Source organism: Lepisosteus platostomus, chromosome 24 (assembly GCF_059453375.1).
Source record: "Lepisosteus platostomus isolate fLepPlt1 chromosome 24, fLepPlt1.hap1, whole genome shotgun sequence".
NCBI lineage: Eukaryota > Metazoa > Chordata > Actinopteri > Semionotiformes > Lepisosteidae > Lepisosteus > Lepisosteus platostomus.
In genome coordinates, this window is record NC_142634.1 from 8,255,658 (window position 1) to 8,327,203 (window position 71,546).

Here is a 71,546-nt window from a genome sequence, read left to right on the forward strand (position 1 = left end):
GAACTTCTGGATAGCCTAAATCTGAAAGAGAGCAATTAACAGTCATAACTATTCATAACCGACAAAGGCAAATGTATGCACTGTTCTGATTGCTTTTATGAGCAAGACAGGGAAGCACTGGGAAATTATAAACAGTTTTATCACGTCTGAGGTACATTTCAAAATAAGATGGGCAAAGTCTAAAGGAATGTTCTATGGTTTCTAAGGCAAACTACGTTGAGAGAAAGAGAAAGAAAGAAAATGAGAATTATGGGTTACTAACCTTGGCCCAAATGGCTAATAAGGCCTGATAACGAATAAAGAAGAGAACATATTTCATAATGAATACAAACAGGACCAAGGCACAGCACAGAGCTGCAAACACAAACCAACATAGCTGAAGAGCCAAAGACAGAAGCAATGGGAGTCAAAAGTAAGGTAAGGACATTAATTCGGTGTTACACTAGAATAAAATCAGTAAGGGCAGAAGTCAAGAGTTGTAAGTGTCCAAATAAAATCTATTACAAAAGCTAAGCAGTGACTGCTGGAAGTTTTCAATGCTTACACAGGTGTTAATAAAGGAGGAAATTAATGATGGCCACAGACAAAAAGACAATTCCACTTCTATGCTTTAGTTCTAAATAGCATCTGTATGCCAGTTGATGAGCAGTTAAAGTGAATAGGAGAACTCCAAGCAAATTGCAAACGTACTCATTCATAAAAAAAGAACAAGACAAAGCTAGGCAATTACTGACCAATCAACCTTACCTCAGTTACACATACAGTTATAGAAAACATAAAAGAACCAAACTAGAAGAGCACCAAAATGAATAATGTTCTAAACTGTTCTAAGACACAATGTGGATTTAGAAGAGGCAGATCATGCCAACCTAATCTACTAGTTTTTTCCGAGTTACTTTAGAGCATGTGATGTATATTGTCTTCCAGAAGGCTTCTGATGAAGAATTACAAGAAATGTAAATCCTCAAATGTAAAACAGCATATTCCAGAGTCCAGCATATTCAAAAATCTGTCTCTGTAGAGAGCAAAATCTTTTTAATTGACAGTACTCAAAAGGTATGCCAGAAGAAAGTTTTTGTATCTCTGAATGTTATATTACTTATGGAGAGGACGTGGCAGGAATGCATGCACAAAACAAAATAAAACTTGATATATAAAGTCTATATTTATGGTATAAATCTATATATGTGGTAGATTTTGGCCATGTTTTTCTATTACTTTTTCGGAACATACTTGGTGATTGGTGTTTTTCTCATTCATACCACAGGCTTCACATTTAGGTTTCTGAATTAATAAACCAATGAGAATTTCTTTTTTTGTAAGTCTCCCACTAAAGAGCCATGTCACCCCTTGACATTGTTTAGCACACAGACGTTGTTTGCAATAATGCAGGACCAGTTAAAAAACACAGTCTTCTAATTCAAGAGACTGCCTGTAATTCATCATATAAAACCTTAGGGGAAGATACAGGGTTTGAGATGGCACAAATTGACATTTTTCAACAGTCGTTAAAAAAAGTAAAAAATTGTCACCCATTTTCACAAAGAATTGTACCGATATTCTTCCAAACCTTGGACATTGTATTTCCATATCTAGGCATGAGTACAACTCTCCTCCCTCTCCTTTCAGGCAAGCCAGTGCTGCTCTGTCCAGATATGCACATGCTGAATGTGTAACTGACTCCCCTAGCTCTGCTTTGGGAGTTTGTTAAATGTGTTGCCACTGAAGCCAATCAAAGCCAGCTTATCTGCATACTAATGATTTCAGTACTGCAACAAGAGAGCCTCATCCCTGGTGAGGACTAGCTAAACTCTAGGTTTTCAGCATTCACCTTCTATACAATTTTGAGACTCCAGTGCTAAATCTCTATCCTTTGCACAGTCCCCCATACCTGTCATTTACATAGTCAAGTGAATACATTTAAATAAACAGCCCAAGGGAAAAACGTCAGTAAATAGAAGATAATTCATTGGATCACTGAGTGACTGCAGATCATTCTTATTCTGAGGGCATTAAACATTTCCTTGTGTAAACTACTTCAAGAACAGTAAAGAAGACTGAACAGTTTAATACTAAAAATCAGGGGCTTCCTTTATATGTACCGGGAAAGCAACATCCTAAGTGTTCCAATTCCACAATAACAAGGAAGACACTGGGGCAGATCCTGCTTTTGCAATACGTAAGCTGAGTTACAGTACTGCTGAAATGGCAAATGTTTCCAGCCACTGAACATCCAAAGCAAAGCGTATTAGCACTGAAAACAAGAACATATGTCTTTCTTACTAGTTTTCCTGTTACACTTCATTATTATTTAGCACATAATTGTTAGGTTTAAAGTGAGTTTTCTTTGTGCACTGTCAGCTTATCTTCAGAGCAGCATGTCTTACACACCTTAAGAAAAGTTGCACTAATGTATTCTATAATGTCTGCAAAATATGATGAATTAACATAAAAGTATGTTTATAATCCATCTAATTTTTTTGCACTCTAAGCTTGTAAATCACACACTTACACTGCCCCAGTTTAATGGTTACTATCAAACAGAAAAGCTGTAAATGAATGAAACCTGCTGCACCCTAGTGGTCTGCTCTTCCTTGGCGGAAGGGTCAGATAGACTCCAAAGGTGCTGCTTGTTTTGACGATAGTCCCTCTCTTTTGTTTACGATATACCCCAGCTGATATCATTAAAAACATCAACATCTGGGCTTCGGGGGTAAATGAATTATTGACATATGCTTCATCTCATTAGAGTCTGAATTCCTCACCACGGCTATGAATTTTTCAGTAGATGCTCTAAGCTCAACGCATTTTGCATAAGTGCGCTCTGCAGTTTATTCTCATGCAGAACCCTGTCAGGAACGAGACCAGAACATCAACCACAAAAATAATCAGTGTATCCTCAATAAAACTATCTTTTCACCATGTGTGTGATTTCTTCAAAGAGGTTCTGAGTTGAAACCCCCAATTACAATTGCTGCAACATGTTTTGAGGTTTTTCAGAAGGATTTCAGTGATTTCTCTGCAAAAGTATTATAAAGGACGGTGTCTTTTAAGCAGCAGCAGGTTCTATCATTAGTATTTCTTTCTTCTTTCATTCCTCTCTTGCACTATACTTTCCATCACTTTGCCCATGCTTTAATCTGTTATTTTTCTGCTTGTTTTTATTTTCCATATGAGACCAACTTTAACCAACAATTATGTTTTGAGAAGACTTCACAAAACTGATTAAAGGGAAATGTGTTTGGGTTGCAAAATATCCAGCACTGCAAAACCCTCTAAATCGCCTTACTGGAGCAATGGTCGGTTAAACCCTATGCACAATGACCTATTTCCTAACCTCACATTCTTTCTAAAAGCATCTTTTAAGGGTTTTTTTTTGGAACCAGTCAGAATAGAGAAAAGCAACATAAGCAAAATCATACACAGCAGACTTTTGAGACCATATGCAATAGAATGTGAAACACGAATCACCACCACTACCACTGCAGGTCAAAAAACAGACTGGAAAAAGGTAAAGCTAGGCCAAAATATTATGGCCTCCAATAAAGCCTCATACTGAGTTATAGAAACAAGTTGTGTTCTAAAAACAAGCCAACAATATTAACAGGAAGACAGTCCTCAGATATTAAGCTTGTAAAATGTCATTTGTTTGAATGCGGACAGTTTAATTTTGAGATCTATTTAGACCACAAATGCTTTAGGCTAGCTACCTGAAATAATTGGGTTTGGATTTTGGTTTTCAGACAAAGGCTGAAGGCATTGTAAGTTATCACAAAGATTAAACTCATTACCTTGACAGATGAGACTTGGCTGAATTCTAACATTTTGCAATCCCTTTTCTATCCAGGCACCCTATGGATTCAGTTGCAACATACAATGAAATGGTTTGTGGAGCTTAACAGACAGCAGAGAAAATTCTACCCTATTATGGACAGCAGTGCAAAATTAGGCTGTTAGAAAAGAAACCTAGGATGGACATATATTGGAGACTCACTTCTAAACAGCTTGGGCCACATAGGAAGTTTCCTGTACAGGGAAGTAACCATTTTCAAATTATTGACAAAAAAATGTTTCAGCAGTGCTCATCTTAAGGCAAAAAGAACAAACTAAATAACATGCCCGGATCTTAAAGAATACTTTGCACATTTGCATTGTGCTTTATTAGTAAACAAAGTGCAATGATGGCCTTTAAAATGGTCATTGAAAGAAGCTTCATAAAGTAGAAAGATCTAGACCTTGTCTGAAGGAATTGTGTATATTCATTCACACAAATACCTTGTGCAGCACTCATCAAGAGTCTTGCAGTGACTGACAAGAGTGATATTGGTCTGCAGATCCCTGTACCACAGCTGTCAGCAGTCTTAAATAAAGGCAGCACCATTTGATGTTTTCCAGAGGCCAAACTACTAAGCCCGTGGTGATGGAATGATTAAACAACTGTGTTAATAGAAGAAACTTTTTTGAAAGCCTAAAGCGGTTTGTTATCAAGAATGTCAAGGTGCAGTAGTATGATTATTTTAAATCCTAGATTAGTTTCTAAAGCCCTAAGGTATGTCTAAGTTAATTTTTGGAACACAAATCGCAGGTCCAGACAACCAAATGTTTATTAAAGAAGCAATTGTAATCACATTCAACTATACACATATATCATATACATGTACACAGCAACTACTTGGCATACAGATCAAATTGTCAGGTGGTCACATGAAAATCAGTGCAAAAATTATTTTAAAAATGTTGAAGCATGATTAATTTGGGGAGGGACAAAGGTGTTTATCAAAAATGAGTAAAACACTATTTTTTTAGGCTTGGATTTCAAAGCTAAAAACTCGTATTTTTTCCATATACAAGATGCTGAAAATTTCAATTAGGTGCAAAATACTTGATGAATTATGCCCCTTGTGGCTCCTGACAGAATAGAAATCTTCCTTTCTGCGGATATCAAGTTTAGAATGTTGTATCTCAAAGAAAGCACTTGTGGAAGAAGAGATAAAAACAGAACAGAAATAGCAAAAAGAAACCCTGTGTATGTTAATCACCTGCCAAAGAACCAATTTTACTGTGATTTCACCTGAGGATTTAGGAAGTTACCATCTCCTAAATGCATCTCAAAGTGGAAGCACGAAAATCTAGCCGAGTTTTTTATATACATATTCTGATCAGTGTTTAAGCAACACTAATGAAAATTGAAGTTCACATAATCAGACAATAACTCTGTTGCTAATATGCAGTTTAGTCCACCATATTTCAAACCTCTGTCCACTTATTCCTACCTCCTGTAGAAAGATAATGGGCACCCATGCCTAACTGCACACAGACACTAAGGCTTTCAGACAAGTCATTTACTTTTGTTTTGCTCTAATTTACACAGTGTATGCTTTTGTCTCTAAGCCTGGAGATTTAATATCGCATGCCCCATTGTAATATTCATCAGTGTAAAAGGGAAAATTCTCAAAAACATAGGCAAGTGAATTATTTTGGTGTCTGCCTCACGGAGGCAATCAGAAACAAATTGAAAATGTTCTCTGGCTGATTTTCACCTAAAATTCAATCTGAGGAACTGATGGGGCAGACAACATGGTAGTGACAGACTACAGGTTATGTGATCCCCAAGAAATATTGAAGGTAATGTTTTACTAATTGCCTGACTCCATAGAAAAGCCATTACTTACAATGTGAACCGAATCTAGTGCTGAATGCATTACTACTCTGTGGAAGCAATTTCCCAATTAGAAAATGAGCAACAGGTGAGTATGTTTAAACGAATGAAAGCTGCTTATCTATAATTCATCTGGATGTACCCAGAGTGAGAGAAAAGTAAATTCAATTTTTTAACCACTACCACAACAACCCACATGGACTTACTCAGAGTCCTCACCTGTAGTAATCAAATTAGTCGAATGCATTGAACATCCACGTTTATAGAATGATAGAGTATAGCTGAAGAAACAAGCAATTCCTTTTGAAGTAGCTGTTGTTCTTGTCAAGTCCAGGTTGCTTTCTGGTTTATTTACTCTTCCTGGCCCTAATTTGTCATTGAAATTTCATTTCAGCTTTGTTACACTGCCAGTAAATTAGGCAGCATCATTAGAATGCCATGCCATTATACTATTTTAGAGCCATCTACATTCTGAAACGATTAATTTAAACAAACTCAAGCATATCAGAATACATGCATATTGTATAACTACAGTATGTGTCATTATGAAAGCATACAATTTACACAATAAACATACATCTATAAGACTATCAAACCAAAGATATATTATGTATCTGAGACAGAAAGCTTTATAATGTAATTTATACAAGTTGCCAAATCTATCTTATACAGCACCACCAAATGATTACAACCCATAAGTGTTACCATAAATCATATTCCCATTAGCTCAAAAAGCAGTGCTTCACATGTGTCATGTCTCAGAAAAAGTGGAAAAGAGACTGCTATATCTTCCAAAAGAGAATCATAACTCTAGTGCCACCTCATTTTCACGTGCCATTCCCTTGTTCCTGCTTCCTCTGAAGTTTTGACTCCAAGACAGAATTCCCCACAGGACAGGTTTCAAATGATTATGAAGATTATTTTTTCCCCCTTCCAACATAAAGCAAGCTGAAACATGAGCACGCTGCATGGTGAAATCTCAATTTAGCGAAAAACAAAAACCCTTACCTGCATAATTTGCTGTGCTGAATTGTTCTCATAAATCTAGGCCAAGCATATTAATGTGAAAATAAGGAAACAGCAAATGAGAAAAAATACCACCACTGTAAACTGAACAGAAAGGCTGAAAGTTATCATTTACTATTTACTCATTGTATGCAGTAAATCTTTTAGTGGGGCAATGCATACCAGTTAGTGAGTGCCTTTCTTACATGCCTGCTGCAATCAAGTGAACAGCAGCTGAAACTGAAGTAAACCTAGCCAATTACGAAGATGGAAGGTCAATGGGCCCATCTCATTTAGGAAACTGAAGACGTGTAACATTATAGAAGGATGTCCTTGAGAAAGCATTGCCTAGATGTTTCTCATTGGGTTGGTTGAGTTAGGTTTCTTCACCATCTGCATTTGTTTTAAACCTCTGACAAAAGAAGCAGGGCTGTATTTTGTGATTACTTCAAACCCAGGCCCCGAATCATTAAATGGGAAGACAGACTGTTCCAAAGAGCCGTTACCAGTTAGAGGAAAAATGTCATTCATAACTGAAGCTCTAAACATGGCTTGTATTTCAAAAGAAGGCGTGAGCACATGGGGAACAATATGTTGTGCAAGATAGCGGGCAATATATCCCTTAGCTTCTTGAAAGCTCTTATTAAATTCACTTCACAATTGAAAGGCAATTTGCCAAGGCAAATGTTTCTGTAGTCCATGAGCCATGAGAATCTCAAGAGAGTGAATTTCTTTAAAGATTAATTTCTGTCTAATTCTAGAAAAGCAACACAATCTGACAGACCTCTTAAATTAAAAGTTCCCTAATAATAACTTCTTCCAGAAAGGCATTCAAGGGTATGAGGTCTATTAAAAATATAACTATAACACTCCATACAACATTCTTATCAAAGATAGGCTCTGACATTCTCAAGTATATTAAGCAGTTAAAATTAGCAAAAAAATTAATTGAAATAGACAATGAACAGAGGCTGAAAAAGTTATCATTTACTATTTACTCGTTTTATTTGTATTCTAGAACAGGAGGAGGATGATGGCATGCCCTGTCTAGACAGAGAACAACAATAACAAAAACAAAATAAGTAGAAGATGAATGCAAACCTAAGCCGTTTCAAGATCAGAAAATCAATGCAAAAGTGAAAGAGCTGGTCGTTGCTTTCTAAACATGGCGGAACTTTTGTACAACTTTCATTAGGAAGGATCATGGCAAACATTTACCATACATTTAAGTCTCTCTGCTTTTCTTTGAAAATGTTTCACACTGATATTTCAGAAAGGGCAATACTCGTTTCCATTAACTTTAATGCCAAGCACATAGACACAAATTGTTAAAAGACCTGCAGTTTAGTGACAGGAACTCAATAAGAAATCACGATTTTGCAAATGCAAAGAAAAAACAAAAGAACTTTGCTGTTTATTCTAGCAGCTCCTTGCCATTTGCAAAACTTGCTGTCATATTTAGATATAGACAACTAAGCTGAGCTAAAAGATGAGAAAATCCATTCTGAACCATTTTACAGGCATCAAAATACACTTCTAACATCTGGATAAAAGACCTGACGTTAGAATTTCACCCCTACTAGTGATTCACGGACAGAAATCACAACAAATGTCCATATCTGATGACTCAAAGTTTGTCTTCTTCAGCAGGTACCCTACAATAGTACAGAAAAGCCGTCTCTAAGATGTGCTCAGAACTGAGATGTGTGACGTTTTCATCCACTTCCTTTGGATGCATTGCAATCACTTTTCTGTTGCTTTTTTTAAAAATTCTGTGACAGAAGACACCTGAACCCCAATGCCATCCAAGGCATGTGTGCAACCCTGCGCTCTTATCCCCACTCTGTATGGGGCACCTTCATCCAGCCCCCTGAAGGTGGAGGCATTAGGGAGACTGGGAGGTCTGGTATTGAGAGAAAGTGTGGAGGTAGATCACTCCCCAGCGAACTGTCAGCCCCTTCTGCTTTAAGGACACTGGAAAGAGATGATGAATAGTATATAAACCATGTATTTATTTAAACCCTGTTAAAAACAAAAAACATCTCTAAATTGTATTATCTCACAGTACCTGTCCGTGTATTTCAGTCTGCTGTGATTTCTCATATAGACTTAATACATACAGCATATTATTGAAAATCTAACCAAAACAAAAGTTTTCAATTGCTGTTTCCTAACATTCAGAAATTGACAGGTTCTTAGATGTGTTCCTAAGAACCAATGGTCTCGTTTCAACAAATAACACTGATTATCCATTACTCCTTCTTAGGCATATTTTCAGTGGAGCTATAGAGGAGTTTGCTGTACTGAACAGCTGCAGGACCCAAAAGCTAGTCTGTACATTTTCTTTTCACTTATCAAATGTATAAACTCCCAAGACATTTACACAACATAATGACTTCAGTTTTCCTTCCAAGTGATGGCATGGATTTGTATTCACATCACCCTTACCCAACTCACTGTAAAGGAAAATTAACTGATAAAACAATAAAATATATGCATATATACAAACAAAGATGCTAGCAAACTGAAATTAAGACATCTCAACTTCAGTTGATGCGTATAACCCTGGACTGAGCTAGTCCTGTCTTGGAGAGATTGGGGAAATTAACTGCAACTCCAATCTTAATCAAGTTGTTTGTATAAAATTTCAAATCACCTGTTTTACAAAGTTGCTGATTAATGTCCTCAAAGCCCATTCTTGATTCAGTGTCAAGCATGCAAAAAATGGATAAATCTGTTCGCTGTTCCAAAGAAGGAAGAACTGAGGTGATGTGGGGATACTGCTTGCTTTTTATCTGGGATATGACGCATGTCTCAATCGTCACATTAAATGCTCAAAGAACGCAACTGGCTGGTTACTTAGTTTGCCATACCTTGTGCTCTCAGGGGCTCTGTGCCTCTTCTCTCTCTGTGCCAGCCAGTCTTCGATGCTCCCCAGTGACAGCTTTCTGCCAAGATCGGGATCGTCTTTAAGTCGTCTTTCCTCTGTTTGACACAGAGACACATGCATTTTTTATTCTGCGAGGAGGGGAATCACTTAGAGGAAGCGCATATGAAGTCTATGGCACAGCCACTTAAATAAATGTCACCTCATATTTACGGATATCTTAGTAAGGTGAACATCAATGGCATTTTCCCTCAAACCTTACACACCATGCATCGATTCCCAGTAAACCTGCCATTAAGAAAGCTGGACTTCAAAGGCATTTTAGCACTTCATACCCTCTATCATCCTGCTATTGCCTGTCTCCTTGGAATTCTCCAAATAAACTACTCCAGCTTGGGTACTACAACATGTATCACAATCTTTTACTTTAGTTTTTGAAAACTTGTGAATTTTAATCCGATGCAGGCCTGTGGGACTGGAAAAAGCAGGGCAAACTGGATGCACATGGATGAAATGCATACAATATGTAACCTATTTCACAACAGACTAAAGGATGACTGAAGTGTATTTAATAAAGTCTATACTTCTAACCATTTCTTAATTAATACAATTTAACAAACTTCAATGTATGAAGATAACTGTGTACTTAAGATTGTCTACCACCAAAGATTTATTACTTCTTTTTACTGTACGCTTCTTAAAAATAGTTTTCTCACTACAGATAGTATAACTGCTAAAGAAATATGCCATAAATCTCTAGAAGGAATAGAGAAAAAGCAGTTTTCAAGACTGAAATTAGGTATTCACAGCATTTCTAACATGATGAAGACAAAAGGTTGTTCTAAAACACTCTGTTAAACTCATCAATGGCATATTAGTGCCACCTTGTGTAAAACAGATTTACTCACCTTCAATCTGATGTTTTAAACTTCCTATGTCTCGGTCTGTCATGTGGGAGAACCTACAGTTTGAGCCAAAAACACACTGGCCTAAAACACAAGTAAACACAAGACATTATAAATAAAAACTGTTTTACATTTTTGACCTGATGATAAGATGAAAAGGTTTTAAACAGGCTTACCGGTCTGAAGAAACTTTCTACACGGCTTTTTGGTTTGCTCATCAGCCAAGATTGCAGATGCATCTGTACAGGAAAAATGAAAAACATTTACTGAAATGCTTTTGCAATATGGGTTAACAGTGCCTGGTGCAAATGCTAATTATAAAGCCTTGCACATTCCTAATAATGAAGAACAGAACTTCCTTTAAATAATGTCTTATTCCTTTTATTGTGAACATGTGTTTGTGCCACGTGTTGCTACTACATTTAGTTATATGTATAAAAAGACTAATTTGAGCATGTTACATATAAGTTAAATGACTTTTGACATGTCTACATTTTTATGTTATTTTGATCTTCATGTTGCTCATTTTTGAAAAATTAGGTCTGGTGTCTTAATAATAATATACTAATATAGGGCTTTTCTGGACACTCCACTCAAAGTGCTCTACAGGTAATGGGGATCCCCTCCACCACCACCATTGTGCAGCCCCACCTGGATGATGCAACGGCACCCAAAGTGCACCAGTATCCTCACCACACATTAGCTCTCAGTGGGGAGCAGAACAGAGTAATAAGGCCAATTCATAAATGTGGATTATTAGGAGGCCATGCTTGGTAAAGGCCAGGGGGAAATTTGGCCAGGACACCAGGGTAACACCCCTACTCTTTTCTAGAAACGCCCTGGGATTTTTAATGACCACAGAGAGTCAGGACCTCAGCTTTACATCTCATCAGAAGGACGGCGCCTTTTTACAGTATAGTGTCCCCGTCACTATAATGGGGCGTTAGGACCCACACAGACCGCAGGGTGAGCTCTCCCTGCTGGTCCTATTAACACCTCTTCCAGCTGCAACCTTAATTTTTCCCCAAGAGGTCATCAATCCAGGGATTGGCCAAGCTCAAACCAACTGAGCTTCAGTGGGTGGCCAGTTGTGAGTTGCACGGTAATATAGCTGCTGATCTTATCTATTAAATCGTGAATCTGAAGTGGGCTCTTGCCTCTGAAGTTGTCGAACCAGGCCTTTTTGCTTCTTTGGTGCTGAACACCATTGAGATGCTTCTTCCTGTTGTGCATGTTGTCCTGGAAGGAGCGGTCGCAATAGTCGCAGTAATATCTCTTCCCCATGGTGTCAACACGACTTTCCTACGGCAAAACTAGATCAGAAGAATCACGATGACATTAGGGTCAAAAGACAGAAATGGTCTAAGATCAGAGCTAAATAGAGCAGTCGGTTGAAGTAAATAGTTCTTAGATCTGTTTGGACATCATCAACAGACTTACTGGTCAGGTTAAAATGCATGCTTTCTCTCATGAAGTACTTGAGCTATAAAATCTAGCATTTTCGCAAGTAATTATTTTAAATTATAAGACAACAAGCCAGTTAATAATTACCTAATAATAGAGATTTTGAATCGTAGCACTTACATTAACTATCGCCAAACAATTTTAATTGCTTCATAATTTACTTTATTCTGCGGTGCAACTTTAAACATTTCACAAAACTTTCTAAATATTATCAACAGCAATGTGGCCTACTTACCTTTAGTGTTAATAAAAAATCCAACACCAAATGCTTACAAGTCTATGTAAAAACATACAGTAATTGTTAACACAAACGCTTTACAGAAACCTTCCAACACGCCACCGCATCAGCACAACACGCCAATTTCCGGTTTGAACAGTAGAGGATCTGGGGAAATGTAGTTTTTTTTTGTAAATCTATGGGTTAGATGGGCTTTCCGTGATTTTTTAATTGCAGTTAAAGTCCCCATCGTATGTGGGTATCGGTAACAAGCGTCGCTAATTATACTTGTACTAGTTAATCTAAAACATTAGCCCAAGACCAGTCCAGATCAAGGTATATGAATCAACAGCATAATGTCATAATGTTCTTTCGTCAAAAAAAACTACTGGGAGATAAATGTCTGAGAGAAATTGACACACCACCACAACAATTATAATTTAGATTTTGTGCACTTTACATTTTTTATTAAAACTCTGCTGGTTTTCAACGACTACCTGGTCATTAAAGATAAGATGTGTGCTTCAGTAAAAGAGCTTTATTATCCAAGGAATTGTATACAACGCCTGACTCTATCGCTCTAGTTAGCCTCAAGAGCTATATTCGATTTAGACGTTAATTTGACGTCGTTTTTATTAACTACAAGTCCCGGCGTTCTTTTGCCACTTCCTGTTCCTGCCTTCGAAGGTGCACTGCAGCAGCAGACATGGGGCCGGGTAGACGGGTCTACAATTTTCTCTTCGGGCGAACCTCTACCTTCGTCTTCTCTATCGTGGTGGGAGCCGTCGTGTTCGAGCGTGTGTTCGACCAAGGTGGAGATGCTCTTTTTGAGTATCTGAATCGTGGGGTGAGTTCATAAAGTAATACCGGCATGGCATTTGTATCCTAGTGTACTGTAGGCCTGACCTTCTAGTTGAAAAGGACAGACTGTGTAGATCTTGAGAATGCTATCTTAGGCGGCGCAACGACGTACAGAGTTTCACTGTATTTTGTGCCTTGTTATTACTGTCAGTAGTGATCTATAGTAAAAAAAAAAACCTACGCTATTGCTAAATAGTCGCGTTGTGTATTGTCCACTCGTTAACGTTTTTGCATTCATTTTTTAGAAACTGTGGAAACACATCAAGCACAACTATGAGAAAGAAGATGAGTAAGGTGTGATGAAGTCGTTCCCCTTATTTGTGGAAATCCTCGGATGAAGGCGCTCCAGAAGACGAAGATGTGTTTCTGTCACCCCAAAACCAGAATGAATGCCTGGGACAGAGACTGGACTGATTGTCTTGGACCGCTGGACCTTTCCCAGCCGCCCAGAACAGCAGCGAAACAAGTTCTGGCCTATGGTATACAGTGACTACACAATATTATGTTGAATTTGATGGGACTGTTAATAAATTTAATTTAAAAACGTGTGAATTTGTTCTGTACCCACAAGCCTTGGAATGGGTTAGCTTCTACATGCTGTTTTCTTAGAACATAATGTTGAAGTGAAGAACACATTTCTTTGTCAGAAATAAACATTTAAAACCTATTCTTATCGATGTAACGTTAAATAATTCCCTGCAAAACAAATAAGCAGCCAACAGCCTAATTTTATTAGATGTATGCATTAAGTACAACTTGAGCAGTTTAAAATGTTAAAATGAACAATAGCTAAAGAAAGCTGTTAAGATTTTGTTCCTTTTTTTAGAAAAAGGTACTGTAGTTCTAAACAAACAAAAGTTATTAAAGACTGTAAGTCAGTTACAGTGTTATCTGGGAAATTTGATTTAATAATGGGGCAATTAAAATATTTGAGAATTAAGCTTATTAGTGTTATTTTTAACATGCAGGAACAGTTAAGTACTTAACTGCATGCATTAACTTACAGCACTACTACATACCATTACATTGATCCAGCTCAGTGGAAGTACAGGACAACTGAAATATTTAATTTGCGAGGGTAGTGCAGTACACCTAGCAAAAGGATAAGGCCCATTAAACATGAAAGTCTTTCATCAAGGCAATAAGCATCATCCTGCTTCCAGAAGGAATTGTGAGGATTTCATTCATATCTGCTGGCTGGCTTCCAAGTCGCTGAACTGCCTGAGATGGAATTGCAGGGTGAGTTTTCGGGTCATGACTTTGAGCGCCAGGAAGGCAGTCAGGACCTCGCCGAGGATGAAGAGGAGGTAGACGATGTGCACGGCTCTTTCCAAAGGGAGGATAATAATCCCTTCATCCAGCAGGAAGAAGAGCACAATGGGGAGCTGAAACAGGAAGGAAAGGAGCCAGAAACTTGCCAGTTCTGGCACCTGATGAAACAAAGTCAATAAAGACTTCATTGAAACATTTAAATGGCTGTAAATGAAAGAAATATTCTCCCTACACAGTACGGCCAAAGTATGTATAAACTATTAGGAACACAATTTTTCTTTTTGCCATTGGCAGTTAAATTAGCGATGGATATCTTTTGAAAGCAATTCTGTACATGGTTAAGATTTATTTCTGTGCCGCTTGGCAGTGCTGTTGCCTCATAATCATGTGCAGCAGCACCTTCTGTGTGAAGTTTGTAATTTCTCCTTGTGTCCATGAGGGCTTTCTCTGGATGCTCTAGTTTCCTACAACAGTTCCAAGACAAGCTGTCTAGGCTCATTGGTGTTTCTATTTGTCCCACCAATGCATGTGAGTGCATGCATACAGTATGTGTGCCCAGCACTGGGCCAGAGTCCCGTTCAGGGTGTTGTCCCACCATTCACTCTGGGTTTGCCAGACCAGGCTCTGTCTCACAACGGCTCTCTAAGGATAAAGCAGTTACTTAAGATGGATTCATAGCATACCTTTTCCTTCAGGTTTCCTACATATCCCAGATAGAGCCGCAAGCACTCGGACACTGTGAATAGGACCATCCCTGTCACCAGGAGAAACTGGTAGTAGCTAGGCAACAAATAGAACTAAAAAACACAGAAATGACAGTGCAAGAAATACTTCGGTCAAATTCACATCAAGTCAATTTTTTAAATGCATTGTAACAGGAAAACAAAGTACCTTTAACTCCAGCATAAGTACTTCAGACACCCACCAGACAGGAAAATAGAAGACATTGAAATACAGCAACATCTGTAGGGGTAGGTGTGACACTATTTCATGTGCTGAAAACAAATATAGTACAGAAATTAAAATATAGAAAAAGATGTTCTGGCTGTAACCATGAGGTCAAAGCTTTAAAGAATTCGTTGTTACCCAAAAACCATGATGAATTTATATTAACCACAGTTCTATAATCAATATAAATAATTGTGCCGTCAACAAATTTACTTTGAATAATGACATGATGATAGAACATTAGGATAGTCCCATCATTGCCCTGTAGCCTCATGTTGAAGATCTATTTTAGAACATTTATTTTACTGATAAAGAGTTTATTGCAACAGTAACAGCCTATAATTCCAGAATCACTTTTAATACACATATGAAACATTATCCATGTGCAAAATCTGTTAATGTTCTCTTAAGAAACTGAATAATGATACATTCAGGACTAAATAGAACAAGCATTTTACAGTCATGTTATTTTTTACTCAATTTAATTAAATGTAAAGTAAAATGTAATTTTACAGAACATAGATTTTACACCCCCTCAAAAAAAGAATTCTAATACTATTCCTCAACGAAAGCATACAATGTAATAATGTAGTAATATGCGCTATCGCAAACATGATATAAATATTGCCCTTTCGTTTATGTCCTATTCTTTCAGACATTAAATCTGCATTACCTGCCGCACAAGTCTGTCCATCTCCACTGTCCTGTGTTCTGTTGTGTGTGAAGACAGAACCACTTACATAGGCCAGACCCAGACGCAGGTTCTGTGGTATAGGTGTGTAAAACACAGGCATGACTGCCCCTTCTACAGACACAGACCAACTCCATGGCTCCCCATCTGCCACTAGGCTGGTGGGATTAACTGTACTGCCCTGCTAATCAGATTATGCACAAGAAGGCCTTTTCAGAAGAGATCCCAAAGGCCACAGCCTTTTCAAAACACAAGGCAAATTTGCCGTAGGTGCAGGTGTGCCCGTGAAATACTCAGTAAAACAGCAGGACAGTTTCCCTACGTCAAGAGTAATAAAAGCCCAATGGCATCCGATGTGACTGAAGTGTTTGCACATTTCTTGTGCTTTCATTTGATTTCCATTCCGCGACCGCAATTAATAAAATATCTAATAAAACATCGGATTGGTCATAGCACGAATGTGCTATAAAATGTACTATCATTCACAGCTTTGTTATTACGCAATCATAAACTTATGAATACATGCTACCATAATAAGATGATTATAACAATACAGTTACCAAACTGTAGATACTTTAGCTAGAGACCTAAATAGAAAACGCAATGTTTTCCAGCCTTCTGTAATTCGTGCAGCTTGTTAAAGCTTTCTAAACAAACACATAAAACTTACTACTTATGTGACCATGCTGTTTTGAAATAACGTCGCTAGTGTTTTTTAATGACAAGAGCAGTATCCCCTCCCAAGCAAAATGCGCAAGATATCTCACAGTCGTCTTCAGGCACAGCAAAGAAAGAAATGCAAACATATAATTGAGTCATATTGTTGCAGTTTTTTATTATTACTTTAAGTTTGTAGTGTGCTCAGCTTTTTCGTACTGCAAGAAATGCGCTTTCTCAGTTTGGAACCAGACAGATCTGCCTTTGGGTCCCACACGTCATTCTTACTTCCCGCAGCAGTTCCGAAGCTGTCCACTAGGTGCCCTCAAAGTTCATCCTTAGGCGCCTTCAGGGGGAAGTGCTGGAATTGTTTTGGGACCTCCTCTCCTTTCTGCGACCTTCTGTAGAATCCCAAAGAATCCAGGAGCCTGCTAATCTCGTCTGCTTTCATGTTTTTCACAGGAACGGACTGCAAACGACAACATTAGGTGTCTCGATCAGGTAACTTGTGCATTTTTGCAAAACACGATTAAAGGCAAGTTCTCCCAGCGCAAACCTGACCTCTACAACATCCTACAGTATTCCTGTTGCTACAGATTTTGACTGCTAGTTTTGCACTTTGCTGTATGGCTTAAAGCCAAACGTCGAAAACTGATACAAGCGCAAAATTACAGAAGAGGTTCTGCTGAAATGACAGCCTTTTATTAGATCTGGAAGGATGTTTTGTTTTTCTTCCACCTCTAAATTCTGTAATTTAGAAATTTAAATAAAATATTAAATATTGATAACAGGTTTTTTAAACGACAGTATATAGATGCTTCGTGTGTACAATGGACAGGCAGGTCCAGTAGTTATGGTGTTAATATTCCGCTGAGAGCACACTGCTTACCTTCACAACCTCTTCTTTCGCATTGAAGAACACCAGCTGCGGCTCTTCGCCGTCGTCAGAGTGATATTCTAGGTTATGGCTAAATCAGGAAAGTTAAGGCAAACTGTGTAGTGTTGGGAGGGTGAAAAAATAGAAATTATTCTCTACAATGATATAAATCAGAATATTAATCAGAATTAAAGTACTATGAACTAGGTTATCACGTGTAAGCTGTATACCAACCTGAATCTATTAAGCCTTCAGTACAGACGTACAGAAAGACAGGTAAATGATAGCTGGTAGTGTTATTATTCCAAGTGGAATGCAATGCTAAAAGATACTAGAGAGCCCAGCGCTCCATCAGAAACTGGTAAAGCTCTGGGATTCTCTTGATGGATCATCCAACCACGCTGGGAGCCTGGCAAAGCAAATATACGATTTATTACTGTCATCTTACAGGTGTGTGCCCAGAGGGGACATCTACCAGTAAGACAAAAATATCCGTTCCCAAAGAAAGGCTATTTTACAGTCAGTGAACTTACCACCAGCTTCCCTTTGGCTATTTCCAGATTTTGTTCAGTCGTTGTTTCTGAACTTTTATTTGCCACGCTTTCTTTTGCTGATAAGGCCAGCAGACATAGCAGAAAAGCCCACATGTTTTTGGTCTGTAAGCTGCTTAAATAAACTATATTGGTAGCAAGAGGTTGAAAAGGCTGAATTTTTAGTCAGTTGTGGACTAAACCAAACTTTTAAATAGGGGGGTGTGATGGGGGAGTCGGAGGTGGTGTTGGGGATTTTGCCAAGATAATAACCCAAAAGCATATAAATTGTTCAAATGCAAAGCAATAAATTAGGAAATTCATTCTCATTACAATATCATATGGTGTATGTTGGACTATTTGTTGCATTTTGCACCCCCTAACTGACATTTAAAATGATTTTTTCCAAAAATACACCCTTGTTAGCAGGTGTGTTATTATCAGCTTTTCCCATAGAAAGCCTCATGCTGATAAATGAGTTCAGACTGCTTTTAACTTTTAACACATCTCATATTAAGTATAGCATGTCATGAGCGAGCAAATTTTGAAATGCTAATCAGGCGAATGAAAACTTCAAAGTACAGTCCCATCTCCCTTTTAAACTTTCTGGAGCTCTGAAGAACAATATGGTTCTGCTTTTGCCCTAAATTCAGTCTTACACAGTGGAAAGAGAGTTGCAATTTGAAAGCTTGCAAATGTCTACCAATTAATATCTTTATTAGGTTCCCATTGAAGAGTGCAGTTTTCAGCCTCACCCCCAGAGGGCTCACAAGTCACATCTCTTGTTTTTTTGGCAAAAGGGAAGGTAAAATGTACTTCCAAGTACAGCCACAGACAATTATCTATCCAACTAAAATAAACCCTTCAGGATAGGAATGTTGGAGAAACCATCTTGCTATTCTTTCCCCAGTCAGTCCTGCATCTCTGACTTCACACGGTAGGCAGTTGTGCGGGTGATGTGTCAGACATGATCATCCTTGATTTTACATTTTCTTTAGTGAGAAAAACATGTGACTTGGCATCATGCTTCCTGCAGCCCTCATGGATAAAGGATAAATATTTATATCTCTGTATATCCTGTGTTGGCTAGGTCTGATTTACCAGATGCACAGAGATGGTAGTCACATGCAGTGTTCAGAGTGCACTGCACCAGTGGAAAGAAAGCATGCGAGTACAGTATTTCACTTACCAGCACCCCCTCTCCTTGCTGAATCACATGTGCACTGGAAATATGCATGTGTCAGAGGTGCGTGACTAGAATAAGAATAAGGAAGTGGGGTAAAGCTTGCTCTTTCCACTGTCAGTATCTTGGCATCTCTACCAGAATATGCGCAGGCCTTTTAGCACCGTCAAGAACGTCTTTAAAAAGCATCCATTTAAATTACGACAATCACGAGTATCCTGACTGTTACTACTATACTCGCAGAATCATGAACAGCAATAACAAAATTACTATGAATAAAATAAAATATTTGTGACTGATAATAGTAATTGTTGTTTGTGTGGGCACTGAACAGAAGAATGCTCAGCCGATTCCCTAATTACTGTCCTTATATTCAGAGCCTATGAAAGCATGGCACACCATTAATAATTCTACACATGCATATGAGAATTTGCAATGTAGTACTAAACCATTGTAGTGAACAAAGTCTATGAAGTAAATTGAGTTTTTTGCTACTAATTAGTGTCCACAAAACACTTATCAGTCTGCTAAAATCAGAAATATTATGGTCTAACATGTATGTCTTTGCCTCCTTCTCTCAAAACTGGAGTAGTAATTCATTATCTGTAATGGCATGTAAAGGGATAGGGTTCACGATAGTTGCTGTGGGTGAGTCCTTCGGGTTTATGCTTAAGGGTATGTAGTTGAACATGAGGTGAAATGTAAATGTGTTCAAGTCGCCCTCCATCACCACCGTCGTCTCTAACTTCGTCATCATTGTCAAGCTTCATCTGAGACCTTTCCTCTTAACAGTTTTGGAATACGTCCCTAACGGGGGGAGAGAGTTGGGGGAGCACATCAGAAGGAGCTCATAAAAGTTTGTTAGCATGGTTTCGGTCAGACAGCAGAGAAAGCAATAACACACATTCCACAGCTGGTGAAAATGTGGAAACTTGGAGCTACGGTAGAAGGCAGGTCATTTGGTCAGAGTAACTAGTCCCAGTGGAGTTAATGTGTAACAGAACTCTCTGTTCCCTGCATCTGAAAACCAGCAGAATAGAAGAAGGAAAAATCTTTTTTAACTCCAGATGGAATTTCAACCAGGTTTCTTCCCATAATTTTAATGGATATGGGAAAGTGTATTCTTTTTATTTTTCTATAAAGCCCCCTTTACTATACCTGAAACAAAGTTCCCAAATTTGTCAGAACAGTGTGATTTGTTTCATTTATGGATAAATTAGAAGATTTACTTGATGCTGTTTTGTTTCTTTTGTATAAAATACAGAAGGCATTATATTTGTTTACACTATGGTTGAATTAACTCTGTGTCATCCATTGGTTGTGCTGTTCAAGTTATTATAATATCCTAAGAGCAATTAAATTATATAAATCCATAATACAATAATAATCTGATTTCTTTTCTGTGTCTGAAGGTATTCTTTCTTTCATTGTTTTTAATTATTACCCGTCACTGAGGTGGTGTACACTACAATTTCAGGTTTTCTGCTCTACATGTCTCCAACTTTGAAATCCTGGGGTAATTTTTCTCCGGATGTGCTAGTCCCTGGCTTGTTTTTCAGACTCAGCAGTTAAGTATTGTTACAGTTTACCCAACTTCCCTCCACTAACACTGCTGCTTTACAAATGAAGGTTGTTCTTTTGATCTCTACTGTCTGGAAATAATTTTTATGGCTAATTGAGACCTCATTAAAAACGTTGTTGTTTTTAATTAAGTCTTCTAGTGGCAACTGAACAGCCAGGGAAAGGTTTCAGGAAAGTAAATCTAGGACTCTCTCGTGTGGATATATGGTAAATGTTCCCAGAAAATGGAAAATGATGCCCTTTCTATTGAATACTGTGTGCCATATAAAATATTCCCTGCTCAGCATGGATTGATCTTTTACAAAGACTCCTATCCATGATTTTGTCTGATTAAAACCCTTTACAAAATCAGCAACCTATTACTTGCTGAATAGTATTTTGAGTCATGGGTTTTCATTTTGTTTTGGGAAAGGAAGACTCCAAGATGTGGATTGTCACACATTATTATTATTATTATTATTATTATTATTATTATTACTACTAATACTAATGCCTATATAGAGAGCTTTTCTGGACACTCCACTCAAAGCAATTTACAGGTAATGGGGACTCCCCTCCACCAATGTGTAACACCCAATGACAGCAAAGGTGCACCAGTACACTCACCACACACCAGGTAGTGGTGGGGAGGAGAGGAAAGTAATGAAGCCAATTGATAGATGGTGATTAGTAGGTGGCCATTATTGGTAAAGACCATTGGGAAACATGGCCAGGTTGTTGTGGTAACAGATCTACACTTTTTAAGAAATGCTCAGGAGTTTTTAATGTCCACAGAGAGTCAGGACCTTGGTTTTACATCTCATCTGAAGGACAGCGCCTTTTTACAGTATAGCGTCACCCTCACTATACTGGGGCATTAGGACCCACACAGATCACACGGTGAGCTCTCTCCACTGGTCCCACTAACACCTCTTCCAGCAGCAGCCTTAGCTTTTCCAGGAGGTCTCCCATCCAGGTACTGACCAGGCTCACACTTCTTTAGCTTCAGTGGGTGGCCAGTTGTGAGTTGCAGGATGCTATAGCTGCTGGCTATAAATGTGTATATATAATGTGTGCATATAGGTTTTATTTATGAGTAAATACGATATATTTTTAAGTTTTACAAAAGTTGTGCTAACATGTTTTAAGAAACAAAATCTGAATTCCTCCATAATTGTTCTGGCCATTTCTTGGTTTAGAAAGGTTTTAGCTCATGCTTTTAAGAGACCTATAATAAGAAAATGAATTAAAACCTAAATATTTGGCAAATTCTATAAAGCCTGAACAATGCAGGCTATGTTATAGCTGTATCCACCAACAGAAACCACCGACTACCAGAAGCAAGCACTATAGTAGTCAGGCTCTATTTACTTTTAAATAAGCAATCACTTTGCTGAGAAAGCACTTTCCTGAAACGGCCACATTGAAGCTTTGTTTTTAATAGGGGCTCTTGAATTACAATGTGTCACCAAGCACTGTAGTTACAAACTTCTGCTTGTGTAAGAACTTGCATTTTTGTCCATGAGTAATTATGATGGGTGGGAATAAAATGTGAAAGCCCGTGGCTTAAAGGAACTGAAGGTGTTGTTCGCACAAATCTCTTGTTCCCTGGAAATAGAATGGTACCAAACACTAGTGACATACCTGTACACTTTCTGTATAGATGTTACTAGTGAATAGAAGTGAGTGGTCTCACAGCCTACACAAACTGATTTCTGCCTATAGGACATCAATCAATTGCCATAGACAATACATAAGCTGAAAAAGGAACAATAGGTCTTTATTTGGGTCATTAATATTAGTTTAAACAAGCTTCTAAAATCTTGAATAACTTGGAACAAAGTTTTCTGTTTCAGAGATTTTCTCCTTGTCATTTTCTATATTTACAATTAAAATTTATAATGAACAATTCCTGTCAACCAACAAACCCACACAGTATCAGGAAGTGGTTTGTGAGGAGGGTAAGGGAAATAATGACAATATCAAAGATTTTTGAAAATGCACAACATACTGTACCACTCCAGTAATGTAGTATGTAATGCTCTGAAGTAAAAGGAATACAATTCTCTACACACAGAGCAGCCCATCACATTTAATTACATTTTAAAACAACCAGAGCTGTATTCAATTCAGCACTGTAGTTTTGCCAGCGCTATATTCAATATCTGGATCACTGAAAACCAGTTCTGTTTTGTGTGTTTATCGAAATAGACTGGGACTGAACCTTAAAAGAAAAGTCAATAGAAATAAACTAGCCTTAAAAAACTAAATATTAACCACCAAAATTATGATTTATAATAGGATATTTGTAAGCACTTTTATTCTTAAGTGTCAACAGTAATGTTTCAATTATATATTTTGTAATTTGAAGTTTTGGCTGAGCATCATCTTCCAACAACAGGCTGTTAAGGCAGAGTTAAGTGTTTTGGTCCTGATTTCTAAAAACTAAAACATATGATTCGAAATTTTATCAATTCTAGACATTTGTGAGACTCTAAACAAAGACTGCAGATTGATATGAAGGCTGACAGTTTGTGTAAATAACGGACTACTGACTCCAGACAACTTCAAGAGCGATTCTATTTTAATTTCATTCAGTGCATTTTCCATGATGCAATATCTCTTCCTCTGCTTGTAAGTAGCCCTAGGCTTTGGGTATCAAAGTAGAATTTTTCTTAAATATTTTTTTTTATAAGAACTTAAAAAATACAAAGTACTTTTTGATAAAATGAATAATTAAAAAAAATATTATTGAAAAATTCTACTTTGATACCCCATATTATTTGAATCCCCCGCTTTTCTGAATTCTGTGTCAAATGTGCTGCAATGTATCAGGTTTATGAAAAATCATCAGGGTTTTGGATATGGATCTCCAATCCATACAAATTCTGTTCCTCAGAGTGGAAGAAAACTAAATATTCCTGATCCTCTCCACAGAGCAGAAATACAGGATAACAGTGATTGTGATATAATAAGTTTCATGAAGCATTTAGGACTGTTTTTCCCTTGTGTTTTTCTTTCCATTTCTCCATTACATAAACATTTTTCTGATTCTTTATGGACAAATTGATCTGCCATTGAAATGTCACTGCTGTCTGATAATTCCCCTGTAAACCTAGTTGTCACAGTACAGTACGTGCTGATGAAGCTAAGCTAGGAAGAACTGCTGTATAGTTGTCTTCCTTTTCAAAATACTGTAAATGAAAAATTTTACAATTTGTGGAACTGAGCATTCACTGCAATCAGAGTTTTTTAGGTATACCTTAACAAACATAATATCTCTAATTCCACAGTCTTGCACTGTACATGGTTAATTTATTTGCTGAATGCAGCTTTGTTCCACAATAGTGGGCTGTTTGGTGTTTTGTCAGTGACAAATCATAATGTAACCCTTAAAACAGGCAAACCACCAAACCAGTCTAAGGCAGGAAATCTCAAAATGAAATACAGGCAAACCCATGTCTGACACTCGGTGGCACCAAGTCTAGAAAGACATACAGTATTTAAACATTCATCACTTGGAGGAAAGCAATACATACTCCAATGTATTATTATCACGCTGTTACATTTTACCATGACTCTGTAAAATGTACTGTAACCTGAAATTAATTCTAAAAATCATTCTGTGGGTTTGTATGCTGAGGGAAATCACCTCAGCATATTTAAGATTATTTGGCCGATTAGTTTTGTATAATCAGTATAACAAAAGCTGAATGACTTAATAAGCAATACCTTAGATCATTAAGTATTGTTTCTGGCGATAGTAAAAAAAGAAGTCCTATTTAAGATTTTTAGAGCTTGTTTAAAATGTAGCATTGTTTTTCCTTTAATTCCAATGTTTGTGAGTTGTGCATTAACAAAAATGTTACCACAGTTACATCACAGTGGATGACTATTTAAAAATCTCCAAAATCTATCAATGTTCAGGAGTTAACCACATCAGGGTACTTTGTGGTTACAATATATGCCATGAGACTGCCACTCCAGCTCTCCTCTCCAATCTGCCAAAGTTAATTTAAGACAGGATTGCATGTTTGCTTTAATGGTTTCAATCTGTCTCTTCTCTGTGTCGCAGATATGCTTGTTGTCATTCTAGGTTGCACAGTTCCTACTGTCATGTGTCATGTCTTTTATAGCATCTGTGTGGGAAGAGTTCTGCATTTTTAATAGCTATGCCATCACATCTGGGAAGAGTTACTGACACGTCAAATGCAGATATGGGTGTGAATGGTATTTTTCACATTTCAAATTATCTCCTTATATAGGCTACCTCTATCATTAATATTGTAGGTTTTCCACCTTCAAAAGATTTTGAAATAAATGAAGTTTTGCTCCACATAGAAATAAACATGTTATAAGCAGCAAAATATGATTTCAGTGAACAAAGCAGCACTCAGTAAATAATTAAGTATGATTGATTTACCCAATTGTAATGGTACTGATGATTAGACTACACATACTGTACTTAGAAACTAGAAAACCAGATTGATGGAGATTGCCAGATTATCTCTTTCTGACAGCACTGCTAATACAAAATCTTGATCCCTCTCATTGCTTCAACTATTTTCCCCAATCAAATCTAGGATCATACTTTAATTTTCCATGTATTTTTTAAACAGAAAAAGCAGTGCTTCTTCAAGGGAAGTAGGCTTTAAAATTAATCTCTGTCACATTTTGATGTTTGGTTTGTAAAGCTACCATGTTTAAGAGAAAAGAGCCTTCTATAGTCTTCTGCCCTTATTAACAGCAGCACTGACTATGTAGTGCATATCGAAAAGTCCACAGTGTGCGTTCTGAGTACTGTATGTGAAAACTAAAACCTTGAACCACAGAGTTTCCTCTGCTGAGAGAGCTGTGACCTGTTTTCCATTAAGCAGAAATCCTCCTTAATAAACTCTCATAGAATTTTTGCTGACAAGGGGGAAAATATAATTGCAATTTATACTTTAGTTGTGGACAAAATCCTGCACACTCTTCTATCTATTGAATTCAGACTTCTTCAGTCCACAATGACACACTGTAGAAGTTTAACATTCCAAAGCCCAAAAAAAGATCATAAGAAGAAGAAAAAAGATGTTGTCAACTTTTCAAAATGAATAAATATACTTCACGATTGGATCTTTAAATTATACTTTTTCTTCCATGTTATCATGCAGTATGGCAAGGACAATTACTATATGTTGCAGTGACCATTATCTTGGGAAATATGCCTTAACTAACAATGTTTTGTATTTGAATTTTTACATATCACAATTGTGTGTACTTTAGAACTGTAATTACAACACAAGTAAAACCATATGTGGAATGAGCTTTAGATATGATTGGGGGGGGGGGGGGTCAGTTCTTTGTAATGACTTGAGAAGCTACTGTGGGGGAAAAAGAAAATGTTTCGCAATAGCTCTAAGATGGTATTTTATACTATTCATTCAAAAATGAAGTGGATTGTTGGAAAAAGAGTTCCAAACACAGAGAAAGCAAGAGAATTTGCAGCTGATGTGATAAGTTGAGGTTACAAAAGCAAGACATCAACATATGTATAGCAAGTTGGGTGGAGATCCCTGAAACTGCACTACAGTTTGCAATTAAAAATGTTTGAGTCAGGAAATGGCTTCAATGTGCATCGGAGTTTGGGCAAAAACAGAAATATCATGCCAAGAAAACATTACAGATTTATTAAGCTTTTCTGTTAGATCAAGATTTTAAAGGTATTTTTATGTTTATATTTTCTTGTGGTGTGCTAAGTAATGGGGAAATTTGCTACTTGTCCAGTTTCTTTTCTTTTCTCCACAGCCAAACATCGTTTCTTCTTTCTGTTTTTCAGTATGGAACTAACCTTGTTACTACTTAATTCTTTGCAGTGAATGATAAGCCTCTGGGAAAATATGTGAATGAACTGCTTAGCTAAGTCATCACATCAGTGTGTACTGTATGTTACAAACACAGCAGCTCAAAATGAACAAAAGTAGCACAAAATGTAAAAGTGATTCCAAAAAATGACTACTGCTGCTCTGAGAAGATATTAAATAAATATCATGGTCAAATCACTTTAAATAAGGTAGCTACAGGTAGCTGTAACTGCTACATAATACAGGGAGATCTCTATTAGTTACAGCTGCAAAAGATCACTAGGAATTAGCATTAGATAACCTATAGATTTGACTCACACCCAGAGCTATCTTTATATCTGTTCTGGCTTTCAGCTACTATCCTTCAAGGGAAAATTCCAATCCAGAAGCCCCATTATACTGTATATTTATTTAGTTATCCAAACCATATGTGTCAGTCTAAAAAACAGTCCAGTATTAAAACTCTACACTGCACGTTGTTTAGCTTCTTAAAAAAACACTTTCATGTGAAATATAAAAATGTTCTGGTGCTCTAATAAACACAAGGGCCAAGGCAATAAATTGCAGATTAGTCATTTTTATGTGACCAGAGATTACAATAATTCTAATTTGCTATCATTCTAATAACAAAAATACAAATTAAATAAGGAGCAAAGGGTTGACATAATTCTTGAATTATATTGACTTAATATTGGATTATATTTATCAATGTGGAATCATGGACAGAAATCAAATTCAACTTCACTTTTACCTTTTTATGGGAGGAAATGATCTTGACCCAGAAGTTAAAATGCTCATTGAATTAGTCCTTATTATAATCTAAACGGTTTTTATTTCTCATGCTGTGTCTGATAATGAATCCCAGGGATTCCTAAAAAGTAGTTTTGATCTCCCTCTGCCTTTTAAATTCAAATGGAAAATGATCTTGGTTGAGTCACTTACAAATTATGCCAGGACCTGACCTTTTAAACCAGAAGGTTCCTGGGTTAATCTAACAATTACCACAGTCAAAACTAATCTAAAAGTAGTACTTGTTGTCAGTGTATGAAAGGAGGGAGATTACTCTTAATCTCTGTTCAAATGTGTGAGAAATGAAGTATATGTAGGTAAGATGTGTAGTTCATCCTGTTTTCCCCATTAAATTTACCCCACGTACTTCATTTTTACTCCAAATTAAGATCTTCTAGCTCCTATAAATTGTCATCTTACTGAAGTTTTATATAGTGATTATATGGTGAGTGGATACTCTTGCATAATGAAGAAAAATATAAATATTTTTGTCATCATGATACATGCTTCAAAAAATTAATATTTTTCATCTCCTTCTCAAGTGTTAAATTACTTTGGCTTTGATTCTGCTTTGCTTTGCAGAAAATAGTTGCCTTTTTTTCTCCACTCATAAATTTCTTTCTTCCTCTTTTTTTTCAGCACTCAAATAGCTACCAGATGTGAATGCATTCTCTCCAAGTTACCATAGCAACAGGGAGATCTCATTAGGCTTCTGGGCCTAGGTTGCTGGCTGGCTTACAGGCCTGGTCTTAGGGCCTAGTTGTTTCTTAGTCCTGGCACTTGATTACAGGCCAGGGTCCAGGATATGTTTAGCTTGGCACTCAACAAGTAATTTCAGTTACTTTTTTTCATTTTTTTCAGCAAACATTATACCACCATATCTGGATGAAATGAAGCCGTCATGTATAGTTTCTTTGTTTCTTTCTCTCATTTGACATTTGTTTAATAAGGTTCCAACCAGCAGCGGAAAACCTATTTTTAATTGACTGTAGCTTTGATATTGACCTACTATTGAACTCTTATTCTCCTTAGACAGCCTATGTGGTACCTGATCTGGAAATACAAAGGCCAAGTTCAGGCATATAAATAGGTGCTGAGGAGGCATACTTCTTTTTAAAAAGTTACAACAAACAAATTAAAAAAACAAAATGTCCTAATATCATTTTTGTTACATCACTGAAAAAAATATTATATTTGTGGAACAATTCTTTGTGTTGCATGCTTGGAAATGCATTATGTCTCTTTTCTCTCTCATTCTCCTTGTTATTATAGGAAATGGTCCCTACAGATTTGAATTCCGAATTAGTATGTTTGTTACAGATGGGAAGTGTAGTTATAAATTAATAATTAATAAAATGGCCTTCTTGGAGCTTCAGAGATATCATAAGCTATATGGACACTTTTGTGAAATACAGTTCGGATATCAGCATTTCAATAGGAGTTCCCAAAGGGTGGTCTTTTGTTTTTCTGTAAAGACAAAATTTCATTCTCTTAAAAACTTAAATTTCCTTGTGGTGGTAGAATTCCAGGAAAACATTTCTGTGTCAGAATAGTGAAAGTTAATAAAATGTAAACATACTACAATGGGAATGTTTGCACACTGTGCATATTTCTACAAAATAAATTCTTCTGTTGTTTTTCTTAGGGCGACTAGACATAAAAGATACCACACTTAATAGTAACCTGTCATATTGCACTAAGAGGGTATACCACTATAAACAGTGGAATATTCAGTTTAATTTTCCATTCTGTAAAGAAGAAGTAACATCATATAATGATTCTTACTTTTAAAGGAACAAAGAAACACCTGACACTTAGCACAGATTTATCAAGTTTTAAAGATTCCTTTCTACATTGTTATCCTTAACCCTTTTTGAGTTATAATAGGTCTGTTACATTGACCTCTGTGTCACATCTGGGATTTGCCTGAGCAAGGAGCTACAGAGGACATTTCATTTGTTTAGTCTGTGCAGAAACAGTAATTGGAGCGTCATGTCAGCAGAGAAATGCTCCAAGGTCTGGATTCAATTAGTAACCACATGATCCACATTTTCTATTTCTTTTACTGCTATGCCCCCTTTTTCCCCCTAAAGAGTACAAATATTCAGCACATGATACATTAACTTCAGGGCCCATTGCACAGTGCTCTGACTGTTAGGCCATGAATAGGCCTCTTGTCCTGAAGTGAAACCCAGCAGTGGGTCCCTGGCTCTAGTTTCTTTCACTGGTTCGATCTGAGCACAGCAACCCCTGGTTAAATTGATAGTCTTGTTTCTGAAAGGGCAGCCAGGAGTATCATGAAAGAGTAAAAAAGCAATATGAAGACAACAATTTTTCCCCCAAACCTGTGACTGGTGCAGGAGCCATGTGTCAACAAAACCAACTCCTGAGAATCACACACATCAATGTGAACGAAATTAACGTTAAAATATATCAAACTACAACGTTTACTATGGGAGATCTCCAGGGAATCTATGGTTATTACTGGAAGTGGTGTTAGTGGGACCAGCGGGAGGCTCCCACTAACTGCTGTACTAAGTGCTGCCGTCTGTGTGGGTCCTAATGCCCCAGTATAGTGGCGGTGACACTATACTGTAGTGGACGCCGTCTTTCGGATGGGACGTTAAACCGAGGTCCTGACTTTCAGTGGTCATTAAAGATCCCCGGGTATTTCTCGATAAGAGTAGGGAGTTATCCCGGTGTCCGGGCCAAATTTCCCCCCTCGGCCTTTACCTCCAAATTGTCCCCGTGTATGATTGGCTTGTACTTGCCCTGCGATGGACTGGCGCCCCATCCAGGGTGTACCCTGCCTTGCGCTCGTCGGTTGCCGGGTAGGCTCCGGCTTCCCGCGACACTGTATGGTATAGAGCAGTTTGGCAATTGACATGGCATGATGACAATGTTTACTTAACATGGAATTCCTTTTTGTAAAGGGGTGACCATTTCTTTACTTCGTTCCTTAGTTATTTTTTTAAATTTGCAAATAGAACCCAGTCTATCTTTTCCTTTCCCAAACCACTCTTTCACCCTAGTCTGTCACAGTGAGTCATGAGAAATTCAATGAGTATGAAATTTTATTTAATTAAAAAACAAACCACAAAATCACACCAAAAACAAAACAGACAAACAAAAACCTTGTTTGACGCCCTGCTAGAGCACTATGCGGCCTGTTAATAAAAAACAGGCTTGGGCCAGTCAGACTTGAAATGAACCTATAAGACAGGTAATTATTCTTAAATGTTGTCTGTTATTTTGCTGCACCACTGTTTGTATGTTTCATTAATTGAAATAAAAAAAGTTTCTTGGTGGTAGTGATAAGTTAGACTTAGAGGAAAAGGGGTTTATGTGGAATTTACTTCTTTGGTCAAAAAAGGACCTATTCTGAAACCTGAAGACAATGCTTATCACCACTTCTACAAACAAGATCTGTGTCTCATATAGTAGCTATTGCATCACTTAAATTTAACAATTGCAAGAAAAAATATATGAGCAAGACTAATGAACTCCCCAGTGAAAATTCGTTGTGGTAAACAATAATAAATGTCCAAAATGCAAATTAGCCAATACAATATGAAAGCCAGTTCATTGACAACAATAAAATAACAAGAAATAGCAAATATTCCATATTAATAAGCACTGCTTATGCACATTTACAATAATACTGTTAACACAAAGGACTTCTTTACAAATAGAAAAATATGAAAGCTCGTAATTTAGAAACCAGCTGTACCATTAAACAACAACAAAGACAACAATGACAAGTAGGAAAAACCAGCATTCAAATGGTCTGAAAGTCAAGAGGCCTGAACAGGACAAATGCATCTCAACGCCTGTATATTTACACTCTCTGCAGGTATGGTGCTGACATACACTTGGCAAAAACAGATTTCTAACATCATGAAAATATTTCATTTTACTGAACCATTTTGTTCATATGGAGAACACTCAGAGCTCAGCCCCTTCAACTTGAAAGACTCCCTGTCCTAGCTAGTGTCTGTTAGCAGAACTAATCTGAAAAGCTGTATCATCTGTTGTCTGACATCAGGTAAACCCTGGGCATAATAACTTGAGCTGATTATTTTCCTCAGGTCTTTAGTACCCAAGCTCTGCTTGAAGAGAAAATTATTCAACAGCTAATCATGCACCACAATTCAAGTCCTAGGCCACGGTGGGTAGTGTAACAGTCAAGGCTCTGGACTCATAGCTAGAGAGTTGTGGGTTCAAATCCCAGGTAAAGGGATACTTCCTAAAGGAAGGTTCTTCACTCATATTGTTCCAGTAGAATGCCCAGATGTAAAAATGCATGCAAGGGTAAATTGCTTTGGATAAAATTGTCAGTCAAATAATCTAATAGTAGACAGACACCATCTTGGTGAGGGAGGCATTCAGAGGGGCTTCACTTTGACACTGGCACACATAAAATCCTTCCATGTTTATATAATGTGCAGATCATAACCTACAATGTGGACCAGTAGCAGTTCTTTCTATGTCTCCAAAACACAAAATGGGGACAAGAGCTGTTGAGGCACGCACACTAATTCCCACACCAGGGACGGTGGTTCATTATTACCTGGGAGCCATCCACTCCAGCTATGTTAACATGCAGCAGTTCATTCAGAGCACAGCTTTCAGTAGGTGTAATAACATGCAACAAATAAACTCTTCATATCCAGCACACCCCAATATACACGAATATATCACTACTGGCATTATTTAGTTGGCAAACAATTTCAGCTTTCAGTAGGTGTAATAACATGCAACAGCTTTCAGTAGGTGTAATAACATGCAACAAATAAACTCTTCATATCCAGCACACCCCAATATACACGAATATATCACTACTGGCATTATTTAGTTGGCAAACAATTTCAAATACTCAACCTGTCAGGGTTCAAATTTAACTACTAGACAACCACAGTATAGTCCACCAATATTCTGTCTTTCACCTTGACAATGATATAGTTTAGATTGTTTTGTGTGGATTTCTGGGTCTACTTTGGTATTTTTGAATCTTTGCTATTGGTAACTGCTTTGGTATTTTTTGGGAGAAAGGTACATTAACAATTGTACTGCAATATCAGAATTTACCATGTGAAACAGCATTTCAATGCCTTTCTTATCACCAAGACAAAGGTAGTGATTTCAATCTCTGAAAACAAAGATCTATTTTAAATTCATGGTTGATTGTTTTATGCTGATAAGTGACATTTTAGTTTTTTGGTCAAATTCCGATAATGGTGAAATGAGTCAACAGATCAAAAGAGACAGCATTCTTAACTTTGGCTTTAACTCGCCTGGCTGAGGAAAAGACAGTACTAGTCAGAGATCAGGGCTGTCACATCCATTCCAAAAAGTTCCTAAAACCCAGATGCAGATTTTAAACACTGAGTTAAGAGAAAGTTGGTTGAACTGTGCCTTCTCTGGAACGTAGTAGAATGTGTGTTTAACATGGAAAGAATAAAAAAGCGTGTATGATGCAAGTCTGATTAGATTCGGAAACAGTGCATGAGAAGCCTCTATACCACAGGTGACATAATGCAAGTCAGCGAATACATGGCAGCAGTAGCGTCTAGTAGCAGTACTAGTTAGAATAGATGAAAAAGTATTCTGAGCTAAATATTGGGAAAGAGAAGGAATATCAGATACGTCTTCGACTGGAATCTTTAGGAGGGGATAGAGTTGAGGGCCAATATATGACCAGTTGGACACCAACTAAAGGGGGGGGCGGTATACGATATAGGCTGGGGCCATAGGTGCAGTGCACTGGACACTAGACCAGAATTGTAGAAAGGGGGGGGGGGGGGTCGGAGAACAGAGTGAGTGAGATTAGGAAAAGAGAGAGGGGAGGGGGGCAGCACTGTCAAAGTTGTTTCCTTTTTCTGTAAGGCTTGCTTACATTAGGAGTCCTTATAGAAAAACTCAGATGGGATGGTGGATGGAGCGATGCTTGTTTTCAATGGAGGGCTGAGGCTGAAGTATTAAAAAAAAACAGCTCTAGTCTTGAATGAACATAATGAAGGTAAGACATGCTAAATGTGAAACACCAAGTGCTAGAAAAGATGCAGACAGCCAGGGAGCTTTATGTGTAGGAAAGTGGAAGTGTGAGAAGGTATTTCCATTTTTCAGCTTGAACTGTTCATAAACAGCTGTAACTTTCCAAACGTCTTATTACGTAGCAAACTGTAGCTGTTTCTTGTACCTTAGGGCCATTGTTACATTGTCCCTCAAATAATGTTCTGTTGTAGAGTATAAGTAAAATCCATTTCAAAACTATACTGCTGTTTTGCTTAGATTTGTACCTGTAAAATCTCACAATTACTTTAAAAGCATGGGGATTTTTTCAGAAGCACAAATATGAAAACCACCCTGTAAGTGTTTTGTAACAGTTACAAATGTTAAATACCAATGAGGGCAAGAACAATATTAGCATTATGAAGTAAATCTACTTCAACACGCAGCCGTTGACTTCTTAAGTTCGGATCTTTGAAGGACTTTGGAATCAAAATAATAGCTAACTTTCTGAGATAGCAAATTTGTGCTTGTTCAAAAGCCCAGAGTATCTAGGAGACTGGAACACAATCTTTATAATAAAGATTGAACACGCCATTTTAGTACTTTCTTTTTAGTACCGTTCAGAATCAAAATATTGGCTACTTTACTTGCACATTAGTTATGTATTAAATACTATACTTCAAAACCAGCATCACCTGGAGTATATTAAATACACATATACAAAAATAAGATGCAGAAAAACAGTGAAAGACTGCTTTCTGAATTTCTTTTACTATCCTCAGAAAATATCAGAAAATCTTATGTTGCTTGTTATAACAGAAAATACTAAAAACACTGCATGTTTACAACTACAGCAACATAAAAAACTGCATAAAGTCCAGATAATACTGAATGGCCCATAGTCTGTCTTAGCATTTCAGTACTCCAAAGTCTGATATTAGAAGTTTAACCTTTTCTGTTCTGCAGGAAGTACTGCGTGCAACATTTGGTCCATTCCATAAAATCTTGAAAGCAAGTAAATTCACTCCCATAATATTTATTCATAATAACTGAACAGCTGTTTTTTTCTTTGGTTATTTAATTTTGGTAGGTATAATAGTTGTCCTTTCCATTAGGAACGGAAACCCTGGTAGTTTTTCTTAAACTGTGCTATTTTCATTTCACTGTCAGAGGTGGCATTATTGCCGTCTTCGGGTGAGACTTAGATTCAGAGTCTAAAGTTCCTTCCCTTCCTTTCTTCCTTGGAGGTTTTTTGATGGGCGTCTTCCTTGGTGTTGGGTCTCCTGGCTCTTGTCTCAAGTTATCAGACTCCTGTTTTTCAAGGGTTTTTGTCTCAGGCGACAAAGTTTCTGAAACAGGGGCTACCATTTTTTGCAAGCTGTTAGACGTGGACAACAGAGGCTTACTGGAATTCTGGTTGACCGCAGCTGCTGAGCGTTTGGCCTTCTGCGGAGGGGTGGGTTTCTCTCTGTGTGCCTGCGGAGTGGACAAGCCATTCTGCTTTGCAAAACCTTCACTTCGGTTAATGCTTTGAGTCTTCTCCTTCAGTTGTGCGGCCAGCAAAGTGGCTGCTTCTGAATTCATGTGAGGATGGATCACTTCACGTGACTTCCTAGGGCTTTTTGGCTCCTCTTTTGCATCGCTGCCTTTTTTGTCAACGTGGAAGTTACCAATCTTCTTTAATGCATTCTGAACAGCTCCATTAATGTGTTCCATCTGCTCTTGGCCTGGCCTAGTTTTGTGTGATCTGTGCTTGTTTGGGGAGTTTGCCCCTTCTTTGGCATCAGGAGAGCTTTGCTCTTTATGCTTGCTACCTTTCTCCTTGACCCTGCCACTGTGCTTCTCCTCACTTTTCCCAAGGTTCTCACTCGAACTTTGCTTCTTCTCCTTGGCATTTGGTGATACTAGACTTTTTTCTGGTGTCTGGCTGGACCCAGAGGTGCCATGGATCCATGACACTTTGGGCTTCGTAGAAGGGTCTGGTGGACGAGGCTTGGTCCTCTCTGGTGATGGAGGTTTGTCAGTGCCTTTGACATCAGAGCTGCCACTGTCTTCATCATCTTTGGATTGCTTGGATAGCCGTGCAATTTTGGCATACAGGGGTTTGGTGGATTCTGAGCCACTGGTAGATCCTTCACTGTCAGAAGACTTCAGCAGAGATGTTTCACTCGTGTCCCCGAGGCACTGTTTACTGGAACCTGTGTCCTTCAGAGAAGTATATTCCCCAGCATCCTCCTCACTGATGGGCGTTGCCATCTTCTCTACTACATTGGGGCTTCCCTTTTCTTTGTTCTCTGACACAGATTCTGGATGGAGATTAAAAAGAGCATGCATTTATTAAAGACAGTTATGTATTGCTGTTGTATATCTCATGTTTTGGTGAGCCTGATTAATAATATAGATGTGTTGGTCTGTTTGTTCCCTCATTCACCCATTATTTGCTTATCCCGGTTTGTAGGATACAGGAAGCACAGAGCAATGTGAGCCCATGAGCGTTCTCCCCTTGAAAGTGCTGCCTGTCTACAGGGCTCAAGAGAAAGGAAACATTTGAATATCCAAATGAACCTAATCAGCCTGTCTTTGGGGGCAGGAAGGTAACCTGAGCACCTGTTGAAAACTCATGCACAAACTGAGAACACACACAAACTCCACAGACCTTCGAGGCTGGAATGAAATGCACAAAACCAGGGTTATGAGTATGTTTTTTCTTTAAATTAATTCTTCGGCAGGGACTATTTTCTCTAAATTTGTAAGAGGCTTGGACAGCCTGTAACCCTGTGCCAATAAAGCAAATTACAACCATATCTACATCACGTTATCGTTACTTTCTTAATGTACAGTACATTTACTTGCCTGGTATACAGTCAAGGTAATGCTGTATATCAAGAAGATATTTTATATGGCTTTAAAAATCATAAAGTTCTAGACCCAATACAGGACGTTGAGCCCGGAAATTATGCAACAATCATAATTTTCTTCGGAAAATAACTGAATAACGCAATCCTCAGTGAAAATTATAGAGTACTATTTTGTGGCTATGCTATGTAGAATTATAGCTCTGGTAGCTGACTGAAAGATTGGTAACTTTTCTACAGATTTCCATGTTTCACATTTAAAAAAAAAAACCAATGAGTCACAGGCTGGAAGTGTGCCATGGGCTGAGCTGGCCCTCATAACATTTCCTGTTTGTGTTTATACTGCTAATGGGTGTAGTGTTTGAGTAGATAAGAAAGATAAAGAAAATGTTAAAGTCTGCCATTTGAAGCAGGGGTGGCCTTAGTCTCGTTTAGGTTTTAGTAATTTCACATGTTTTTGTATACAACATGGGGTGGCATGGTGTCACAATAGGCAGCACTATTGCCTAACAGCTCCATGATCGTATGTTTGAATCTGACCTCAACATTGTGGAATCTGCATGTTCTCCCCATGTTTCCATGGGTTTTCATCCCTTTTCCCTGTGGCCTTTCCAGGGGCACAGCATGTGCTCTTTGGTCAGTCTTGTTTCCTGTGTTCTTCCATAACAGTCCCCAATTTGCCACAAATTCCACCATGAACATCTTCAGTGGGTGTATAAAACTCAGGGAATTCTCCAAATATGCCAGCAGCCATATCACCCTGCAACTCACAACTGGCAACCCACTGAAGCTAAGCAGGTGTGAGCCTGGTCAGTATTTGAAGGGGAGACCTCCTGGGAAAAAACTAAGTTTGCTGCTGGAAGAGGTGTTAGTGGGGCCAGCTGAGGATGGTCAACTTGTGGTCTGTGTGTGTCCTAATGCCCCAGTATGGTGATGGGGACAGTATACTGTAAAACCGAGGCCCTGATTCTCTGTGGTCATTAAAAAAGAGGTTATTCTTGAAAAGAGTAGGGGTATAACCCAGGCGTCCTGGCCAAATTTTCCATTGGCCCTTACCAAACATGGCCTCCTAATAATCCCCATCTATGAATTGGCTTCATTACTCTGTTCTCCTCCCCACTGATAGCTGATGTGTGGTGAGCGTTCTGGCGCACTATGGCTGCCGTCGCATCATCCAGGTGGGGCTGCACATTGGTGGTGGTGGAGAGGAGTCCCCATTACCTGTAAAGTGCTTTGAGTGGAGTGTCCAGCAAAGCGCTATATAAGTGTAAGGAATTTTTTTTATTATTATTATTATTATTATTATTATTATTATTATTATTATTTTTATTATTATTATTATTATTATTATCTTAAGGTGACCCATCCATATTTTCACCCAGTGGACAGGCAGTAAAATAAAGCACTTTAACTGATTCTCCGGACAGTTGAAGCTTATGTAGCTCAGTCCTACTGCCTGACTCACCTTCATGAGGAACACAGTAGACAGGCCCATCATCACTGGTCTCAAAAGAGGAGAAAGAGCCTTGTGATGACCAGGATGGGGAAGGTTGCTCGACCACAGAGGGGGGCTCGATGAAGCTGCAGTTGAATGTATTTTCAGGGTCATGATGTGCCACTGAAATGTAGAAGAATACAAAATCATCACCCATTGTTATAAAAAAATAAAATACTAAAATGTTTCAGCATTAGCTGTCTCAGAATAATTCACAACACAGGAGTCTCTCATGATCGAATGATGAGTAGGAGTGGCAACTGTAAAAAAATGGAAAATATCAAGGCTGAATCTTGAAATACTGAAATACCAATATTCCATCAGGGCCTCTTTATTTAAGAGAAAATGTAAAATTCATAATTATGTAGTATACACTAACAATACCATGTCTAGTCATTTAGTATTCTCCCTCCTAGGTTACCCTATATTAGTAATTGTTCTTTATTTATTGTCTTATATGAGACAAAAAAATCTATGAGTTTTATTTAGATTTCTGAAAAAACACAAATAAGAAACAACTGTGCTAAATTCCAAACAGGACAGTACATGTCTAACGTTTCTGCTTGATTTCCTTCTGCTGCTTTGTTCTTGCTAAATCCTTTTGATGTGGATGTTTTATTCTGACCAAAAACGACAGCTGAGGAAGGGCTGTGGTTCGTTTCCCATCAGTTCACAGGCTGAAAGAGGAGGATTTCACTCTGACCACAGAAGACATGCCTGTTTACTTGGCCATGGTCTCGTTTTGTTTTCGAAAACGTTGTGGGGAGATTTTCCGTGACTTCTCTGCTTTAGGTTTGAGATGTCATGTACGTTTACAATAAAAAACGTCAGTCAAATCCTCCCATTTATGAAAGAGAAAATTCTTTTAAATGTGCTTAGGTTCTGATTACAGTTCACATTTCTAGAAATAATTAAGGGTATTCTGCAATGTACAGTATATATGTGATTATGTTATACGCTCTTTACAAAAAACATTTTAAAATATCAGAAAATATATATCAGTTATCAAAATATTTCTGTGAGCTTCCACCACAGAACAAATGACACCAATGCTCTTCATTGTTATACAATGTTGTGATGATTTCTCATGTTCACAGTCCTTCATGATGTCATCCTGTGGGAATCACCTGTCCTCCGACTTGCACAAACTCTTTTGAAATGGTATGTAAGGGGATGTCAGAGGCACAGTTCTAGAGTGAAAGCATAATGCCCCCTTTTACAATGCTTTTTGCCAAGAGCAGGGTATTAACATGGATGGAACAAAGCCTGATCCATTTACTAGAATTACATTTATTTTGTACATTCCATTCCACAGGATTCCACTTTTCAGATTGGAGGGACCCCATCTCAATCAGTCATGGCATTAGGGCATCCAGATACAAATCTTTTTTACCTGCTTTTATACCTGGGTTTAACTTTCTTTCCCTGGGTCACTGCCGTTCAGCTACTCTTTAAGTTGTTGAATCACAACAGAGCTCATTTAACACAGCACCTTCATTATATCAATGCATGTGTGCCTTTCCATTTGCCTCTAAAGTATATTTATTGCATTAACAACCTGTAAGATGTTACTAAGTGCAACAAAGTGTTACATAGTATTTTTGTCAGATTGTGAGCTTCTCTGCAATGTCTCTGAAATTCTGAAAGGTATAGATTCTGGCAGTTTATGGTTTTGCATAAAGTGAGCTGTTTCATTCCAGAATTCCACAGGGTCTCTTCTTATCAGACACAGCCACAAGAACAGTCAGCTAAAGCTTAATTTGTTAGAGCTGAGATGGCACACAACCCATGCTATATAAATACTCCAACGAGGTTTAGTAGAGGGGCCACTGAAGCCAGAACTAAACAGCACTGCAAGACAAAAGGCACAGGCCTGACGAGACCCAGCTGTAGAGTCACTCACAGCTGCACGAAGCTGGACTTTTACAGCAGGTGTCCACATTCGGAAGTGGTTTTGGATGAGTTTTTGAAAGAAGGAAAGTGGATACAGAGAGGTAGAAAATAACACATTCATATTAGTCAATCACAGGAAAAAGATGACAATGAGGAACGGAAGAGAGGTAAAACTATTACCGGGAGAATGGAATGGCAGCAGCTTAATACGCCAATAAAAAATAAATTAATGGCTGAAGTTATCGGGAAAAGCGATGGGGATAGAGCAATGAAAGAGACGATCCCAGGAGCAGAGCATTTCCTTTGACCTCCTCCCTTTGTTTCAAACATCTGCTGCCACTGACCCCACAGTGGATAAATCACAGGACTGACGGAGGCTGGGATAAATTTGGCCACTTCCTGTGTTAGGCCCAGAGGCCCCCCTGTGGAATGCGCAGGGTTTGGGATCCCTGTGAGGATAGAGTTTCAAACAACGACGAGTTCAGTTCTGCGGGCAGGCAACGAGGAAAGCAGAGCATCGGGCGGGGGAAAAAAGAGGCACATTCAGCTTTTCCCGTTGAGTACAGAGCGGGACTCAATCGCTGGAGGGATTTTGAACTGGATGTAGCGTAAAACACTGAAATGAGATTATATTAACTAATAGTTTATCCTGGCTCTCTCTTTTCTTCTCCTTTATTGCTTCTATTTTGTCTGCTACAGTTTTCATCTGGTATTCTTTTTAATAAACGGATAGATCAAAGTTTTAAGTTGATGGTTTTAACTAACTGTATATATATATTACTCCATGGAACATATACTTAGATGTTTTTGCACAAAAGTACAATTTGTAAATGGTAGACTACAAAAATGCATTACTCAGAACTAATCAGTTACACAACTTCCTGCTGAAAGAGCTCTATATTTAGTATCTGAATGACGAATAGATTCTTGCATACTTTAAGTAATTAGCTTGTCTCATGGAAAATCTGACCTTTAAGCCCTCACCATGTTATTACGAGGCTATTACATGTTCTTTCAACTTTCATATGATCTTATACATAGCTAGATTCCTCGGCTTTCACTACACAAAATTAGAGGTCTGACTACAGTCATTCAAATCTGCAATGCTATTCCACGTTTATAATTTTATTGATCAGCTGTATTGTTTAGTAATACTTATCAAAAGAGTCACAAATGGACAGCCATTTCACACTATTAAGAGAGCAGATCCCATAGGCATACACACTCACTGTATGTTCTTAATGTTTTAAGGAAAGTTCATGGAGTTGAGATGAGGGTGACAAGGCATATAAAAACAGTACTGTAGTCATGTTACAATAATGAAATCTGCTGACTAGAACCTGAAAAAAGAACATAAAAACAGTTACAAATGAGCTGAGATCATTCAGCCCATCAACTGCAAATCATTCAGCTTTTTCTAATCATTTCAGATAGCTGGGATATCCGCTTCAATAACATGGCTAGGTAGCTTGTTCCTGACTCCCACAACCCTCTTGTGAAGCAGTGACTCCTGTTCTAGGTTTAAATGCACTTTCCCACAGTTTCCACTTGTGTTACTGTTGGGCTGACCTTGTCAATGTGTCCTGAGGATATTCAGAAAGTCTTCGAAAGTATATAAGATGAATCTCTAGCTACAGCTAAAAATCACATACTTTCCAATAGTCTACCCTAAATCAGGTCAATCTTAAAGGGGATAAATGGGAGCAGTACCATCCTCCCCTGTGTGTTAATGTGAATTTGGAAATAAGTACAAATCACAGAAATATATCTGTAAATTCATCATCTGTGAAAAAATTGTAATTTGCCTTTACATCCTTATGCATTTGCAGTCACAAGGCCAAGATCATTGCAAATTAGAAACAAAAGGCTTTGACGTTCACTTATAATTAAAATAACTTTTAATAAAAGAAAATAAGATAATGCCAAGTGATCATTTTAAAATGCACTGTACAAGGAAACGTTGTATAAAATCAGTTTAATAAAGCAATGTATGTTTGCAGTACTCCTTACATGACTTAACTGATCCCATTTTCTTTTCTGTGGTGAGAGAAACTGGGAGAACTTGTCTATGCTGGTGCAACTGATGCAGGTGAACCAGTAGGGGGTGTTCTTCCTCCTGGACCTGAATTTCCAATCCAAGTTACCCCAGTATGATGTAAGAGGCCTAACAACTACAGTAGGATGAGGACACATTGTGCTGATGAAGATATGCTATATACAAGACATGCAAAACTACACATTAAAGATCTCATGTAACAATAAGGGAGTTAATTCGCCTTTACATCCTTATGGATGTAAGCCCATCAACTGCAAATTGCCTGTGTCCTGTGTCCAGACAAACTTCTCTCTGTGCTTGTACAATATAACCTGACAAAAATCACCCCTTCAGAAGCAAAGTTGCCCCTTTCAATACAAATTCTCACTTCTCTACCTGAGTTGCTGTGTAGTGTTGCTGTTGGCACTCTTGACAGATTAACCTTTGATGAATGATCATTCACCAAATAACTTGTATACCGTGAGCTTTTTCATAATATAGCTCTCAGTTCAAGAGTCACTTTAAAAAAAGAAAAGCCCGTTTAAGGTTGTAATAATATGAACACATGGCATATAAGAGTGCCAAAAATAATAAGGCTTGCGACCAGAACATTCCATTCAAATGAAATAGCATACCCATTTGGCAGTATAAACAGACTTTTTCAACCCTATTTACAGTGAAAAAATTACTCCACAGGCAAAGGATTTTGTTGGTGTAACCAGGCTTATATATTTTATTTCTTAGTATTGAAACAAATACTAGTTATGAATTTTATTCTGCCAATACTCTGATTAAGAATGCCTCTAAGAGTCTGGGGAAAAGTGTGTTTAATGTCATCTCTGAAGCTCTCCTGAGACAGGAGATCTCATATTTTTCCTAAAGCCTATTTTAGATTCCAGTGGTTTGCAAGGCTACACGATAAAAAAAAAGTCATCTCTATGGGCCAAAATAAGTTCAAGGTTTAACAATACATCAGGAAAAATGTAAGAAGCACTCTCAACTGGACAGTATTATAAATACAGTTGTGTCAACCAATCACACAATTATCAAACATCAATTGATTATTTTAAGAAGTCGAAGATGCATGTCACACAGAAGCCAGGGCATGAACTCAAAGTTTACCAGCAAAAACACTAGATCTTTGTTAGTCCTGTTGAAATAGAACCTGCACCAAAAACCAAACCCAGATGATCACTAAAACAAAACAGCTAAACCACAACTAAGCACACTCATAAGATTACAGAGATTAAAGTTGTTAGATTTTCTGCTTGACAAGTATGTGTAAGTAAGCAAACATGTCAGACAAATATCTCGGAATTGAAATGTTTTGTCTTTTTGACAGCTCTATATGGCCATAAACAAAAAAAAAGAGTTTAATGGAGGAATCATTTCTCTGAGATACGACTGGAAAATTCTGCTATGATTCCACTGCTCTTGTAATAAAAATCCAGACTTTGAAAAAGAAAAATATTCAAAGAAGTGAGAAAAAAATAAAAATAGGTAAGGTATGGCATGGATAAAAAATGGATAAAACTCCAAAACAACATGTTAGATTCCAAACACAGGTTCCAAAACATTTAGTTTTTCCTCTATTTACAGTTCAGCATGAGGTTAACCTCTGCTTCCCCCTGTGCAGTTCACACACTGTAGCATATGTGAACAATATCTTCAGTTTCCAGGGTTCACACATGGCGAATCCCATAGCATGGATGGAGAAGAGCTAAGTCTTGGGCTTACCGACAACCTTTGGTAGTTTCTGTCGCCTCAGTGGTATTCTGGGGAGTTTGGTACTAATTCTGCTGAACCTCCCACACAGACGTCTTTTGGCTTTCTTGTTGTTAATAGAATTATCACGATCTGGACTGAAGGAAATACAATATGGGGAAAAAATCAGTTTCTAATGTTCATGTGAGACATTTAGAAGTTCTGGTTAGAATATACAATGATGCTAATACATTTCTCTTCCCATTATCATATCTACCAAGGCGTGACCATATTGAAAGTACTGTCAGGTTTTTAATACTATAAATTAAACTATTTTGTCACAGGTAAATACTTAAAAGCAGTTTCTCACTCTCTTCAATACTGCTTATAATACATTTTGTATTATAACACATTAGCCTGCAACTCCCAGCTGGCAGCCCCACTGAAGCTCAGCAGGTGTGAGCCTGGTCAGTACCTGGATGGGAGACTCCTGGGGAAACCTCAGGTTGCGCAAGGGCGCTCACCCTGTGCTCTGTGTGGGTCCTAAGGCCCCAGTATAGTGACGGGGACACTATACTGTATAAAGGCACTGTCCTTCAGACGAGACATAAAACCGAGGTCCTGACTCTCTATGGTCATTAAAAATCCTAGGGTATTTCTCAAAAAGAGAAGGGGTGTAACTCTGGAGTCCTGGCCAAATTTCCCATTGGCTCTTACCAATCATGGCTTCCTAATAATCCCCATCTATGAATTGGCTTCAATACTCTCTCCTCCCCAGAAATGCCAGAAAAGCACAACCCATTTGAACAACAACTTTAATTACCAATACTTTAGGAATGAAGGCACATTTACACATTTTAAAAGACCAAGACTTCTATTTAAAACACGGAATAAAAGGCTGGAATGTTTTCTTGATAGAAATACACGTAGCCGAGGACATTGGATCCCCTTTCTCTGGTGTAAACATAGAAAGGGGGCCAAGGCTTCTCACCCAGCTGTCACCGTGGAGGTCTCCTTGTGAAGGTGGTGGGCCTGTACTTACTTGTTTTCATCCTTTTTACGGCACATGCAGCAGCAGCACAGGAGAGACAGCAGGAGAATGAGCAGGAAAGTCACGAGAGCCCCTGCAGCAATCACGCCCATTCTCTGATTAGGATCTGAAGACGAAAGCACAGACTGTGTCACCAACCTGTGCTCAGCCCATAAAGTGTCCCAGGGTAAACTGGCTTCCAATTAATTTCCTATCAATGGCATCAATAACCTTACTAAGGGTACAATAATCTGTGCCCTTAATCTCAAATTTCAAGATCTGGAATACTTATTATATCCCAAATATACATTCATTAACTCTCACAGCATTATCCAAATGAAAAATGGAAATTCTAATGGTAGAAATCCAACAGAAACTTAAAATGTAGGAAGACAAATGATAATATTGAACATATGAACATAAAGTAAGCCCTTTATACTCTTTATACAAGCACCACACACATTTTCTTTGAGAGCTACTGTACACTAGATGTGCCCCATTGATTCACACTTCCTTTTCCCCCTGGCTCCAGCACAGACAAGCTGCCTTTTCTTGGCATTGACCTTGAGATCAGATTTCATTCCTTCCTACAACTCAAAAATCACCGTAAGCCAATGTGACAGGTGGTCTGAAGTTTGCTTGAGAAGCGCTGGAGTAGTGAGGGACCCCATGACCTAAGAAAGCCTTGTGTTCTTGTTTGTTCCTGTGACACTATGCTTGGAGACTGACAAGTAGTGCTTTAAATTGCAGTTATTTAACTTACTGTATACTGTTTAGTCTGTCGGGTCCATTTTCATAATGTAAAAACTACAGAAATCTACTTTAAACGTCCAACAGACATTGCTCAATATTGAATTGAAGAGCTCTGATAAAACTTTACAATGGATGTTTGTATTAAATGCAAACTGTAGCCCATCTGTTGACACATTATTACCTATTCCTGTCAAGGTCTGACTTTGGCCCTTCTCTAGATGTTATTTACATCATAAGCTTGGCTTTTTACAAAAAGATTTAAGAAGAATTATGACATTACAGATTTGGCTGTTGATATTTCTAGTTCGAGAGACTTTTTTGGAAGGCTTGGAAAGACACAGAAAGAATGAATATCTTCTTATCTTTTCAGAATGGTGATAGCTGCACTTGGCAACAAGCTGTGCTACTGTCCATAAAACAAGCTAAAGAAGAACCAAAATGCAGCTGGGTGTTAGGGGTTATCATCTGTGATCACAGCTGAATAAAGGAAGGGCTTGTTAAGCCTTGACATTGTGACATCATCACAGCTACTCTGGATTTCCCTGCATGTCCACCCACACGACCTCTGGTAACCTTGCTTCCCAATAAATTCCTTTTTCCTTTCAGCAGCTATGAGTACAAGCCTTCTCCCTGTACTCTCACTCACTTGGTGAGAGGGAATTCTGCCAACAAACACAGCCATAAAAAAGACACAAGATCCCCTTCTGGAAATACAATCAAGGGCACAGTGATAAGTCAAAGCAATATCTGGATTGACCACCTTAATGTATGTATATAATGTATACTATGTAATCATTATATACTGGTTGATAACTTGTGAATTCATAGCTTTCATACCACAAGGAAGACAACATTTAAATCTACCAGAGACAACTCTGAGCGTTTTCTACAGGCTCAGTTTTCAACAAAAACAGCAAGGATTAACAATACTGTATAGTTTGAGAAGGCTAAACTTAAAAACTTGCCTTGCCAGAATAATTTCTCTCTCACAGAAGGGTAACAAAATTCTGTCAATGACACGTTGAAGAGAACTGTAATACTCATGTGACATAAAAAATAGACAAACAGACTGCAGAGTAACAATCACAAAGCCAATGAGCAATAGGTAATCATTTCAGAATTCAAATGGTAATTTCATAAAATAAATTGCTTAAAAAAATTATTGAATCCCCCTGTTCTCAGCTACGTCGTTTTTATCCTTCATTTGTTAATTTAGTTAAAGGTTGAGCAAATGAATAAGTGGACATTTTTATTCACTTGACACTTTTTATCCAAGGAAACCTATAAAAAATAGTTTATCTAAACTGAGACAATTATATCCCTTCACGGGTACCTATAACAAACTGTGCAATAATGAGAGACACCAAAAACCTTTGAAATAAGAAAGACAGGATATGGAATAAGTAACACAGTCAATGAAGAGCAAGAAATACGATTACCAAAAAGATCATATGAATGACGGCCAAAGAATTCATTATTAAAAGAAATGAAATTAGAAAGAATGCTTCTACAGTCAACGTCAAGCAGTGCAGTGTTAATGCTGAATGGTAGGTTTCAAGGTAGACAGGGCATAAAATCCAGAAGTGAAGCCTGAGAAAATTAAACGGTGATAGGAGATGGTCCTGCAGGTAACTCATTCCCCTACAGAGAGGCTAGAGAAGAAAAGGAATGAACAGACAGACCAGGAGATCAAACAGAAGACAGCACTGGGCCTGTCCTAAGGGTTCAGGGTCCATTTTTCCACATCTAGTTAACTTATAAACAGCAGCAGGCCTGGGTGAAGGATTAAGCTGCCGCAGTTAAGGTTTCACAGGATCTGTTTATCCCTTCTCCACAATCCTAAGTTGCTGAAAATGTTACAAGACCTAGAAAAACTGCTAGATTCCTGATCTTTAAAGACCAGTGTTGGGAACTACTGCTCTAGGATGGCAGAAGCAGATGAGTGGAAAGGATGGAAATACATGGGGGTTATATGGATTATAAGGAAAGATGAGGTCATTGGAGATAGGAAGTCAAACAGTGATGGAAAGAGTAGAAGGTAAGAACACAAATCTTGAATTGAATATTTTAAAGCCCAATTCATGCTGCTTTATGATTTCATGGCAGCCCAGTCTCCACAAAAACTGACATCATTTCCAGGCAAAGCAGGAAGACTGTGGCTTGGTTTCGCTGCACAAAATGTTTTAGCAAGATTTCTCCAACATTACTGGAAGAGTGTACTTTATTGTCAGACAATTCCAATCTAACTTCATGGCCACAGTTCAGTCATTTACAGTAAATCATGTACAGTATCTATTGTGTATCTATTTTTTAAAGGGGTTACCTGGGGATGTTTGACATTAAAAAATCCTAAGCTGGTAAGCGAATATTAAAGAAAGCACTGTTTTTATAGTACATTTTGGTTGTGGTGATAATGTAGAAAATATTTTGATGACACTCTATGGAGTCTACAAATTTGCAGTGCTACAATAACTCTGTATAAATTTGCAATATTTTTATTATTTTACAACACATTTATTTGGTTTGCTGAAAATGGCCATGAAAAGGGATTAATTAACCTCAAAAAAACAAAAAACAAACAAGTTTAAAAAAATCATGTGTATGTATTGCATACTGATAAAAGATAAATTCTAGAAAATATATTGAGTTTACCATTGGAACCAGTAGAAAAATTAAGGTGTTTACATAACACATCAGATAGTGGATAATTTACCTGTAAGAATACTATTTAAATATGTTTTATGCAAATGGGCACAATTTAAATAAAGCATGGTACATCAAGGTTTTCAGTTTCATTCCTCTTATTACTTAGGTGACTGAAAGTAGGCTAATTTAAATTAGAAAAGTTTTCTTACGTAAGGTGCAGGAGCCAGAGACAGGATCACACTTAAGATCATGGCAAGAACAGCTGTGAGCACAGTTCACACCATATTGACCAACTGGACAGCTCATATTACAACTGTAAAGAGAAAATAAATAGCTATAATATAAATCAATAAATTGGACTGAGGTAGTGAACTCTTCAATCTGCTTTATAGCAGAAAATAATTACTACAAATTGAAATTTCTTAGTTGCTAATGGAATTCTGCTTCCTAAATACAAGAATGTAATTAACTTTTTATCATTTGTGAATGTTTTTGTCAGTTTAACATAAATAAGATGTGCAGACAGACTCTAGGGGCCTTGTGAATTTTACTAATCAGTCTCTGACTCATCACTTACTAAATTGCCTGAGAATTGTGTCTCCACCCTTGAGATTCTTTCTGGCATCAGACATGTTCATAAAAATTAAATAAAGACAGAGACGAATGATAGCTAGCGTCTGACCAGGAAAAAGAAGATAAATGTAAACAGATGTCATTGAGGATGAAAGCTATTTAGCCTTAGGATAAAGTATCTGTCATTTATAAAAAACAGCATTAGCAACAACTTCTTTTTTTCTTTCCTCCCACACAGATTTGAAAGTGTCTTTCCACTGTTTTCCTGTCATAATATTTTTATATCATATTTAGGTTAAGTTTGAAGGGTGAAATATTTTTCTATTAAAAAACAAGTAATCAGGAATGGAGAACCTGAGCCAGACATTATTGTATCAAACAGTGGTTCACAAGACAAAAGATGCCTTTTATTTCTACTACAGGCTTTGAAAACATCACATCACTTTTAATAAGAGCTTAGCGAATTCAGGCTCATTGGCCAGGGTCAGGGGGAGTTTTGAAAACCCCCAGCTGAAATCTTATGTGTTCAAATTAAAATGCGTAACCTATAGGCACTTTCAACATAAAAGTCTAAACTTTGGAATATGGAATATAAACTTACTATGTCCCATAAAAACCAGGATCACAAAGGCATTCACCAGTGGCAAAATGACATCCCCCATTAAAACAATCACTGCAGTCATTCTCACAGTTCTCCCCATACGTTCCATTGGGACATTTCATTTCACACCTGAGGAAAGAAAGAACAGGTCACTCTTAGTTTAGAGACAAAGTTAATTTTCATTTTTTTTTCTGAAACTGTTACCAAAACAACAGCATCAATCCAGTTCAAAATAAATAAAAAAATACCGGCTGTTGTGCTGTTATTATTTAATGACTAATTCATAATTGCACCACCATAATGAAATGTTATTAAACTAGTTAAACTGTTGCCTTCAATTTCAGCTTTCCAAAGGGAAAACAAGGAGCTCGGTTTCCTTGCCCATTTGAAACAAAGCCTCAAGTGACCAGGATCGTGAGCATGAACAGATGACCACGACTGTAAGCGTGAACATTCAGATACACTTTGGAGAGAAAAAATAAAATTACCGATCTCCAATCCAGCCAGGGTTGCAGTGTGAACATTTGCCATCGATTCGGTTGCAGTGGTGGCCGTCTTTACAAGGGGGGCATACGTCCTTGCAGTTCTCCCCAAAGAAGCCTGGAGCGCACATCTGGTCACACTTGGTGCCATTCCACCCGGGTTCACAAGTCACACACCGCCCTTCAGTCACCTTGCAAGGCTGCTGGCCTTTACAATGCCCGCACCTGAGGGGTAATTCAGCCTTTTACTGCCCAGTAACACACGCAGCCCGGGTAAAATAGCACGGTCGGGGTTTAAATGAGACGAAGTGACAGCATGTCAAAGAACAGCTTCTACTTGTTCAATACGGTTGTCTGTATTCTGCTCTCTGCAAGGTTAATTCAGGATATAACCGCAACATCCTCTTAATTATCCTGGAATCGGAGTCATTTAAACAGCAAAGTCATGAAAGTTCTAACGCTGGCAATGGTATATATAAAAAAAAACAACTTAAAATATTAGCATTAGTGAACCCCAAAAATGGTAAAATGACACATACTGAACAGCAAACAATGGACAAGTGTAGAATTTTGCATTTTTTTTTACATTAAGTGTATTATACAATTGAGTTTCTCTGCAACACTTTCACTTATAGCGCTGTAAAAAAAAAAATCAGTTCTGCAGGTATTTCATAGCCGAATGTGGCCAAGTGACCGTTATGATTTGATTCGATGAACAGCAGTACTGAAGCAGGCATACAGTAGCACAGCCCAGTGCAGGTCAGTTTATGCACATACCTGTTTCTGCAGCCTTGGCCATAGAAGCCAGCAGGACAGGGCTCCCTGCAGAACTTGCCCCTGTAGCCCGGCGCGCACGTGCACGTGCCGTCCGCCTGGTTGCACTTGCCGTGCACGCACTGGCAGAAGCGCTCGCAGCGGGAGCCCCACAGCCTCTCCCGGCACTGGCAGCGCCCGGTGTGCTGCTCGCAGGGCGAGTTGTTGCAGTTGCACTGGGCGCCGCAGTTCCGGCCGTACCAGCCGGGATTGCAGATGCAGCGGCCGGTGCTCTGCTCGCACACCGAGTGGATGCTGCAGTAGCAGTTGTTGGCGCACTGGGCACCCCAGAAGCCAGCGTGGCACGAGCACTTGCCCGTGTCCTGGTCACACTTGCCCCGCTGGCAGGGGCAGACATTCTCGCAGTTGGGGCCCCAGCGGTTGGGATTGCAGGTACACTTCCCACTCACGTCGTCACATTGCCCGTTGGGGTGACAAGTGCACTTTTCTTTGCAGTCAGGACCCCAGTACTGTGGCGGACACTCTGCAGGAAATGAAGTTTGGATATTGTTACAGCTTTAGGTACCGAGAAGTGTCTCTTTTTTTAGATGACGTTTGTCTGAAGTTTGGAGTTTCTAGCTTCAGAGCAAAGACGGTGTTTGTTGAGATGCGGGGTTCATTGTAAAGTTTACCTTGGTTGTGGGTTAATGACTGTCAATGAGTGGTACAGAAACACACAATATAAGATCACATTAAGAGCACAGAGAACAAAAAAACAGGAGAAAACAAGGAAGGAGTACAACAAGATAGAGTAAGAGGAGAATAATGGAGAGGAGAGAGGAGCTGGGACTTGATGCTTGTGCCAAACGAGAGCCCCTCCTTTCATGATCATCCAAACAAAGCCTGACTGGAGCTGAGTATCTGAACCTTGCTGGAGAGAGCTTGCTATTCTGTGTTTCTAGGGAACCTGGGTTTCCAGGGGAAAAGATACCTCGGTTAGAGACATCTTTCCTGCTTAGGATGCATTTTTAGAATAGGGACATAGGCTCCCATTTATTTTGTGGTATCTGGGGTACAGTGAGAGAGGTGTAACTGCACGTTGTATCACATTTATTTAGAAGGCAGCCTATCTCTTACTTGACCTCTGTAGGCGTTAGGTGTTTAAGACTCAAAAAAAGTCTAGGGGGTTTTCTGGGTGATTAGAATGTTAGGCCTCCGAAATGCCTTGTTTGTAAATACTGTACATAGAGCAACTTGTGTGTTGTATGTTTTGTTGTGTGTAGTTAAGTTTGTGTATGGTCACTTTAATAAATATTTGTTTCGCTCTTTTCAACAAAGCTGTGCCAGAAAACAAAGAATTCACATGCCTCTAATTACACCACCTGCACGGATATATTCTGGAGAAATCACTTACAAATTGGGGGTTATGAATCATTATTTTACTTATTGACTAAACCGCTCAGTCAATTCCAGAAACTCACAATTTTCATAACCCCCCATTTGTAACAGTATGATGGGGACTCCTTAAACACATGCTTTTATCTGCAATCTAAAAAGTTTATTTACGGTTACAGTCAATGTCTCTTATTCAGTGGTTCTTTTTCTTTTGCAGTTGAGGCAGTATTGAATTTACCTTGTACTCTTGGCTGCTAACAATCTTAATATTCTGACCAGACCATGATCAGTCTTTTACATGGAATTGATATATGTTTCCAACTATCCCAATTTATTTTCTATCAAGAAAAAAGGGTAAAGCCTTCTACAATGAGAGTTCTACAATGAGAGTACTACAACAGTTAACTAACCCAGAATCCTTTAAAAGATTCACAACTCTTTTTCTGGATTCTTCTGAGAGCTGCTTTCTGGGATTAGCAGCAACGTTGCCAGAGAATTTCAGAACAAAGGGTACAGATGTGCTTACTGGTTTCACAGCTGGCTCCAAAATATCCATGACGACAGCGGCATTCATTAGGTCTCACACAAATCTCATTCTCTTTGCAGGTGAAATTTCCTTCACAGATAGCTAGGAAGAGGAGGAAAATAGACAATATTTTTATTTAGTTTCTTTCTTGTAATTTCTTATTACTGTTTTTAAATTACAAGACACAGTGAGCTAGTCATATATTCAGTGAGAATAGTTTAACTGCCAAATAACTATGAGAGCATACAAGTAGTTTAATGTGCATAAACAGCAAATAAAAAATAATGTGAAAAATAAGAGAATATAAATTTTATTTAAAGAACTGTAAAAAGCAACAACGTTAGGAAATCCCATACTTACGTTGAATACATTCTTCCCCTAACTGCTTCCATCCAGAACAGCACACAAAAGCAGATGTACTAAATGGGGAAAAATATGACAGAAATTAGACTGCAGAGCATTTACAGCATTTAGCATTTTTAACCTCATGTATGTCCCAGTTATTTGACCACATCTAGTTCTCTAGACATTCCCTTAACATCTGCTTTTAGTCTTACTGTAATACTAATTCAAATGCTTTGGTCTCCCAAAAATGTATGATTAATGATGGAATGTTCAAGCTAACACTTTCAGAAATAACAGTATTTTATAAATTTTACAGCATTTAGGTTCATGTTGTAAATAGGGAATTCACTATATCAATGAGCTCCATAAAAATATACTTATAAAATGTTTACAATAATTTTTGATACTCATGTTTAAACTAAGCATATGTACTTAGTGCAGGGTGCTACAATATTACACATATACTAAATGTAATTATATTCAAAGTATAATTAAATACTTAATTACACACTTGGTTAGTTTTTGTGTAAAGAGTCCATCTACCATTTTCAATAACCTCTAAGTCCAATACAGGGTCACAGTGAGTCTAACCTGGCAGATAATGGGCGTAAGGCAGAATACACTGTGGATGGAATGCCAGTCCATCACAGCGCCCACACAAATTCAAGCAAGAGCATGCACTGAGCAATAATTTGCCTGCCCATATATTATTTTTAAAATCCCCTCAGTACCATTACATTTGGTGTTAAGATCTGATTTGTAGCTATACTGAAATATAAAACATTTGTGTAGTCATCTCTGATGCAAGCACTGGCACTGTACTCTGTAGATCTGTAAATCTGCGATCTACAGACTCTGTAGATCAGATTGCAACTGCAGAATCTGTCATTGTGCATTACTCTGATATGTTGCTTTGATTTACACATGAATAAACGATGGTTGGTGCAGAAGATGGAAGCCCATGTAGGGGGTAATCTGCATTCTATCCCTCCCACGTGTGAGATTCAACAGGACCCTGTGCAGTTTTACCTCCTCAGAAGTGCTCAGAGGTTTTCACATGGCCAAGTTACAAAGGCTGTTCTCTCAAGGACTGAGCACTGAAAAATTTCTCCTTTAAAAAATAAACAGGGTGTCTGAGAGACAACCTATGGTTTTAGGCAACACATTGACCAAAGCTACTACAAACACAATTACAAACATTTGCTATTTACACATACTGTATATTCTGAACATTACATGTTCATTCCTGAACATTTTACATTGTTGCATAAGCTCTAAACCTTCTCAGTAGCGACAGCGTTGATTGGGCACAGATGGCGAGTGCATTTAACCTGTTGAATGTCAACCCTGGTGAACATCAAGAAAGAAAAACACATAAAGGAACTGATCTGCCCCCATGCCAAGATAACAACGCCCTAGTACCATTGGCGCACGTTACAGGCTGAATAACCCATCTACAGTAGCAGAACCAAGTCCTCTTTAGCAATGGATCAGTTTTGTATAGATCACATTCATGAACATCAGTGGTGCAGATGCTAATTGCTGTGTACAACAGACCGATACATGTGGAGGTCCATGTGTGAAGGTCTCAACAAGAGTGATGGAGCATCTGGTCACAACAGAACTCTACCCAGAATGATTGATGGCAATTTAACTGCACAGAGCAACACTGATCAAGTCCAGGTACCACACTTTCTGACATAACAACATTCCGGCAGCACAAGGCATGTTGCTTGTGAAACAGCATCTTCTTTGAAAGATAAGAATGTGCCTGATAGGCCATCAATGCTGTTCTCGCCACACTTGATCCCCTTTGAACATTTGTGGGATGAGTTGGGATGACATGTGGCATCAAGGGTTCATCAAGGAACGGGCTCGTCCAGGCTCTACAACAGGAATGGAACAGAATTCCTGGCAACCAAGACAGCCTCAGCAACCTGGTGCGAAGCATGAAATCACAGATGAATAATGAATTCATTCATTCATTGATAATGAATTAAATAGGTAACATCCGCTCAATGAAGAGTCAGGGTACCAGTTAACAAAAAGCTGTGGTCAATTTCCTAATAATAACTTTTGTTAATTTGTTGCAGTTAAAAGTAATACATTTATTTTGATGTTCAGTATAGAAAGCATTTCTACAGGCAACATGAATAACACAACAGTCTATTACAGGGCCTGTCCTGCTGGTTCCCATATATACAGCTGGGTGGAGGGGAACAACTGGGGTAAAGCACCTCACTCAAGGTACAACAACAGTATCTGCCGAGGAACCTTGAACCCACAACTTGCTAACTACGAGTCCAGAGAATTGCTCACTATGCTATACTGCCTCCAAAATTATGTATATGTGGTTTGTAAATACAACAATACAGTTAACAATAGTCTGTGATTACAATGCTATTCCATTTTTTGTGGTTATATCTTTAAACCTCATAACCCACTTACTGAGGAGTGTAGCTTAGTTTTCAATAATTGCTACAATCTTAATAAGCAGGCATGCTCCGGGCATACATTTCCAGAAGATGGAACTCCCACAAACTGCATTTTTCTTCCTACGTGTTAAACCTATTTAATTTGTCTTATAACCTCTGCTTCTGCAAGAAAATGTAAAACCACAGCAATGTTGTAGGAGTTTTGACTCAGACAAAAAAACAATTCTCCTAATAGTTGCACAACAAGTAAAGTATTTTGGGAAGTAAAATAAATGACACTACAAGATTTGCTTTTCACCTACAAAATATCAAGACATTAAGAAGAACAGACTCGACTGTGTTTCAGACACAATGTAAGAAAAGTGAATTACATCCACCTGGTCTGCTCTTTGTTTGAATAATAGTTTCTGAATAACAGCACTCATTGTTATTTATATTGCTATTTAGAATAATAAATATTTATTATTACAACAAGAACAAAACACATTTTGCAAAAGGGATCAGGATTGCTTGCACATTATTCTGAGGCATTTTCTCTAATAATACAATTTACAGTATAAAGTTTTTTAGTATCTTTGAGACAACTTCAGGATAGAGTAACGTCTACAGTAATTTTAGACACTGTGCCCTACTAATTTAGGACCTAACAATTAATATTTTGCTTTTTCTGTGACAACACTCACATATTGCTATGAATATGTTATTTACAAAATATTTTATAAGTATGGTCAATATAAAAATAAAGTCAAAGATTAGATTTGTCATAATGGCAACATGCAAAATCCAAAACAAAGTCCACTGACAGCGATAAATAAATCTTTCAGCAAGCATACAGTCATCTGTCAATTTACGTTATCCCTAGAACAGTTGCAGGAAAACATTCCAATATTCGGAAAAACCTATATAAGCTTCCTGTTACTTACTTTTTTTAAAATTAAAAATGTATTTTATACAGTATATAATCTACATTAACATTGTACTGTATGTATGCCAATGAAACGCTAAGAATACAATTCTCAGATGTTGCCACAGATCATTTTGGCAGTCCTCTTTCTTTGCCAGTTTAATGTATAGTTTATGGGACCCCCTGGTAGAAGCTTTTATTTATAACTGAGTTAATCTAAACATGGTGAATGAAAAGACATTCTGTTATATATCAGTCTGTTGAGGTTGTTTGTGGAATTCAGATTAAAGTAAAAGAGAGTATGCAGTAACATCTGTAACTGTTCATCGTCTTAGGACTTCACACATTAAATACATGTATACACATAATATTTTAAGGATTTTAAAATTGACAATCTGCTTCATAACAAGATCTAATCATTAAATTATTAACATTCAAATGGATTGAATCTGCTCCACGTTTGTGATCTTGATTTCTATGTTCTTACATTCACACAGTATGATTGTCATTATGTTTATAATGCTGTCAGTACAGCGATCATATCTTGCAATACAAATCGAACCAGAACTGTGACAACTCTGCACACCATCTGTCCTTTCCTGTGATGAATATTTCATAAAACTGAACAAATTAAATTGACAGTACCATTTGTGGGCATAGTCTGCATAATAATTTAAAACACAGTTAAAGTTTGGCAAATTAATAGCAAAATACTGTACAGTATAATGTCATGGAAGTAATTTGCACTGTACGGGATTTAAAATAATTGTAGACTGAAAAAACACACTTTTGCTTAAAATTAAAGAATGGAGCATGCCAAAAACATTTTTATGGAGTGTTGATATGTTTGACTTTAGTCACACATGTGCTGTAGTTGAGTCTTTTATTAGTATTATTCAGTGCATGGGTGTAGGGTGCTGAGAACAGTCTATGGCTTCCATTAAAGAGGCTGTGTCTGCCAGCACTACTGGCAGGACTCATGCCTCTGGGGTTACTGTAGGTCAAAACACTTCACTGTGTCTTCAAACAGTAGATGGAGGACACACCTAGCAGGGTTAGCTACAGTACTGACCACAATTCTGATCATTGTACTCATTATTGTCACCATCAATAACCTCTGTATAGCATGAGGAATTTTAGCACAGTTAGATATTTACGGCTAGTTACGTATGTTAACAAAGTTTTATTCTTCCCTGCTGTATGCTAGCTCTATTACATAGTTCATGTCATTATCAGTGTTTATACATGCTTTACTAGAATCACACAAAACATTCCACAGTATTATTGTTCGTTGATTCTAAATTTAGGCAAACGCATTGTACGCCTCATCTGTCGACATTTTTATTTGCCGTAAGCTGCACAAGAGCAGATGTTATCTATTGTGTAAACGTGTGCAGTTGATTGCTATAAAAAGCTATCATTTTAACAATGATTGGTCAAAATCTCACCTGAGAATTGGAAAATAATCTAGAAGTCATTTTAATTCCCTGTAGGTGCCTATCAATGTTATTACCTCGCATATCTAAGAGGGACAAATCACAGTCCCACCCCCAACACATTTATTGTCACTTACTCTTACGCAGTTGAAAGCTAAGTGGAAAAACACCTAAGAAGTTTCCTTTGATGTGGGCACTCCATTAAAAGAGTGCCATATGAGGTCTAGACTGGTGCTGTTGAATGTGCCAGTCCAAGCAAGAGTTCAAGCTGGTTTACAGCTTCTCTTTCATAGCTATCTAGTTTATTCTGCTGTGCCAGTACCTCCATCTTAACTACCATGCATTGCCTTTTTTATACTTAAGAGTGCTTATGCATGGGAAAAAACAAAAGCATCGACACCATCTTGGAACTGGTGTACTGACATCTAAATGACATTGATGAAAAGCACTGTTTCTGCATTAGATGATACCAACTATTGTACTCATGGTAAAATATTAAAGTGAAGTGAAGCTAGTTTATAATCAACACACGTACATTACGCGTTTAATGATAACCAGCTTTGATTCACCATGCAAAGCAATTGATGTAAAGACTTATATTAAATGTGGTAACACTTTGGCACAACATTCTCTTTGGCAAATTAGTTTTGTGAACCCACTGAACTTACTTGGCAAATCCATTTTGTTTGAGCTATCTGTGAGAAAAACAAACATTTTGTGTATTCACATCTAATGGGACTTACAGTATATGACTTTGCATTGGAGATTTAATACAAAAGCATTATGTTTAGTACATATATAGTACAATTAAACTACTTCATAATAGCGGTACATCATCATGTTGAATATACTTGAATATACTGAATATACTTCATATACATATAGCAAACTCCTGCTAAAACTACAAGTGACTCTGTAAATACAGGATCAAGGTCAGTTCTTCAGACATTTCCATCACAGAAGCACATCATTTAATGTTAATACATTTCACAGCTTTTTACATACTTTTGTCTGGGTAGTGTACAGTTATAAAATAAATGTTGCATGAGCATATGTGTACAGTAGTACCTGGGAAATATGGAAGTAACATAGATACTTGTAACCTTGGAATCTCATTGAATGCAAAAGAAAAATAAAGCAAGATCTGAGCTTGACATACATGATTTCTCTCTGTATGGTGTAATGGAACAATTATTCATATAAAAAGAGGAGGATGTCCAGTTATTTCACACAAATGTGGAATCATTCAAGGTTTGTTTTGTAAACAACGTCACAATTATTAAATGTCCAGTGCTCATCTGGGAAATAAAGAAGCAGAACAGAAAAATAGATTGATTTAGATGCACTTAGATTTTAGGCCCACTGCACTCTGTAACTCCTGCACTCTGTTAATACTGTAACTCCTACTTTCAATACTGTATACTAATAATACTTTAAACAGCTATGACTGGGATAGCTGAAGTTTACATGCCTATTATCCATCAATATTCCCATTCCAGATGTATAGCGAATAGAGTTTATATAAGAAGTATCTAGATATAATATATGGATACATACATTATTGATGGCAAGCTTAGTTTTGGACGATGACTGCGGTCAGAATGGCGCCAGCAGTGTTATTTTTATTCTTTTTTTTTTTCGCAAACCCTGTGGGACTTGCTGTACAGTACATGAAAGGCGCCCCCGCGTGGAAGTTGCTAAAATGACAGCAAGAGGCTTTGCCAGTTGTGAGCGCGCATCTGGATGACTGGAATCCATCAAGTTCAGCATAGGTGACACATGGATGTCTATTGCCTATCATCAATAATACTAACGCCAGCAGCAGGAAAGTACTCTTTCATGCGCCGCAACTTTCAAAATAATTCTAGAATATCTTCTTTCAGCCCTAGAACGTCTTGCACGTACCACTTTAAAATTAATAATCTTTAGAAATACACCATTTCGCAGCATAAATTAAGTTGCGTTATTTGCGCGTGGACAAATGACCCAAATGGTTTATTTGTACAGATTAATTTTGTTCTGTATCCCCCTCAGGAACCGTTATCCCGTACAAACAGTATAAGACGCCATGTGTTCAGCTACTCACCCAGGTACTTTACACACATTCCTGCCTTTTGGGTTTAGCTCTTGACTGAAACTCAAGCAAAAGAATAAGCTTAAAACCACAAGAACTATGAAATTTGTCTTCATTTCCATTTTCCAAGAGACGGCATCCTTCCAAACGCTCCTTTTATCGGTCATTCCTCCCTTTCAAGAAATCAGAAGTTTTAAATAAAACTTCTTAATGTATAGCTTTTTTTCAGTATCTTCTGTTCCCCTTGGTTTTAGAAAGCGAACAAGAAGTGTTATCCAAAGGAGGGCACGAATAATCCAGATTTCCGTGGAAGAAAAACAAGCAGACACTATCCACGTATCTCTGCGATGGAGAGAAAAGTAGCGACGCCGCTCCAACTCCAAGAAAAAAGCGTTACAAGACCCAAGTTGCACAAACTTGACAATCTCCTCTGTCGCTGGCTGTGGGTTTTCCGCCCTGCATTAAAGGAAAGATCACTTTATCCTTAAACTTTTAAAAGCCAATTACAGCATCATCAAACGAAAGATCAACTTTTAACATTGCACCGCAAACTTCTGAAAGCGTTGTAAGGCTCCACATCTGCTTGTTGTTGTGACCCGTCAAATGGGTGGAAATCGGCATTCCTTTTGCAGCAGACTGTTTTAAAGAGAGAGAACCTGAAGGAAGCAGAAGTGAACTGGGGGGAAAGTTGCTATCGCCTCCAAGTGTGTGTGCGAGCGTCCCACATCTGCCGTTCCCTGGGCGGAAATGGGAGTTTGGAAGTCAGGCTCTATGGTAGATTTTTTTTTGTCGTTGCTTTTGCTTGCTCTTTCAGGAGTGGCAGAGGGAAATGCCTGATTTGCTCGGCCTATTGCTTGGTACAGACTTGGGGAAGTGAAGACAGTCTGCCTTTCGTCGGACTCCAGTTAACTTGTTTTCCGTTTGCAGTGCAACTATAAGGGCAAAATTCTGCACTATCTGGCACATTGCAGAATTAATCTACTGCGGAAAAATAATACACTCCAGTTTCTACTGATTTCATGTTCATTTTCTGTACTCTATTATTTACTACTTGATATAGCTGTAATTCTAGTCGTAAATATAATAATAATAATTGCTTACACTTATATAGCGCTTTTCTGGGCGTTCCACTGAAAGTGCTTTACACGTTAATGGGATCCCCTCCACCACCACCAATGTGCAGCCCCCCCTGGATGATGGATAATGTCTTTAATATAAAGTTAACCTTAATGCAAGTTAAACAGGCTTTTCAATATAAAAATACTCCCTGAGATCCCCGAGAAGAGGGAAGTGTGACTCTTCACATAAGGGTGAATTTAACATTTGATTTTTCGAAATTTCGGAAATACGCAATGCGAGTTCCGAACTGCAAAAAAAGGCTTTTTTCCCTGTAAATATAACCACAGATTTATTTAGATTAATTTAGTGCAAACAAATTCTCTCTCTTATATATATACAGTACACATAGACACTCCAGCTGCTGCCTATAAGTTTTCCAGCCTTTGGAATTACACTTCACAATAGAATAAAATATTTTATTGTAAATATTGCTTTTTAACAATTTCTCGGTAAGCCGATTCGAGACACAATGATAAACTAGATTCAATGTCTTTCTAAGGGAGTGTTCCGTGCGCCACTATGAAAAACACGGCAAAGGATTAATGTGAATAATGTTGACTTCGCGCTGAGCATCTGAGTCGTAGCCCGTGCCTGCAGAGCCACCGGAAAGTCGCCCAAGTGTAACAAGGTCTCCCCCTGGTGAAGCACAGTCATACAGAACTCTAAAGGCTATAAAGATTGCATGTTTATCGTCCCCCTGATTAAAATGTTAATAGGTATTTAGGTGTTATAATACTGTCTTAAAATGATCTGAATTAGTTCAAGCTTCGACTCCGTGGATAGGACAGTATAACTAATACCCCCATAACCACGGTACTTAATTGTAAAAACAGTTCAAGACCGAAGCTATTTAGATAATCTTATCTTTAAGACCTCTTTCATGGTCTACGGCGCTTAAAATGAGAGGAGTCGAACATGTGTTTTTTCTTTTACTGAGACAGGGATGCAGTTAATACCTCACTGCCTCCAATACAGAAGCACCAATGATGACATTAATCACCTGTAATGATTGAAATTTATAGAATTTATCACCTTATTTGTACCCAAGACAAGTGAAGGTCTATTTACTGTCAATTTCTAAATTGGAATCAGGAATTGAAAACCATTGCTGTAGGTCACACAAAATCACTTATTTCTAAATAATTTGATTACTTGTAAGTTATTGATTAAGTAATAAAATACCTTGTTTATTACAGGGACATCTGATCCTTGAGGCTTGAAGGGTGTTGAGATTTTGGTTTCAAGTAATGAAAATTACCTCAAATTGCCCTGTAATTAATCACCATTAAATTGTTCCATTTGTTTAGAATATAATGATGTAATGTAAAGGTTGCCTAAAACACCCCCTGAAATGACGGTCTCTTGGAACAGGGCTGCTGAACTCCGTTCTAGTATCAAGGCAGTGGTACTGTATGCAATTGCCGTGCTTCTGAGATTTACAGTAATTCTGCAGGGTTTCATCCCAAGGTTGTAATAAATAGTTTAAGCGAACCACCTACAGTATGTACATAAGAAGCTAAAGTGCCTGTCTTTAGGTGTTAATTGTTTGCTAATTACATGTACATCTATAACTAGCAGGAATCCAGTCTGTGAGGACTAGAATCACATACCCACATACTTAATCAATTAATGTACTAAATTAATGGAACTTGAGGGCTTATAATTTCTTTTCCTTATAATTTCCAAATTATTTTACCAAATTACATCCAATTGATCATAGTTCAGTTGTTCCGAGTCTTTAGAGACTGAAGATTTAATGGTGACCTACAGCAAAAAACCTGTAAGACAGGGGCTCCCAAGGAGTGGTGAGATGTTTGAAGATGTTGGCCCTAGTGTAAGGTGTTCCATTCATGACCAGGCTTTTGAAGAATATCTAAACTAATGTGCAATGTAGCTGCATAATGATTATCGGGTTTCTCTGCTCTGGAAATACTCTAGACAGGGATAGGCAGCCTTTGTCCTGAATAACCCGGATAGATCCTGAAGGTCTTAGGAACACTTTCTTTTAACACCTGAATTTCTTGCCCACTTTAATTGTTTAAATTAAGCCATAAAATCTGAGATGAAATTAACACCAAAAGCAGTTTTTAGTGCAGGGGGCCTCTGGGAACATCTGTATCTATTGGTGTTCATTTGTTCAAGTCTTGATTTCTTAACTGAACTTTAATTTTTTAAACAAATTAATTTTCCCCATTGGACATTTTTAATCGATTTAAACTTTTAAACAGTTCTGCAAAATACATCATGCAATTTGATATATGCAACATTAAAGCATTAAACATAAAGCACTTAGGAGTCATTCTTGTAAATAAAATAGGTCTAATTAAATTCAATTACTTAACTGAATGCTTAAAGAAATGAATGCAAGTAGGCTCTAGAAACCCCAGCCAAGTTTAAATTGCTCCAGTTTATTGTGCTCCATGAACAAAGTGTGCTGTTGTTGCTCTACAAGATGGAAGTTGATTCTTACATAACAGTGCAAAGACAGGCGACTCCCTCAAATCCCAGTGTTTGCGATCTGATGCGGGAATTTTAATTATGATAAATGAAATTAACTGTCAATGGCAGTGCCATTCACTCATTCAAGGTGCTGGAGGGAAGTATTATAGGTAATTGTTAATACTCAATGTGTTAAGACCAGGAAACATGAGAATATAGATCAATTATGTGAACAACTGAATTGAAATGAAGTCATTGAGAGTCCAGAGTAGACCTCCAGAAACAGGGCTGGATATCTGGGGGTTACTGAAGGTTATTCTTACTAGAGTGTTAGGTTCTGGGGTACATTTTGGGATTTTTACACTATCTGTTAACTGTTAGGCTTAGGGGTTTTGGTAGTGTATTTAGCCTTGTAACCTCAAAAGAATGCTCTTGAAAGACTCAAAGCAAGTTATTTTTAGTGATTACTGATTTTTTGTGTTTGGTTTGATTGGTAAATAGTACCATCGGTTTTGTAGCACTGGCCAATAATTAAGTTGCAGATTCAGTGACAGTGGAGTGAAGTTTACCATTTGAAAATCTGTTACAAATTGAATTAAAATTAATTTCTAATATAATTAAAATAGATCAAAAGCATAGGCATGTATAGTTTGTGGAAATCCATTTTATAACAACACTTGCAGGACAATACTTTTGAGACAATTATTTTAGCGCTTCGAATTTCCCCTTTTGAGTATATGAAGTGAAAGCAACCACAGACAGCTGTTTCATCCTGGTCAGATTTCATTACCATGACATACAGTACGGTAGCTAAGTTTGAACACTGAAATGGACATACTGTACTGTATACATTTTCCTAACAAGGAACACGGACAACAGAACCTTATTAAGAAGTATACAGCTGCCATGACGTGTGGAAATTAATTTTTGTTACTCGAGGTCTCCCGGCTGTTTAATTTAAATAACAGCTGCTCAACTGATCGAGTAAAATTCTATCAGGTGTTAAGATATGGATCAGCTTAATAGCTACCTGTTAAGAGCTCTTGGACAACTGGCTCTCCAAACGCAGGGCTGTAGATTATTTTGCCCAGAGTTATTCTGGTAAGGTTGTTACATAATGTTTTTTGTTTCCAAACTAGAACACACCGAACCGACGACCTCTCTCCTCTTTCACAGACGCACCGAGCAGCGCAGCAGTTCCGCGCAGGGGCCAGTTTTCACATGTCGTGCAATTCATTCTTTACGTCAATAACACGTCGCGGGTGGGGAGCGTTACAACATTTTAAACCAATCAGGGGAGTCAGTTATGCAGTGCCTCCTAGTTGAAATCAGAATGGGCGTTTCTTTTTTTTTTTGTGCATTCAGTGGTACCGGTTTAGCGTGCTGTTAGGTAATCCCCTGCGCTGAGCATCAGTCCACAGTTGCTACTGCAGTAGGTGCCAGGGCATTTTCCTTACCCCACACCGCTGAAAGGTCCAATGTCTTATGCAAACCTTATTCCGGCCTTTTCCAAGGCAGTTTCCAGCATCTCCCTGAGCAGGGCAGCTTCGGTCTCGTCCTCCCTTAGGAGTCGGTCCACGGTCGCAGCTCCGCAAAGCGAACCGAAACCCGACGGCGACAACGGCGCAGACCCGACCCGGGGCGTGATCAAGCGGAAGGCAGCGCAGGTCGACCACATCCTTCAGACCGAAGATGCCCGGTCGGAGCCCCATCCCGAGACAGTGATCGACTTCGAAAATACCAAGGAAGCTTACAAAAGCAAGGATAGCCTGGAGCTGCTCAGGAGTTTGCTAGTTTTTAAAGTGTGCACCTATGACGTCGTTGTTGACAGGAACAAGGAGGTGCGTATCAGAAGTTTAACTTTCAGAATAGGCAGGTGTCAGTTTGAATAAATATTGCCGAACTTTTATTCATGACAAGAAATATATAAACGGAGACTCCTCTTTTTCTAATTTAGACTTTGTTACTTTCGGAAATATCTTAATTTCTCTTAACATTGCGAGATTTTTCAAAAAGAGGCGCAGCTTTCGCGAGACATAATAGTAGCTAATTATATTTTATTGACGCCATGTGGTGCTGCTGTTATCAAATTGTATAAGTTTTAATATTTTATTAGTGAAGGTTGCTTCTTGCCAGCTGGGGCGATAGGAACATATACCAAATTGCATTCATCTAACATTAATAATAATTGAGAAAAGTAAAATCTGAGATATACGTTTCTAAAAACGCCGCATACTGTATTTATAGGGGATGTGGATTCGGTTTATGTGCAGTTATTTTAATCCACGATTATGCCCGAAGGATTGTGCTGTATTTTTCGTGCATTATGAAACGCAATCATTTTCCTTCCTTGCTTGGCGGGCGCCCAGAGTTTATTGGAGTTTGTGGTTCTTCAGAGCAGAGACCGTTCACACGCCTTATACTGTTTTTCTGAACAAACGTTACCATTATAACGAGCCTTATATTAATGAGCAGCACATAAAGCCTAGGCATAAGATATCGCTGCCTTTCCCCATGTCATTAAATTTGCTTTCCCTTTACAATACACCAGTTACAAGTTAATATTGCTTCATTACCTCTCAAGACTGAGTTAGTTTGCGACCTACTGAAGAAACATATAGTCCTGTGCAATGCACATTGTGTTCTGCAGTAGCTTACATGTTATACAGAGCACAATAAGGGTCTTTATTCTGGGCCAAGTGCAGTGAGTTTCGTTTTTCAACAATTGTTGAAGCTTTTTCAGCATTGGAAATATGGAAGAAAAATGTAGTTAACCCAGTTTTAATTTCTTGCTCCCGGCCATTTCATTGCAGAAACAAGTTCTGAATGCTTTACAAAGCTCCACGTTGTGTTTTTAGATGCTGTGTAAGCCAGGTAGTATTCATATTTGTACAATGTACACTGTTCTCTTGCAAAATGAGTTTCTTATCTCTACCAGCCTAATGCTTTTCGGCTTTGTTGAAAGCTATAACTGTGACAATAGTCTTGAACTTCACAGGTGCTATTCCCAAGTGCTTTTCCTTTCTTTGTTTAGAGACTCACTCAATGATGTCCAAAGGCTTTTCAGTGGAAAATAATTGGCACAGTGAATGTTAATGCACTACCTGGACTACATAACTGTTATTGGTCTTGCACATATGTTCATTTATGTGTATAAACTTCACTATGGAGATTTGAGTAAATTACGTTTTTAAATGCAAATTTTGTCCGTCATGAGCTTGCTGTCCCACACATTTTAAAAAATGGACAGTAACTGCACAAGATTTGCAGTATATGTTTATGTGCTGCACCATAGTGCTGATTTGCATAACAGAAATGTGTTCTCTTATCGTAAAACTCCCTTATGTAGTAATACAGCGAATTAAATGAGAAAAAAAGATGCAGATGCACTCAAATATGCAGCCCATCTTCCAGGATTTATTAATGTATGTATTATGGGGTCACCACAGGACAGTTTTGAGTTTGCTTTTGATTCACACTGCAGCTATAGGAAATGTGTCTGCTCTCTTGAAGCTTACCAGTCTGAGCAGGAAGTTACTGGGGAAGACTCTCTTCGAGAAGCTGATGAAGATGACCTTTTATGGGCAGTTTGTGGCCGGAGAAGATCAGGAGAGCATTAAGCCGCTCATCAGGAGGAATCGGGCATTTGGAGTGGGATCTGTTCTGGATTACAGCGTGGAGGAAGACCTCACACAGGAGGAAGCTGAGAAAAAGGAAATGGAGTAAGGCAGAATATACTTTTTAATGCAGGGTTTCACAGGTCACAGTTTACATTAGTTGTGAGTCTTTGCTGGCAACATCATATGATAGTAGAGTGTCATGTAAGATAATCTTGCATGTCATCAGAAGGCTTTAAAGAGAACTGAGCAAGCCAGTGATGCTTTTTTGCTTATTCAGAAGCACTGAATGCAAACCTGACCTTTCAGAGTTGTACAAGAGTGTTTTTATTGGCTGGTACTGGCAGCTACAGTTTCATGCTGTCATTTGTTGAAAGACCCAACGCTATTTGTAGCATGTTGCATGACGTTCACTACTTTCACTATCCCAGGCATGTTCTCTGATATTAGATCTGTGCTGTGTGCCTGGGGTTGACTTTGGGGATGAATGAGTGACTGGCGTTTCTGTGGTACTATTTTAAGAGTGTCTGCTGTTTATTTTTGCGTGAGTAAATGAATTCTGCTGTTTACCGTGCAATGCTTTTTAACAACCAGTGTATAATTCACATTTTTACATTTCCTTGAATCAGTAACAAGCTCTTATATGCCTCACTAAGAACTCTATTACTCATATGCATTATACTGTCAAATAATGTACTCTCAGAGAAATAAAGTGTTATTTTTCCCATCAACAGTTAATAGTTTTGATGGCCAACAATTTAAAAACAACACCTGATTTTAGTTTAGAATGGATGCTTAAAGTATTCCATTATATCAGACACTCTCCATTTCATTATATGTATTGCAGGAGGGAGAAAGCAAGCATCATTTGTTTTGCTGCTAGATAGAACATGCGGTCTAGTAACTGCCCCTGTGCCTATTGGTCAGATCTGCCAAGCCCTCTTTTTATGATTGGCTGTGAGTGAAGGTATCTGATTTTGAGCCTAGCTGCCTTGCTGTGGAAAGTCACATGTAGCCCAAGGGAGAGAGCCTGAATAACCAGTCATGAGCAGCTAAGGAATGTTACGCAATGCTTTTTGGACAATATGTAGTACAATTACTGGATCTGCAACCACAAACACTTTGAAGAAGTAACTTAATAAAGACCTGAGCAATAGGGAACAGTGGGAATGTGTTAGAACTTCTAGGATAAAGTGGAAGTTTCATTTAAAGGTTTATTTCTTTCATCTGTTCTCTAGGAGAAAGAGAAAGGTCGCATGTTTTCTGCAGGGTGTTGACTTAGCCCATATTTGCTCTCCAGTCAGAATTATGTAAATGTTATTCTTATCGACTTTTCTTAGTTTTTTTCTCTTTATATAGTATTTTTCCATGAAGGGACAAACAAAATATAATATAGGCATAAATTACCCTGAGCATGTTTCTGCTGGCAAGAAATTCAAAACCCCAATATTTTGCTTAAGAGTTTGTAGAACCAATTTCAGGTTATTTTTAACAATGAGGGTTTAATCCAAATTAAAGATATGTATAGGCCTAACCCTAAGATTAAACATAAAATTAAATATTTTTATAACAGCAAAATAAAGTGTTTAAAACATTTCTGCCGTATACCTTTAATGTTATGAAATGTTTAAGTGGATTAAACAGTGCCAGTCCTTTTATGTAATGTATTTTAGAGCCTAATGACATTATAAAGGCACCAGATTATCTAGTTTGTATTTGTTTTAGTAACTGGTTTATTTTCATTACATAATGTTGCTTTGCAATTTCTTTTGACACCAACAGCACTGACTCAAACAGTTTAATCTGCAGAGTTTAATAGCAATAGCTATTCTGAGACATTTTCATGGGGTCATTCATACTGTTAAAGCTCAGGCATAAGCACTTCCTGGCATCTGTTTACTTGCTGATAGCTTGCAAGTATGAAATGTAATAATCTGTTGAAAAGCACTCATTTTGATGCCTCTAATACCAATAGGCATTGCAATTGCAAATACAGCCTTTTACAGAGATTGTAAACTAACTTGTGAGGCTGAAAGTTAAGACACATTATTCTTCACTGGGCATTGCAGTTAGAAAGGGAAATCTAAAACATGGTGGTTTTATACAAATAAAAAATAATCAGAGGAGGAAACCGGAGCACCCAGTGAAAACCCACAAAAAGATGGGGAGAACATACAAACTCCACACAGATAGCACCCCAGGAACTGAACCCAGAGCCCCAGCTCTGTTCAGACAGCAGTATTCACCACTGCACCACCATGCCATTCCTCAGTATAAATATGAAGTCTTAACGCAAAGTACTAGGAAAGTTCAATTCTTGCTGGTGTGAGTGATTTTATTAGATGCAGAGGAAAATCATGCAATCAACCCACTCCTAAGATACCAGTGTTACTTCATGCACTCCTAAAATTAATTGTTGAATCTGTGCAGACAAAGATTGATGCATGTTATTGTTGACTTATTATCTGTGTTCAATTTCCACCACCTGGCGATGCATTTTGAAGGAGATGTCACTCGAGGAAGCAACAACAGTATTCTCTCACTGCCAACAATGCCAGCCTATACAAATCAGTTTTCAAATGCTATATTGCTCCAAAGACCAGTTAGCCTGGATAATTGCTAGACTTGATTCATAAGCAATTTAATCAAATTAAAGATATCTAACAACAACAACAACAGTTTTGTGAAACTGAAGTTTCTTCTAGGGACCTGGTTGTCTGTTTAAGGCCACCAACATGGACTATTAGAACAGTAGGATTCAAAGAATTATAATGTTTGAATTGAATGTCAATAACTTAGAGCAGGGCTTGACTAAAGGGCTGAACTGTAACTCAAACTCCTACAAAAACATTAAGTTGCAAAATGTTGTTTGGACGATCCTAGTTGCCTACATCGAAAAAGAGCATCTGGAACAAAGGAAAAAAACAACAACAACCCTGCCTTTGTTTTTGACATATGATTATGTATGCATGATTATAAGATGTTAACACTAACATTAGTAATAATCCCATGTAACGAGGGAAAATCTGCTAATTGTGGATCTTAGCTGGAATGTGGCAACAAAGACCTGACAAACTGACAGACAGGATTTAGCTGGGGCTGTGTATGATGTTTAGAACTATAATCCATCTTCTGGTGTGAGGGTTCATAAGAACTAGGGATTGAGAAAGAGAACATCGGAGGTCCGAAAGTTTCTTATCTATATTTCTGGAGTTCATGGATGACCAGGTCACAACAGACAGAGTACACTGTCTGAATGTGCTAATCTAGGGAAATGCAAACATTACTTGGCTGAGAGCAGAAAAGAAACAGTTTCAATTTTGAACAATTAATATTTAAGTTAAGAATTTAATGTAAAACAAGATTATAAATGGAAATAAAGGATATTTTTTTAGGCAGTGTTTATCTACCTTTCAGGCATCTTTATTGCCATTTAAAATATTTACATGAAAGAGTTCAAAAGAAATGCAGTTGAATAAGGTAATTCACTTACTATTAAATGTTTGTTCTTGTCTTTAATGTGCCTCATCGGGAGTGTATTTTCTGATTTACAAGAGCCCCACTTTAAAGCTGAAACATTTTCTTTTTGAAATTTATCACCAGGAGGCTGTGAGTGACCGTGTGTTTGCTGGAGTGTGAATGCTACAAGGCTTTTAAGCGTCTGCCTTTAATGGGATTGCTCTGCAAAACCTCGGAAAAAACGAAGAGACTGGTTGCCAGACAGCTCCAGCCTGCTCTGGTTCTCCTCCGAATTCTGAATTTAGCACGGTACTAAGTGGCAAGCAGGCTGTCAGCTAATATCAATCAAGCGTAGAGCACCTGGTGTCATGGCCTCATCTCAAGGCAAACAGATTGTTGCTTCCAAATTGACAAGGTCTAGACGTAACTAGGCTTTTAAAATCAAAAACTGACATGAGGCAATATTTACCCATGAATTCAGAAATGCTTGCCAGTGACGTTCTTAAAAGCAATTTTTTCCCTCTGAACTGTTAACAACACGGCTGGGATAATGTCTGGGCCTTAGAATCAAAAAGTGGATACTATCTGTAGAATACGGCTTGGAGCCAGTGAAATACAAACAAACTATAGCAATATAGCAGTGAACATAGCGTGTGTATTTGAAGGGGTCTGTTAGGAGGCTTCTCCTTCACATGGGTTCCACCATGTTTTAACATTTCTTGATAGTGAACTAGTTTACTGAGAATGTTATTTATTTCTAAATAAATGGCGATTTAATGCCTCTGTTTTTTCAAGTACCAAAAGCATTATACTGTGGTAGACATCTGGTTCACTTTAGCCAAACCCATGCTTTTGTTAAACAAAAGGTACTTCCTTATGAGTGCTGCCTTTAATTAAAAGATACATAAGATGTGTTTCTGCCTAATCACAATATGTTGCCACTAAATCTTTCAGTAATTCCTATCTTTATTTTGTATTTTCCTTTTAGTTCGTGTTTGTCTGAAGCTGAAAAAGAAAGCCGTGGTATGTAAGATGACTTGTAATGCTTAGGAACATGTGTTCTGTTGTCCTTGAATTTAAGTTGACTGAAACCAGGAGAACAACTGTAATATACTGTTTTATTTTCCTATAGAATTGTATATAATAATGATTATAGAATCTATAGAGCAGATGCCTTCTTTAAAGCTTGTTGATTTTCAGAACATGTTCCAACCCTAGTTACAACCAAGTTTCTCCTTTTAACAACCACAGTGTAGTGCATTGCAAACTCCATACAGTACTAAAGTATATTCTAGGTTAAGTGGAGTTCCACGCTATCTCCTTCTTCCTAAGAGGATCAGTTAACTGATCCACGTGTTTATTTTTTTTTATTTGTGGCGATGATAAATTTTGTCCAGAGAATTGATGGTTGACTGCTTTGAATTCAGGTTTGGACCACCGAGAGAAGAAGTATAAAGCTCATCGGCAGTTTGGAGACCGCCGTGGAGGAGTGATCAGTGCCCGCACCTACTTCTATGCTGACGAGGTCAAGTGTGACCAGCACATGGAGACTTTTTTGAAGTGTATCGGGGCCTCAGGTAAGGCAGAACCTGGAAGGCAGTGTTGTTAGTCAGG

At 38.0% G+C, this 71,546-nt stretch overlaps 6 protein-coding genes across 7 annotated transcripts in view; 2 read left to right on the top strand and 4 right to left on the bottom strand.

The window, feature by feature from the left end:
- Nucleotides 1-7,644: 7,644 nt before the first annotated feature.
- On the bottom strand, nt 7,645-12,313 carry zmat5 (zinc finger, matrin-type 5). The gene is made up of 6 exons (XM_088618050.1): nt 12,156-12,313; nt 11,614-11,769; nt 10,633-10,695; nt 10,460-10,540; nt 9,538-9,649; nt 7,645-8,638 (listed from the first exon to the last, which is right to left on the bottom strand). The coding sequence occupies exons 2-6, from the start codon at nt 11,738-11,740 to the stop codon at nt 8,497-8,499; spliced, it is 525 nt and encodes a 174-aa protein (XP_088474176.1). The 5' UTR covers nt 11,741-11,769; nt 12,156-12,313; the 3' UTR covers nt 7,645-8,496.
- Nucleotides 12,314-12,798: 485 nt separating this feature from the next.
- Nucleotides 12,799-13,542, top strand: uqcr10 (ubiquinol-cytochrome c reductase, complex III subunit X). The gene is made up of 2 exons (XM_088618052.1): nt 12,799-12,984; nt 13,244-13,542. Exons 1-2 carry the CDS (start codon nt 12,844-12,846, stop codon nt 13,289-13,291), a joined length of 189 nt encoding a protein of 62 aa, XP_088474178.1. The 5' UTR covers nt 12,799-12,843; the 3' UTR covers nt 13,292-13,542.
- A 322-nt stretch (nt 13,543-13,864) lies between these two features.
- Nucleotides 13,865-16,335, bottom strand: LOC148641528 (transmembrane protein 17A). Of its 2 annotated transcripts, none has more exons than XM_088618049.1 (4): nt 15,892-16,335; nt 15,162-15,265; nt 14,954-15,067; nt 13,865-14,383 (listed from the first exon to the last, which is right to left on the bottom strand). In XM_088618049.1, the coding sequence occupies exons 1-4, from the start codon at nt 16,010-16,012 to the stop codon at nt 14,183-14,185; spliced, it is 540 nt and encodes a 179-aa protein (XP_088474175.1). In that variant the 5' UTR covers nt 16,013-16,335; the 3' UTR covers nt 13,865-14,182. The 2 variants fall into 2 exon arrangements, with proteins under 2 accessions (XP_088474175.1, XP_088474174.1); XM_088618048.1 differs by having other exon boundaries at nt 13,865-14,428; nt 15,892-16,327.
- Nucleotides 16,336-16,719: 384 nt separating this feature from the next.
- On the bottom strand, nt 16,720-18,138 carry selenoe (selenoprotein e). The gene is made up of 4 exons (XM_088618053.1): nt 17,977-18,138; nt 17,776-17,852; nt 17,456-17,534; nt 16,720-17,035 (listed from the first exon to the last, which is right to left on the bottom strand). The coding sequence occupies exons 1-4, from the start codon at nt 18,088-18,090 to the stop codon at nt 16,892-16,894; spliced, it is 414 nt and encodes a 137-aa protein (XP_088474179.1). The 5' UTR covers nt 18,091-18,138; the 3' UTR covers nt 16,720-16,891.
- Nucleotides 18,139-33,441: 15,303 nt separating this feature from the next.
- Nucleotides 33,442-60,108, bottom strand: scarf2 (scavenger receptor class F, member 2). The gene is made up of 11 exons (XM_088618487.1): nt 59,311-60,108; nt 52,465-52,523; nt 52,105-52,206; nt 50,208-50,727; nt 49,437-49,655; nt 48,949-49,077; nt 47,984-48,087; nt 44,388-44,502; nt 43,379-43,503; nt 37,684-37,836; nt 33,442-35,669 (listed from the first exon to the last, which is right to left on the bottom strand). The coding sequence occupies exons 1-11, from the start codon at nt 59,463-59,465 to the stop codon at nt 34,519-34,521; spliced, it is 2,832 nt and encodes a 943-aa protein (XP_088474613.1). The 5' UTR covers nt 59,466-60,108; the 3' UTR covers nt 33,442-34,518.
- Nucleotides 60,109-64,150: 4,042 nt separating this feature from the next.
- Nucleotides 64,151-71,546, top strand: part of prodhb (proline dehydrogenase (oxidase) 1b) — a 16,725-nt gene continuing 9,329 nt past the window's right edge. The window contains exons 1-4 of the mRNA XM_088617792.1: nt 64,151-64,697; nt 66,370-66,578; nt 70,921-70,955; nt 71,360-71,509. Of these exons, the coding sequence (XP_088473918.1) occupies nt 64,335-64,697; nt 66,370-66,578; nt 70,921-70,955; nt 71,360-71,509 (757 nt within the window). The 5' untranslated portion in view covers nt 64,151-64,334. The remainder of the gene's footprint in view (nt 64,698-66,369; nt 66,579-70,920; nt 70,956-71,359; nt 71,510-71,546) is intronic.

Coding starts and splice junctions, on each gene's coding strand:
- zmat5 (XM_088618050.1), bottom strand. CDS start 11,740: ATGGGGAAGAGATATTACTGCGACTATTGCGACCGCTCCTTCCAGGAC. Junction 10,541..10,632: donor TAGAAAGTTTCTTCAGACCG/GTAAGCCTGTTT, acceptor CTTGTGTTTTAG/GCCAGTGTGTTTTTGGCTCA. Junction 8,639..9,537: donor AGAGCCCCTGAGAGCACAAG/GTATGGCAAACT, acceptor ATCTCTTTCCAG/TGTCCTTAAAGCAGAAGGGG.
- uqcr10 (XM_088618052.1), top strand. CDS start 12,844: ATGGGGCCGGGTAGACGGGTCTACAATTTTCTCTTCGGGCGAACCTCT. Junction 12,985..13,243: donor TTGAGTATCTGAATCGTGGG/GTGAGTTCATAA, acceptor TTCATTTTTTAG/AAACTGTGGAAACACATCAA.
- LOC148641528 (XM_088618048.1), bottom strand. CDS start 16,012: ATGCCTGTGTTTTACACACCTATACCACAGAACCTGCGTCTGGGTCTG. Junction 15,266..15,891: donor TGGACAGACTTGTGCGGCAG/GTAATGCAGATT, acceptor ATTTGTTTTCAG/CACATGAAATAGTGTCACAC. Junction 14,429..14,953: donor TAGGAAACCTGAAGGAAAAG/GTATGCTATGAA, acceptor TTGTTTCATCAG/GTGCCAGAACTGGCAAGTTT.
- scarf2 (XM_088618487.1), bottom strand. CDS start 59,465: ATGACCGATAAAAGGAGCGTTTGGAAGGATGCCGTCTCTTGGAAAATG. Junction 48,088..48,948: donor CCTGGTTTTTATGGGACATA/GTAAGTTTATAT, acceptor TTCTCTTTACAG/TTGTAATATGAGCTGTCCAG. Junction 37,837..43,378: donor GAAACTACCAAAGGTTGTCG/GTAAGCCCAAGA, acceptor TCTACATTTCAG/TGGCACATCATGACCCTGAA.